Source organism: Lathyrus oleraceus, chromosome 5, assembly GCF_024323335.1.
Source record: "Lathyrus oleraceus cultivar Zhongwan6 chromosome 5, CAAS_Psat_ZW6_1.0, whole genome shotgun sequence".
NCBI classification, from domain to species: Eukaryota; Viridiplantae; Streptophyta; class Magnoliopsida; order Fabales; family Fabaceae; genus Lathyrus; species Lathyrus oleraceus.
Genome location: NC_066583.1, coordinates 551,266,087 through 551,338,175, shown reverse-complemented (window position 1 = coordinate 551,338,175; position 72,089 = coordinate 551,266,087).

Sequence of the window (72,089 nt, the reverse complement as noted above, 5' to 3'; positions counted from 1 at the left end):
ATTTCACCAATAGCAGGAGATAACAAGCAAAGATATATGGAAAAGTATGCAACATGAATATCTGAATGCTATAATTATGCATCTATATGCGTGGTTTATGTATGATTAATGCTGACAGACAAACATATCTAACACAAACAGGTTCGAGAGCCACGAACGGACATCCGACATAACATCTCAAAAAGAGAAAAGCCAGGACCACAGGAGAAATCAATTCTGGTGGGGATAGGCAAAGTCACAGCTTCCAACTGCCAGGGATTTTCCAACAATTCTCAGGAATAGGTGGCTGGAGACCAATAAGATATGTCGTAGAAGAACTCTACTGGGGATCTTATCAAGGGATGATGTGAAATTCTATGGGGAACAACCGCCAAACAGATACCCATCAATCAAAACATTCCCTTCTAACTGCTGGAGAAACATCACCACTAAGGGGAGAAAGAGAAATTTGCTCCACTGGGGAAGGAAATAACACATCTTCTTCACCATCGTCCAATACTGAAAGAGATTTTCGACCACGAAGGGGATACGAATTATCAAGCTTGGATTATGCAACTCCACTGGGGATAGACTATAGCCGACCATACTGGGGATAAACTGCCAACATTCCCGGAGGGACTGTCCTGGATGAGGGAAACAGAAGTGAATCCTTCGTCAACAAGTAGCATGCTGGGGATGAAAAAGGGACACAAGTCCTTCACCAACTACTTTGGATAAACTTCCTGCTGAGGAAACAACTTATTTGGAAAGGCAGCTATGTAGGGAACACATGCTTACTCCGCTGAGGACTTCTACTCATACTAGGGAAAGACAAACTTCCTCGTGAATAGATAGCATATCAACTTTTATCAAATCTATAAGGGATTTTAGGTCAGTCCGCACAAGGGATGACAACCATATAATTGATAAAACACAAATGCTAGTGTCATACTTTCTGGGAAGCTAATGATGTATCACTTTTCTGTGCTCGCTATGGAGACAACTTGAAAGCTGATGAAGAGGATATAAGAATGCCAGAAAATGAACAAATGTCCTACCCTTTTGGAAATAGTACTATCCTTGGGAGAGCACTAAAGACATTCCAACTATCCTTTCAGTTATCGTGAATGTTCACTTTATTTAAAACAGTTTATAAAAACTTTATTCGTTTAAAACAATGATATTTATCAATTGAAACATCCAAACATTTGTTAAACAGAAACAAATAAGAGTGCAAAGAATTGGATAAAGGCTCAAATTTATTTGATAGAACGGTAGTCCGCAAATGGCGAGACTCCATGGATCTTTACAAATTTGAAACTGGTGATATATATTGGAAAAAGGCTACATTGAACATAATGACCATTTCTCCACCAACTCCGAATCCAATGTATTTGAAACTTCAGTTGACGATGAATGAGCGAGAATTTTTGATAGATAGTTGTAGAACAAAGTCTTGTCAAGATGCAGTTACTTGCCAAATCCCTAATTTTGCCTAGATTGCCCCAGAGTGAGGTACTCAATCTAACGGGATGTATATATTCATTTTTTTTATGTCTCTAACTTTTTCCTGGATCGCCCTTTCGGGTTTTCAATCCACCGAGACGCTCATTTTTGCCTAAGCTACCCTTTCGGGTTTTCAACTTAGCGAGCTATTATGTTTTTATTTTACGCGAAGTATTTCTTGACTGCATCTGAATTCAAAGGACGAGTGAAATCCTCCCTATCCATAGTTGTACGCAACAAAGCACCGCCTGAAAAGGCTCTCTTAACAACATATGGACCTTCATAGTTTGGAGTCCACTTGCCCCTGAAATCGGGCGCGAAAGATAAAACTTTCTTGAGCACGAGGTCACCTTCTCGTAACACACGAGGCTTGACCTTCTTATCAAAGGCTTTCTTCATCCTTTGCTGATACATGGCAGTTAATCTCTTCTCTTCAATCAAGTTCAGTTGGTTATAACGACTTTGAACCATTCAACCTCAGTCAACTTGGCTTCCATCAAGACTCTCATTGATGGGATCTCAACCTCCACGGGGAGCACAACCTCCAGGCCATATACAAGAGAGAAAGGGGTTGCCCCTGTTGAAGTACGAACAGATGTACGATAACCATGCAAAGCAAATGGCAGCATCTCATGCCAATCTTTGTACGTAGCAACCATATTCTGAATAATCTTCTTGATGTTCTTGTTAGCAGCTTCAACAACCCCATTCATCTTGGGTCTATAGGGAGAAGAATTATGAAGCGCAATCTTGGACTCGCTACACAGCTCATTCATCATCTTATTGTTCAAGTTAGATCCATTATCAGTAATGATCTTGTCTGGCACACCATATCGGCATATGAGTTGATTCTTGATAAACTTCACAACCACCTGCCTGGTCACATTCGCATACGATGTCGCTTCAACCCACTTGGTGAAGTAATCAATAGCTACGAGAATAAAACGGTGATCGTTTGACGCCTTTGGTTCAATCATGCCAATCATGTCAATTCCCCACATGGAGAAAGACCATGGTGAGGAAATAACATTCAGAAGTGTCGGGGGAATATGAATCTTATCCGCATAAATCTGACACTTGGGGCATTTTTTCACATATTTGCAACAATCAGACCCATTGTTAGCCAATAGTAGCCTGCTCTCAACATTTTCTTTGCCATGGCATGTCCATTGGAATGAGTACCAAATGAACCTTCATGGACTTCAGTCATCAACAAGTCTGCTTCATGTCTATCCACGCAGCTGAGCAGAACCATGTCAAAATTCCTCTTATAAAGCACATCACCATTAAGGTAGAAACTGTCAGATAGTCTCCTCAAAGTCTTCTTGTCTTTAACAGATGCCCCAGGCGGGTAAGTCTGACTTTGAAGAAAACACTTGTTATCATAATACCATGGCTTATCATCTTCCACTTCTTCTACTGCAAACACATGAGATGGTCTATCCAAGCGCATCACAGTAATATTGGGGACCTCATTCCAATATTTCACCATAATCATTGAAGCAAGCGTAGCAAGAGCACCTGCCATCCGATTCTCATCTCTAGGAATATGATGGAAGTCAACCTTGGTAAATAAAGTTGAAATCCTCCTCGCATAATATCTATATGGGATGAGGCCAGGCTGATTCGTTTCCCATTCACCCTTAATCTGATTAACAACAAGGGTCGAATCACAGTAAACATCAAGATGTTTGATCCTTAGATCAATACATTCTTCCAAACCCATAATACAAGCCTCATACTCCGCCATATTATTCGTGCATTTGAAAGTTAGCCTTGCTGTAAAAGGAAAATGTGTGCCTTGAGGAGTAATAATCACTGCCCCAATACCATTTCCATATTGATTAACAACGCCATCGAACACCATACCCCATCGGGAACCAGGCTCTGGCCCTTCATCGAGCGTAGGCTCATCATATTCTTTCATCTTCAAATATAGAATCTCCTCATCGGGGAAGTCATACTGAACAAACTGATAATCTTCAATTGGTTGATGTGCCAATTGGTCAGCCAAGATACTACCTTTAATAGCTTTTTGACCTCGATACTCAATATCATACTCAGATAACAACATCTGCCAATGGGCAATCCTCCTAGTCAAAGCAGGCTTCTCAAAGATATACTGGCGTAAACGCTTAGCGGCCCAAGCCAAAGCACAACATGTCTTCTCAAGCGTTGAGTACCGAGACTCACAATCAGTGAACTTCTTACTCAAGTAGTATATTGCATATTCTTTCTTCCCTGATTCATCTTGCTGACCAAGGACACAACCCATGGAGTCATCAAGCACGGTCAAGTACATAATCAATGGTCTCCCTTCAACAGGCAGAGACAGAATCAGAGGCTCAGAATAATACTCTTTAATACTGTCAAAGGCCTTCTGGAAATCCTCGATCCAATCATGACGCTGATCTTTCCAGAGGAGCTTGAATATAGGCGCACATGTGGCAGTCATGTGGGATATAAATCTCGAAATGTAATTCAAGCGGCCAAGAAAACCTCAGACTTGCTTCTCAGTTTTGGGCGCAGGCATCTCTTGTATTGCTTTGACCTTTGCAGGATCAACTTCAATACCTCTTTCACTGACTATAAAGCCCAATAACTTGCCGGAACGGACTCCAAATGTACACTTGTTCGGATTCAGGCGGAGTTTGTACTTCCTCAAACGCTGGAAAAGCTTGAACAAGTGTTCTAGATGTTCAACTTCCATTTTCGACTTCGCAATCATATCATCAACATACACCTCAATCTCCTTGTGCATCATATCATGAAACAAGGTAGTTATAGCTCGTTGATACGTGGCTCCAGCGTTCTTCAAATCGAAGGGCATCACTTGATAACATAATGTTCCCCAAGGTGTGATGAATGTTGTCTTCTCCATATCCTCGGGTGCCATTTTAATCTGGTTGTAACCGGAAAATCTGTCCATAAATGAGAAGACATTGAATTTAGTTGTATTGCCTATAAACATATCAATGTGTGGTAGAGGAAAATCATCTTTCAGACTAGCTTTATTCAAGTCACGATAGTCCACACACATTCGGACTTTTCCATCTTTCTTAGGCACAGGCACAATATTGGCCACCCATTGAGGATATGTAGAAGTCACTAGAACCCTGCATCAATTTGCTTCTGAACTTCTTCTTTAATCTTCACTGCCATATCAGGATGAGTTCTTCTGAGCTTCTGCTTCACAGGCACACACTCAGGCTTCAACGGCAAGAAACGTTACACGATATCAGTATCTAGACCAGGCATGTCTTCATACGACCAGGAAAAGATGTCGACATATTCTCGTAGCAACTCAATCAATCCCCCTTCTTCACAGACTCTTCCAGGAGTGCCCTAATCTTCACTTCACGAAGGCAGTCTTCAGACCCCAAGTTGACTGTTTCCAGATTCTCAAGATGCGGCTGAATGATCTTCTCTTCGTGCTCAAGCAGACGGGTAATCTCATCAGGAATCTCTTCAACATCATCTTCTTCTACCTCAAATACAGGGAACTCAAAGTTGGCAGATGTTGTTGGATCATTATGTTCAATGGGTTTGATTAACCTGAATAATGATTTTGAGTATAAAAGAGATTTCAGAATTCAAGCAAGGAAAATCATTATGCAGATGAAAAGATTGATTTTATTCTCTTTTTAGGGTTTTATGGTGATCACCAATTTCATGCAAAAAGCAAAAATGAAAAATAATTTGTAAAACAAACATTTAACATGCGATTATTGAATGAATATCATTGTATTAATCAAATTGTGCCAACAATGTCATCACTTCTCTTTTTGGCATGGGAGAAGGGTTTTTAATCAAAATAAACATATTACGTTGACTTGTGGATAACTGTTGGAACATCAACAGCGACCCAATTATTAAAGATTCCGCCAGGTATGACAAAGTTGTTAAGGTCTTCCTCTTCATCATCTTCAACAATGGCAGCAGCTTCCTGATCTTCAACTGTGTGGATGAAACCACCACTCTGGAACAGCCCACGCTCATTGGAAACACCAGAAGAATACCCTATGCCAGCTCGGGATTTGTTATCTTCCAACTTGATCATTTGCCCCAAACCAGTAGTTGCACCATGCTCAAAGGTCAACTTCACGTTGTTGTAGGAGACAAATGAAGAAAATCCTTTCCTCGAAGGTTCAACAATAGATAATGCTTGGAATGGAGTCTTGTAAGACCCCAATTTTGACCCTAAGATCCCTAATGGCATCATAACATTGCATTTACATTGCCTCAAGGATCATAGGCATCTTGGTTCCCTTTGCCTTTGGGTGGGATCTCTTGTGAGTTGGTTTGAGATCACCAAGTATACTTGAATTGTATATTATTGATTTTCTCATTTTATCTACTAACCAAAAGCACAAAGATATGTCACTAACATCTCTTGTTTGTAGCTTGAGTAGTCACAAGGTCTAAAAGCTTCTAGGAGATCCTATGTGCATTGATAGGACCAATTGAAGATGAAAGCAAGCATGGTAATGGTTCCCAAAGCTCTCATCCATCAAATATGCCTCCCAAGTATCTCAATTCATCATTTTGATCAAAGCAAATCAAAGGGGTTTGAGGTTTGTTTCCCAAGGAAACCCTAATTCATCTGTTCATCAACTGTGCCTTGCTCATGAAGCAACCTCAACCCATGGTCAAATACAATCAAGGGAAGTTCTTTAATTTATCATTTCATGCATATTTGAACTTATTTGAGTTCCCTCAATCATCAATTCATCAAGATATAAGTTTTGGACTTGAGAAGTTGATCAGTCAATTCATCTAACTATTTTGAAATACACTGAGACCTAAAGTTTTATGTGTTTGTCAAACGGAGATGACCCCAAGAGAAAACATGTTCTTAAGGACCATATGAACAACTTTCATGTTCATTAAAAATTGATTTGAATCTTGGAAGGTCATCATCCACTCCAAGACATTATAGGTCATTTTGACTGAAACCCTAATTTTGGGTCAACTTCCCAAGGACATAACTCTTTCATTTTTTATGATTTTGAGGTGGGATCAAATGCATTGGAAATATTAAGATGTCTACTTCAAATGTTATGTTGAGAAAAATTTCAAAAATCTCAAAAGAAATACATGTGATAATGCAAAACATTATAGGTCACTTTGGACCAAATGCATTGAAATGTGAAAAAGTCCAACTTCAAGTGCCCATAACTTCTTCATAAAAAATCCAAATGATGCAAAATTTAAGTCCAAATTTATTGGCTTGAAAATATCTACAACGTTCATGTTGAAGGATTTGTCATTTTGGGGCTTGCATCATTGAGTCAGAAGGGCTTGAACTTTGGCCAATTTTGGAAATATCACTTATGCATGTTTTGCACCCTACACTTCAAGTTCAATTTTCCCTAATTTCCAAGGCCCAAATGGAGTTTTTATCAACATAACACTTGTTCCTTATGCAATAAACTTTCCAACCATTACTCATAAGGTTGCATTTCACTTTTGGACATGGCATTTTCAAAGACTTGAATGTAATAGTGCATTTTGTGAAAATCATTTCAATTTCCATGCATGAGCTCACATAATCCAATCTGCACATCCATTCTACTTACATCAGGCATAAGCTTTCATTTCCAGTTGGAATTAGGCCCTCCATGCGCCTGTACAGGCCCATGCATGGAGGCCTTTTCCATCCATGCACACGATTTTGCTTATGCATTCAGTCTTGCTCAGCTATAAATACAATGCCTTGGCCTCTCATTTTAGCAACCTAAAGGCGCCCATATTGCTGCTGAATTGAAATCCTAGCCATCACTAAAGGAACTATTTCATTTCTCTTCCAATTTTTCAGATCTGAATTTTGATTTCATTGATCAATCTTCAGATCTCAAAGTTCCTAAACCTTCTCTACTTGATCCATAGTGCTTACTGTTTGCAAAAGAATCCAGAGATCTTAACTCAAATCCTTGCAATTCAAAGGTTTACTTCAACTGTATTTTGCTTTGAACCAGCTTGTATATTGCTCTATTTGCTTTGTTCTTGTGTGATCTGAAGTCCTCTGCATAGAGGCAACATTGTTATGCTTTCAATTTTTGAAAATCATGAAGTTCACATGAACACCACAGAATTTCCACTGCTGATTTCTCTCAATCTAGAGATCTAGAATGGAATTGAGTGGTACAGGGGTGATGTACATCACCCCAGCTTTCGAATGATGCCTGGATCATGCCATTTGGTTACCATTTTCATTTCTGCAAATTCTGGTTTGGCCGGAAGTTGGCCGGAGAAGACGGTGGTGCTGGCCACCGTCTGGTCTCCAGATGCAATCAGGACCTTCCATTTCATTTTCCAGATTGAATCTCAGTCGTGCCATGTTATGACTTTCCATAATGCCACATGTGATGCATTGACTAAGGAACATGTTAAGCGCGCGCTTATGGGCTCTTTGATCTGCCAGCTCAATTAATGAGCTCAGATCCAATGGCTCACGCTTTTTCTATTTTCTAATTTCTGGTTTTATTTTCTTTTATTTCTTTTAATTCCATTTTGTTTCTAAAATTCATATCTCTCTCATTATTGGTCCAAAAATTATGGGACCAATTTCATTCTTCTCATTTTAATTTCAACTTTCTAAAAATGATTTTTAATATTTTTTATTTTGTCATTTGATATTTTTTAGTAATTTTCTCTTTTCTGGTTATTTTTAATTCATTTAAAATAGTTTTTGATATTCAAAAAAGACAAAAATATTTTCCCAACCTCTTTGAATGATGATAGATCTATGAAAAATATTCTCATCAATTTATTAATTGATTTGAGATTTATTTGATATTTTAGTTCAATTAGGTTATTTTTATGCATTTTTAATTGATTTAAAATAGTTTCCGACTTCTAAAAATGTTGAAATTTTTTGTCAAACTTTGTTTGACCTTGTTGAACTTGGGATAATTCACTTGGACTTTTCAAAGTTGATTTGAAGTGAGTTTGAAGTTTCACCTTTCTTTATTATTTAAATTCAAGTCTTATTTTAAATATTAAAAATGCCAAAAATATCTTATTTGTTTCTTGATTCCTAATCTTCATTTTGCTTATGTTTTCTTTTGTTTGACCTTGATCTTCTCTATCTTTGGTCAATGCTTGTTGATTAGTACATACCATTTCCATTAATGCACTTTAATTCTTCTTCTTCTTCTTCTTTTTTTTTTTTGATCAATGAGTTAAAGATTGGTGGTTAGCATTGATACATGGAGGTTTAATCTTCCTTGATTCAAATCTAATTCATCTTGATCATGGATCAAGTGAATGGCTTTGCATTAAGGATAAGTTGCTTCCTAAATCATGCAAAGGACCTAAATCAATACAAAATCATTTCTCATCTTCTTTTTTGGCATGGCAAGTTGTTGGAGTTTGATTCACTAATCAAGACCTCTAACTTGTGTTGTTTCCTAAATTATTATTGACCGGTCTCAGATAGGTGTGACTTCTACATAAGTCCAATTACGATTGCTTAACATAGCGCTAAATTTGCCTTATGGCACACTAACTATTAACACTAACCATTAACTATTAACATTTAATTCTTGCACTTTACATTTATGCAATTTACTATTCTTGTACATATTATTCATTTGTTTTGCTCTTTGCTCACGTGAGCACATGTTTATGTTAATGCAATTTGCCTTTTGCTCACTTGAGCACATAATTGTGTATATATTATTGTGCTTGTGTTTTGTTTTGATTGTTGTGGACCAAATGCAAAGAAAAGGACAAATGGACTTAGGCTCTAGGACTTTCCCTATGCAAATTGGAGTAAAAGGATCTTAATATTGAAGATGGATTAGAAGGACCAAACCTCTAAACTCACTCTTGTCCATTCTTGATTTGCTTCATAAGACTCTTTGATGTGTGTGTGCTTTTGTGCTAGGGGATCCTATGAGAGCTCAAATTGAAGAATCGTTGCCATGTTCATATAAAGTGAAAGATACAAGAGGCATTGGGGATCTTCTAAGAGCTTGTTTGATTATGATGATTGCTTGAGCTTACTATTATTTTGCTTGCATATTCCAAAGGATGGGAGCTACTTGGATCATCAATATGATCTCAAGAGAGGAACTCCATTTGTGGTCTTGTTTCTTATCCCTTATCTCTTGTATGATTAGGACTTTAGCCATTCTTCTTCTTCCCTCCACTCTAACGCAAGCCAAAACTTTTGTGCAAACATTTAACACTTCTTTTCAAACATTAGAAACCTAAGCCTTATGCTTTTGATTTTCCAACTTTCTTTTCATAACACTTATTTTGAATTGAACCTTTAAATCAACTTTGACCATATTTTGTAAATACTCTTCATTAGTAAATATAACTCATTCAAAAACTTTTTCATAACCTTTAGCTATTAGGTTTGAGTTATCCTCGAGGTAGATATAATACTCACCTATATCCTTAGTGTTGGACAATGAGCCTTCCATGCTTATTATAGGGTTAACCCCTCACTAGCATGTTGAAGCTATCCTCACATGGTGGATTTGTGGTTTTAGGTTGAGTTTTCTCCCTTGGATAACAAAAGACCTTAAGGCTTTTGGACCAATCAACTCACCAACTCATTTTGAGATTTTTACCCCGAACTATGAGGTTTGATCCTAATCTTTTTTAAGATGATACGTAGGCAATGGGTTTATCCATCCAAACACACAAAATGTAAATAACTTGTATATTCTCTTCTCATCTCTTCAATCATGTTTGCACAAACAAATTTTCACAAAATACCAACCTTACAACAAATGTGAAAAGGGCTCCCTAGGAGTACCTAGGATGTTTTGGGTGCTTAAAACCTTCCCATTGCATAACCAACCCCCTTACCCCGATCTCTGACATTTTTACTAGTTTTTGATTCGATAAAACTTTTAGGTTTTTGTTCGCTTTCTAACCATTCCTTTGGATAAATAGAAGTGTGGTGGCGACTCGACTTGTATGGTTTACCTTAGATTTAGTCAATATCTCTAATGGTAACGAATACCGCGCTACAAGTCCCAACCTCATCCTCAACATCAATATAGGAAAAGGAAGATAAATGACTGACCAAGAGAGCCTTCTCTCCCCCTATCACATCCAACTTCTTGTTTTTCACGAATTTCAACTTTTGGTGTAGGGTGGATGTCACTGCATCTGCCTCGTGAATCCATGGTCTGCCAAGCAAATTGTTGTAAGACGGATGAATATCCATGACCTGGAAAGTGATCTGGAAATCACTAGGTCCAATCTTGATCGGGAGTTACACTTCGCCGATCACGGTTTTGCGCGATCCATCAAACGCCTTCACAACCACTCCACTCTGCCTCATTGGAGGCCCCTGGTATGAAAGTTTAGCCAAAGTGGATTTTGGCAACACATTAAGCGATGATCCTGTGTCCACCAACACATTGGACAAGGCATCACCCTTACAGTTCATTGAAATGTGTAAAGCCAAATTGTGGTCTTTTCCCTCCTCGGGAAGATCAGCATCACAAAAGCTCAAATTGTTGCAAGCGGTTATGTTTGCAACAATGCTATCAAACTGCTCTATTGTGACATCATGGTCCACGTATGCCACGTCCAACAGCCTCTGCAAAGCTTCGCGGTGTGGCTCAGAATTCATCAACAAAGATAAGACAAATATCTTTGATGGAGTTTGTAGAAGTTGATCAACAACATTGTATTCACTCCTTTTGATGAGCCTTAGCATCTCATCACTATCCTCTCTTATAATGCCAGACTGGCCAACTAGGATATGAGTGTTATTATTCTTGACCGCAACAGGGTCAACAACAGGAATATGATTGTTTGAAGAAGAAGTCCCCACAGGACCGGCAAGATTAACAACAGTCTTCTTCATGACATCTTCATGGGGTTTCGACTGCGTCGAAAAAACACGACCACTACGGTTCACACCACTGACATCTGAGATACTCATTACGGATGTTGAGGGAAACAGAACCTCCTTCCTATCTTCCAGCATGACTGCATTGTATCGATAGGGAACAACTTTATCTGATGAATACGGGACGGGGCCCGCTGGCTTGATCACAAGAGTCGGCAATACCTTCTTCTTGCTGCCATCATACTTCACGATAACAGGCTCTGGAATTCTGAATACAGGGGAGATAACATCGACTTCATCCTCATTACGTTCTGAAGTATTTCAATCATTCCCTGATCAATCATCTCTTGGATGTCCTTTCTAACTTGTCGGTATCCTCTCTCATTGATAGTGCACACCTGGCAGCTATCATGGTCATGCTCGTAGTGGCTGTGTTCACACGATAGCTTGTGCATCTCGATCAAAGACTGCCTTATGTCATTAACATACATGACTTTATATTTTCCAGGGCATCCCTGGACCATGTTAACAGCAGCCTTCCCATGCTCGGGCAATGGGTTCTTCTTAACATTAGGACCTACGTCCTTAAAAAACAATATATCGCTTCTCACAAGGTCTTACACCTTGGTCTTCAACGGGTAACAATTCTCCACGTCATGTCTGGGAGCACCGGAATGATATACACAATGAAGCTCAGGCTTGTACCACCACTGAGGATTGGTTGGTACAGCAGGAGGATCTCGCGGAGTTATCAACTTTCTATCGATCAAAGAAGGATAGAGCTCAGCATATGTCATTGGAATCGGATCAAAAGTGACCCTCTTCCTCTCGTAGTTGTTGGTGCTGGTGTTATTGTTGTTTCGAGGCTGGTAGGCCTGTTGTTGTTGACGATGTTGTTGTTGTTGTTGATGGTGAACTTCTCTAAAGGCAGGTGCTATATGAGCCACCTGGTGTTGGTTGACGGCAGGGCGCACGTCCTTCCTCCTTACAGAGGGCCTTCTCTTAGTATGAGAGGACACAACATGTGTCTCTCCCTCCTTCTTCTTAGCAAAGCCCACATACCTCTTTGTTGAAGAGCCATCATCCCTAGACAAACGTCCTTTATGGACCCCCTCTTTCAATCTCATCCCCATATTCACCATCTCGGTGAAGTCTGAGGGAGCACTGGCAATCATTCTTTCATAATAGAAAGAGCTCAGAGTCTTCAAAAAGATCTTTGTCATCTCCTTCTCTTCTAGGGGTGGCACTATCTGAGCTGCCAACTCTCGCCATCTCTGGGCATACTCCTTGAAGGTCTCTTTGTCCTTCTGCGACATCGCCCTCAACTGGTCCCCATCCGGAGCCATATCCATATTATATTTATATTGGTTGACGAAGGCCTCGCCAAGATCGTTGAAAGAGCGGATGCTAGCACTCTCCAGCCCCATATACCACCGGAGCGCAACACTTGATAGGCTATCTTGAAAGTAATGGATAAGCAGTTGATCGTTATCAGTCTGTGTTGACATCTTGCGAGCATACATCACAAGATGGCTGAGCGGGCATGTGTTTCCCTTGTATTTCTCAAAGTCAAGCACTTTGAATTTAACAGGGATCTTCACGTTGGGCACCAGGCACAACTCAGCAGCACTTTTACCAAAGAGGTCCTTACCCCTCAGAGTCTTCAGTTCCTTGCGTAGCTCAAGGAATTGGTCTTTCATTTCATCCATCTTTTCATAAACGTCTGGGCCCTCAGATGGCTCAGAATGATAGATGGTGTCTTCAACACGGGGTAAGGTGTGCACAACGGGAGGTGGCACAGAAAGGACCGGGCTAGATGCCGACAGAGAAGCGAGAGTAGGAGCAAAACCCTTTGGCACAAAATTAGCAGGCATTCCCCAAGGGAACCCGGCTAGCATAGACGGAGAAAAGTGGGTTGTTGCAGCAGGCACAGTGGAGGTTGCTATCTCTGAAATAACAGTCCTCGCGGGATGAGTTGCAGGAGTTGGTGAAGCTTGGTTCTGGGCGGCCAGCACTGACTCCATCATGGCAGTCAGCCTAGCAATCTATTCTTTCAATTCCCGGTTCTCTTGCTCTATATGCTCCATTATCCTTGGATGATTGACTCTTGTGTTATACCGGTGTGTGAGCTTGTCTTTAAAATAAATGAAGAGCAAAGAGTTAGACCACGAATCAAGAGCTCAGAATAAAACCTGCTTATGCATATGATGCATGTAATGTTTGTGCATATGGTTTATTTTTAATCAGAGGAACTTTATAGAGATCTATTTGCAAATATTTGAAAATATTAATCTTTTAAGACATACATGGAATACTCATAGCAATAATATTTGGAAAATTTTTACACCAACGAAGTAGTACAGTTTTGGTAACCAAATACAATACAAGAGAAAAGGAGAAGAAACATCATATGGAGCCCTAGAAACAATAGTCCAAAGCCTTCAAAATCGGAAGATAAGCTGCACGAAGCTGTCGCAACCTGAAAAATACAGTGCGCGAAAAAAACAATCGGCGAAAGAAAAAGACAGAAGAGTCGCCACCGTGCGTTATTCATCCCAAAGGAGGGAAAGGAAACGCTCGAAGTAAACCTGAAAAAGGAAAGGACAAGACGGGGTCTCGCAACCAAATCTTGGGTTCGGGAGTCGGTTATGCGAAGGGAAGGTATTAGCACCCTACGCATCCATAGTACTCTACGGGATCCACTTTTGTGGTTTTTGTCTAAAGGGTGTGGGTTTACCTAATGTGTTTATTTACTAAAAAGGTTAAGAGAAATGACTCGCGCGGATGTCGCATCCACTGCATACGTATCTCATATGAATATGAGAATCAGAGTCTTCGTAGCTCAGCTGACCTATGGGTTGGGGGATGTGTGCTCGCTAAGACATTGCGTCTTATGCCTACGTATCTCATCTGGAATGAGAATCAGAGCAAGCCGTAGTTCGGCTAACTACGGGGTTATGGATTGGGTTTTGGAGACTTACTCACCTGTAGTAGAAGGAGTAAACGTGTGTTATGGAGAAGAAAAATCAATGAAGGGTTTGTTTGCATTGTAGGAACGCGCATGCAAAAGGGTAATGAGGATAAGACCTCATAGCTTTTAACCCTGGACAAAGGCACCTGCATAAAGTAAACACAAAAACATTGCCTCCTATCGAGGTCTTCCAGCTAGGAAAGCAGTAAAATGCGGGAAAAATGTAAAAGTACCACGCGGATAAAGATCCGAAGTAACAACAATTAGAGGAATGGGAAACCCTGAGATCCTTCCAAGCTAACATCATCAAAGAAAGTGGGTCAGTACAGGTAATCGAAATGAACCTTCAGGGGTTATCCCACAAATAAAGTGGGAAACCACGCAAGTTATCCCTGCAAAAGTCATGTGCCTTCACAAAAACTCAACAAAAGGGTTAGTGAAACAAGATAGGGTAACCAAGAGTTGCCCCCAAATCAAAATGTAACCACATGAATAATTCCATCAAAATTCACAAAAAGCTCACAAAAAGCAACCAAGGGTAGGAGGCTTAAACCTCTTGTCAAACACATGCATCAAAATGGTATCAAATTCACCCATAATACCTCATACATTTAGAGCATTCAAATTAAAGGCATAAAGATGATGGATATAGGGCAAACCTGATTGGAGAGCTTGATTGAAATTGAGTTGCACCCGTGAGGTTTACAAAACAATCTTTAGGGTTTATGTGAGGTAGAAGTGATTCTGTGCAGTTGAGTTCCCTTTAGGGTTTGGAGGCTGTTCTGAACTCTGTTAGTTCTTCTCTCACTATCTTTTTCCTCAGGGTTTTGTTTCAAGGAAACCTCAGAGTATTTTGCCTCTCCCCCCTTTTCTCAAGTGAAGCCTTAGTATTTATAGACTGAATTTCATGGCTTTGTGGGCTCAAATGAGAGAGACCCAAGTCCAAATTTTTTTTTTATATTTTATTTATTTATTTAATTAATTTTATTTATTTATTTATTTTTATCTTTTTTTTTTTCGTTTTTTTTTCAGGAAAAATGAAGGGTAAATTTTGGGGTATTACAGCTGCCCCTATTCAATCAACTGGAGACCTGGAAAGAAGATGGCAGTTGCTTTCATACTTTCGAGGTATCAAGGGATTGAATACAATAAAAGCCCAAAAATTTGCACTGAAGTGAAGTGAAGTAACAATGTCTGTCAGAATCGGCAAAGAGGTGGTTTTGAAAGAAGAATCCGTCTGGTACGGTGAGAGTCAGTCTGAATACCGAAAAAGAATGTTAACTTGGATACCAAAATAAATGGTAACACAGAAATAACCATGGCCTGGATGCCGCTCATCAGTCTGAATACTGGAAATGACTTTGATTTGAACATCGGGAGATATGAGATTATTAATATCGGTCTGAACACCGAGAGGTTGGCCTGAATGCCATAAGTTGCGTCGACCTGAACGTCGGAAACTTCTTCGATCTGAAGATCGGAAAATTGGCCTGAACGCCACAAGTTGCATCGACCTGAACGTCGGAAACTTCTTCGATCTGGACATCGAAAAACTGGCCTGAATGCCACAAGTTGCATCGACCTAAACGTCGGAAACTTCTTCGATCTGGACATCGGAAAACTGGTCTGAACGCCACTTCGGTCTGAATACCAGAAATTGGCCTGAACGCCACTTCGATCTGAATATCGGAAATTGGCCTGAACGCCACTTCGATCTGAATATCGGAAATTGGCCTGAACGCCACTTCGATCTGAATATCGGAAATTGGCCTGAACGCCACTTCGATCTGAATACCGAAAACTTCATGCCTGTCAGCATCGGCAGAAATAGGGAAAGATAATAGAGGTGGCGCATGGGCCAATAACACTTGCTGGGGATAACAAAGGTAAGTCATGAACAATCTTCAGTCTGAGTACTGGAAACAACTTCTAGCTTATCACTTGGGATACCGAGAATGTTTTATGCTTACATGCGTATGTTTGAATTTTTCAATGGCGTAATGCTCCATGAAAATGGAAATGCTACGCGATTTGGAAGGATGCAATGCAATATGATTCTACATGCAGGGATGCGAAATGCTGGGTAGAATGCCAAGCTGAGGCAAGGGGATCTGCTGGGGAAATGATCACCATATTCTGGATCCTGGCAAGGCTGCTGGAGATGCACAGCGCAAAGAATTATGTGGTGAAATGACCCGCCACACGGTGTTCTAGCAATGACGAAATGCCGAGATTCAGACTGGGGAGAGAACGACACTGAAAACCTGCTGTTGGGGCAAGCGATAGTGGTTCTGGCAACCACGATCTGCGAGAGATGACTCAGCAGGGGAAGCAAACACTGATACGGTACCGAGGTTCTACTTCAAGGAAAGAAAATATGGATCTGGCATTGGGATTATCGATCTGGCCTCGAACTCTAAGGAGCAGCCACTTCTGCTGGGAAGATACAGTCTGGCACTGTCAACTCCGTTGGGGATATATAGTCTGACACTGTCAACTCTACTGGGGAGTGTATGTCCTGAAACAAATGCTTGGGGAAGTACAGTGGTGAGAACCTGCTGGGGATTGAAGAATCCAACACTCTGATCAGCTCTGCAGGGATAAGACACCGGATTCGTCTGTTGGCGACTTCACTGGGGAAGATATTCACGATCATCTGCAGGGGATTTTAAGGAAATGCCCCGAGGGTATCTGTTCTGAATAGACGATCCAAAGCACTTAAAATTTACAGCAGTTTTAAATGTTTATTAAGCATGTACCTGTAAAGCCCTTATGTGTCATGATGCAATGTTTATCAAAAATTCGGACGTCATTTTTGCAAACAAAATAGTAAAATGAAAATGAAAACAGAGATATACTGAATAACATGATTTTATTGATTGAATGGCCTCTGAATAGGCATTTACATCAGGAAGCAATCCCTGGAAAGAGGTAATCGCACAAAAGATAAAAACAGAAATTAATCTAATGGCAATGTGAAATGGATTTCTATTGGGTTCCAATTCTGCTATGACTTGCTCGTCTTCAAGATCCTCCAGATGATCAGCCTTCTGAAAAGGTGATTGGACTGTTTCCTACCTTTCGAAAATTTCCAGTCATCGACATGAGATGAGATTCAGAACTAACTCAGAACGCAGTCATTCGTTTAATCCCTAACTTTTGCCTGGATCGCCCTTTTCGGGTTTTCAATCCACCGGGATACCCATTTTTGCCTAAGTTGCCTTTTCAGGTTTTCAACTTACCGGGTGTACGATCTTTTCATTTTTAATCCCTAATTTTTGCCCGAACCTTTTCATTTTCTTCGTTCGTCGGGATGCCCATTTTTGCCTGGACTATTCTTTTTACTGTCCAGCGGGTCTATTTTATGCGAAGTATTTTTTAAATGCGTCTGAGTTCACAGGGGAAGTGAAGTTTTCACCATCCATAGTTGCAAGCATTAAAGCCCCACCATCAAAAACCTTGGTGACAATATACGGTCCATCATAGTTAGGAGTCCACTTGCCCCTGTGATCTGTCTGAGGAGGAAGGATCCTTTTCAACACTAAATCTCCGACTTGGAAACAACGAGGACGCACTTTCTGATCAAAGGCTCTCTTCATCCGACTCTGATACAACTGCCCATGACAAATGGCTGCCATTCGCTTCTCTTCGATAAGACTCAACTCATTGAACCTTGTCCGAATCCATTCGGCTTCGTCTAACTTGACATCCAACAGGACTCTTAGAGAAGGAATCTCCACTTCAACAGGTAGGACTGCTTCCATACCATACACCAGGTAGTAAGGGGTTGCCCCGGTCGATGTACGTACTGAAGTGCGGTACCCATGCAAGGTGAAAGGTAGCATCTCATGCCAATCTCTGTACGTGACGACCATCTTCTGCACAATCTTCTTTATGTTCTTATTTGCCGCCTCAACAGCGCCGTTCATCTTAGGGCGGTAAGGGGAAGAATTGTGATGCTGAATGTTGAAGTTCTGACACAACTCCTTCATCATTTTGTTGTTGAGATTAGAACCATTATCAGTAATGATTCTTTCGGGAATCCCATAGCGACAAATGATTTCTTTCTTGATGAAACGGGCAACCACATGTCTGGTGAAATAGTCGATGGCAACAAGGATGAAGCGATGCCCATTGGAAGCAGTCGGCTCAATCTTTCCAATCATGTCAATACCCCACATAGAAAACGGCCACGGCGAAGACATCACATTCAGAGGATTCGGCGGTACATGCACCTTACCAGCATAAATCTGGCATTTATGACACTTCCGAGCATATTTGAAGCAATCTGATTCCATGGTCATCCAGTAATAACCCGCTCTCAACAATTTCTTAGCCATTGCATGTCCGCCGGCATGAGTACCGAAGGAACCTTCATGAACTTCCTGCATTAACATGTCCGCCTCGTGTCTGTCCACGCATCTGAGCAAAACCATGTCGAAGTTCCTCTTATACAGCACATCGTCTTTGTTCAAGAAGAAACTGCCTGCCAATCTTCTCAAAGTCTTTCTGTCGTTGTTGGATACCCCTGCAGGGTACTCTTGATTCTTCATAAAGCACTTGATATCGTGATACCAGGGCTTGTCATCGACTACCAGTTCAGCGGCAAACACATATGCGGCCCTATCAAGGCGCATAACATCGATCCTGGGAGCATGGTTCCAACGAATTACCTTGATCATGGAGGATAGAGTAGCAAGTGTGTCTGCCATATGGTTCTCATCACGAGGTATATGATACAATTTTACTGTTGTGAAGAAAGTCAACAGTCTTCTCGTGTAATCTCTGTAGGGGACCTGAGTGGGCTGGAGAGTATTCCAATCACCATTCACTTGATTGATCACCAGAGCTGAATCTCCGAAGATGTCCAAAGTCTTGATTCTCAAATCAATGGCTTGCTCAATACCCAAGATACAGGCCTCGTACTCAGCTTCATTATTTGTGCACTCAAAAGTCAAACGAGCGGTGAAAGGTATGTGGGCACCTTTCGGAGTAGTAATAACAGCGCCAATTCCACTTCCTCTAGCATTGACAGCCCCATCAAACAACAAAGTCCACTTTTCGTTTGGATCAGGTCCCTCCTCAACAACTGGCTCTTCACAGTCTTTCATCTTGAGGAACATGATGTCTTCATCTGGAAAATCAAACTTCATCGGCTCATAATCATCAATCGGCTGCTGAGCAAGATAGTTTGACAGAATACTCCCTTTGATGGCTTTCTGGGATGTATACTGGATATCGTACTCTGTTAGTACCATTTGCCAACGAGCAACCCTTCCGGTGAGAGCTGGCTTCTCGAATATGTATTTGACTGGATCCATCTTAGAAATCAACAAGGTAGTATGGTTCAACATATACTGCCTCAGTCGGCGAGCAGCCCAGGCCAAAGCACAACAAGTTTTCTCAAGCTGCGAATATTTGACTTCACAGTCGGTAAACTTTTTGCTAAGGTAGTATATGGCATGCTCTTTTCGACCAGACTCGTCATGCTGTCCCAATACACACCCCATCGAGTTCTCAGTCACTGATAGGTACATTATCAGAGGTCTCCCAGGAACTGGAGGTATAAGGATCGGAGGTTTCTGTAGATACTCTTTTATCTTCTCGAAAGCCCTTTGACAATCTTCATTCCACCTGATAGCCTGATCTTTCCTCAGCAATTTGAAAATTGGCTCACACGTGGCTGTTAGGTGAGAGATGAACCTTGCGATGTAGTTCAACCTTCCTAAGAAACCACAGACTTGTCTCTCTGTTCTTGGCTCAGGCATTTCCTGTATCGCTTTCACTTTGTCGGGATCCACCTCAATCCCTTTTCCGCTAACAATAAAACCCAACAATTTTCCCGATCTCACCCCGAAAGTGCACTTGTTTGGATTAAGTCTCAGTTTGAATTTCCTCAAACGCTCAAACAGTTTCTGCAAATTCACCAAATGTTCTTCTTCTGTCTGAGATTTGGCAATCATATCGTCCACATAAACCTCGATTTCATGATGAATCATATCATGGAACAAAGTCACCCTAGCTCATTGATATGTTGCTCCAGCATTTTTCAGACCAAACAGAATCACCTTGTAGCAAAAGGTGCCCCATGGGGTTATGAAAGTTGTCTTTTCCATGTCTTCTGGTGCCATCTTGATTTGGTTATAGCCAGAAAAGCCATCCATGAAGGAGAATACCGAGAACTGAGCTGTATTATCTACCAAAACGTCGATGTGAGGTAATGGGAAATCATCTTTAGGGCTAGCTCTGTTCAGATCCCGGTAGTCGACACACATCCGTACCTTTCCATCCTTCTTAGGTACTGGGACAATGTTTGCAACCCACGGCGGATAATTGGTGACTGCTAGAAACCCTGCATCCAACTGCTTTTGCACTTCTTCCTTTATCTTGACAGCCATCTCTGGTCTTGTTCTTCTGAGCTTCTGCTTGACCGGAGGACAACCTTCTTTGAGAGGCAAGCGGTGTACCACGATGTCTGTGTCCAGCCCAGGCATGTCCTGATAAGACCAGGCGAAGATGTCAACGTATTCTTGCAGCAATTCAATCAGCCCTTTCTTCACATCATCTCCCAAAGCAACCCCTATCTTGATTTCTCTCTTGGCGTCCTCGGTGCCGAGATTAATCACTTCAACAGACTCTTGATGCGGTTGAATAACCCCTTCCTCTTGTTTTAATAACCTGGTAAGCTCTTCAGGGAGTTCACAGTCTTCATCACCCTCTTCTTCAGCTTGAAAGATTGGATTTTCAAAGTCGAAACGAGCCATAGCAGAACCGTTATCAATAGGATCCGGTGATGTGCATCTGAATGAGTGATGGTATGTGCTTATGAGTGTGAACAAGAAGTGAAAACTAAACAAAAGATTGCCATTTTTTTTTATTTTGAAAAACTGCAAAAATAGAAAGACAGGGAACGAAATATTTGAATGCAAAAATACGTCCTTTATTTATGACAAAAATGCAAGTGTCACATAGATGGGCCCTACAATGAGTCATTACGCCCTGGGCGGAACGTAAGACTTGGATATGCATGAATAAACAAAGAAAATTACTCTTCAAGAAGAGTGACTTGGATAATCTCTTCAGAAGACCAATTGTTGATGACTTCACCCAGGATCCTCGGACGCACCCAGTTGTCAATGTCGCAATCACTATCCCCATCTTCATTGTTGACCGCAGAGACCTCACTGGGAATCACAAAATTAACAGGAACAACATCTGCGAATTCATCAGTAGCATCTTCAAACTCTTATTTCTCAACCCCTTCCACAAACTCTTGGACAAACAAATCTTCAACCTGGAGGATACCTTTGTCGAGCAAGGCCTGGATACCCTGCTGTAGCTTCAAACAACCTCCACTCTGAGTGGCACATTCCAAACAATCCTTCCCACAACTGGGGAAAACATCGGCCTTCAGCAAGCATCCTTTGATATCCAACAATGGAGTCTTCAACTTCAACACATCCTTAATGGACTTGGCTTTTCCTTCCATCATATTAATGTTTGCACCACCATGCTGCGGCATGGGATTGTTGACGACATTAGGAGCCGGTGCAAGGTCGATGGCCTTTGAATCTATGAGGTCTTGAACTACGTGCTTAAAAGCTTTGCAGTTCTCAATATTGTGGCCAGGTGCCCCAGAGTGGAAGCTACACCTAGCGTTGGCGTCGTAACCCACCGGAAGTCTACCAATAGGAGGAGCCAGAGTGCGCAATTGCACAAGTTGTAGTTGTTGAAGACTAGAAAGCAACTGAGCGTACGACATTGGAAGGGTGTCGAAACGCCGGTCCATCATCCTTTGCCTCTGTTGATAGGCGGGTCTGTTACCCGGTTGCTGCTGCTGTTGATACTGAGCTGGTTGATGTTGTGATTGTTGTTGTTGTAGTGGCGCTGCAGCTAGAATGGTCACAGCCGCAACATACGGTTGTTGATGATAGTTCTGTAAGTTATTCCTCCGGTTATCCCTGTTCTGATAAGAAGATATGGCACTTGCATCCCCTTCTCTCCTCTTTTGTCCCTGAATGAACGACTTCTTCACCCCTGATGAGGATCCACCTCCACTCTGGCTCTTATAGGTCTTTAGGTAATTCTCCACCCTTTCTCCAGTAGAGACCACATCAGCAAAGTTGGAAGCATTGCACCCCACCAGACGCTCCAGATAAGGTCCAGGCAGCGTATTCATGAACATGTTGGCCATTTACTTTTCCAACATAGGAGGCTGAACACGGGAAGCTGTATCCCTCCAGCGTTGAGCGTATTCCCTGAAGCACTCATTGCTTTTAAGAGACAGATTCTGAAGTTGAGTTCTGTCCGGAGCCATGTCTGCATTATACTGATACTGCTTCACGAAAGCCTCTGCCAAATCCCTCCAGCAACGGATGTGGGCTCTGTCCAGCCTCATATACCATTCCAAGGATGCCCCAGCTAGGCTATCCTGGAAGAAGTACATAAGTAGCTTCTCGTTATCAGAGTATGCAACCATTTTACGGAAATAGGCTTGCACGTGAGTTTTGGGGCAAGAGCTGCCATGATATTTGTCAAATATCGGGACCTTGAATTTCGGTGGCACTCTCACACCTGGGACCAGCCCCAAGTCAGCAACATCTACACCCAGAAGATTCTGTCCTTCCACTGCTTTAAACCTCTCTTCCAATCTTCTAAACATGGGGTCCATGCCAAAGTCTTCCTGAAGCAAGGGGAACTGATCATCCTGACCATCCTGAATGGGTTGTTGATCTAAGTTGACATGCGGGATCGGGATAGGCCCCGGTCCATTGGGACCATTAGCCTCTCCAGCTGGAGGATCAGCCAACGTCTCCGGTTGAGTAATAGGGGGATCTGTAGGTGTTTAATTGGCTGCATTATATGGTAAAACACTAGCTGGTTACAAATGTCTTGACTGATGTCATGACATGGTATGTATGTGTGACTACATTGTAGGTTAGAATATCTAATTGTACTCTGATGTCCTGACTGATGTCATGACACACTTGAGTAGTTACTGCAGGATTAGCTAACACAGGATTTATTGAATGTCAAACTGGATGCTGTGACATTCATACCTGTCATCAGATACTAAGGAATAGAACAGCTGGTGTTCTGTTAGAACTTAGTATTTATTTCCAGTCTGGTTATCAAGGAAAGACCAGACCTGGCATAAGGCCTACTGACTGATTGTCAAATTGGATGTTATGACATTCATCATTGACAGCAGCTACTGAACATTAGACAGAGTGATGTTCTGCTATACTTCAGCATGTAACTTAGTTTGTTCTTCAAGAGAATAACAGAACTAATTTAAGGCCAAATGTGTAAATGTTAAGTTGGACACTTTAACATTTACTAATGTAAGCTATTACTGTAGTATGGTCATTTTGATCATGTACAGGTCAGCAAAATTGTACAGTCTGTTTTCTGGAAAAACAGACTCAGCATATGGACCTTGATGTCGAGCTGAATGTCGTGACATTCATCCCTGACAGCATATGCTAAATTGTAGGTTGTTCAGTTTTCTGTTTCAGCTTTTCTTGGGCTATTCTTCAGGAAGTCAACAGCTTAGAGAAAAACCAGGAAACCAACAACCAAGTTACATTCAATGAACCTAACAAATAGCCTATTTGTTAGTAACCTAAATGTTGAATTTATGGGAACTCGTGTGACCTTAAATTCAGGAGAATACAGGTGCAAAAGCCCAGGTACTGCAATATAAAAAGGAAGGCGTTCCTTCATTCAGTTTCGGGGATTTTGAGGCGTGAAGATTTTATGTGTCCATCATACTTCACTGCTGTATTTTTGTGAGTCTTGTATTAGACGTAACTTGTAAGCCAAGCCATTATCAAGTAGATGATTGTTGTGGCATAGGGTGTTCATTGAGTTGTAAGTGTTGTGTCGCTCAAAGCTTTTAAGCGTGAGTGCTGTGTATCTTGATTAAAGCTGTGAAGCACAATCAAGAGTTGTTTGAAGTGTGACTTCAACTTGTCTTTAATATTGTTTAAAGATAGTAATCACTGAGGTGATTGAGGGGGAGTGAGTAGGAACTCTGATCTTAGTGTAAGATTGAAATTGCATTGGGTAGGGATTAAGTGATAAGTTGTAAACGGGTGAGTTTAGCTTTGAATTGATACTACTAATAGTGGATTTCCTCCCTGGCTTGGTAGCCCCCAGATGTAGGTCATGTTGGACTGAACTAGGTAAACAATCACTTGTGTTATTTACTGCACTTACTTTTAAGTTCTGCATAATTCCTGTCTGTGCAGAATTGGATGTCATAACAACCTGTGTGACATCCAAAGTCTGATAACTAGAATTTCAATTGGCATCAGAGCAGGGACCCTGCCTGTGAATTTCTGGGTGAGATATAGGGAAGTTACTTTCTAGTACCATGGACAAGGATTTAGGACACTCAAACAGACCACCCATGTTGGATGGCTCTAATTATGATGACTGGAAGCCTCGTATGATAGCCTTCTTAAGGTCTCTAGACAGCAATGTCTGGAGAGCTGTCAACAAAGGATGGGAACATCCAATGAGGACAGGTGAAGATGGAGTCAGTGTGCAGATTCCTGAAGAAGAGTGGGACAAGGAGCAAAAGTCATTAGCTCTTGGAAATTCCAAGGCCTTGAATGCAATGTTCAATGGAATCAGTAAGAACATCTTCAGGCTGGTACACCACTGTGAACTAGCTAAGGAAGTTTGGGATACCCTCAAGGTAACTCATGAAGGTACTTCCAAGGTGAAGATGTCCAAACTTCAGATGCTGACCACCAAGTTTGAAAATCTGAGGATGAAGGAGGATGAGACTATTCATGACTTTCACATGAATATTCTTGAAATTGCAAACACCTCTGGTGGACTAGGTGAGAAAATGGCTGACGAGAAACTTGTAAGAAAGATTCTCAGGTCCTTTCCTAAGAGATTTGCTATGAAGGTCACAGCCATAGAGGAGGCACAGGACATCTGCAACATGAAGGTGGATGAGCTCATTGGTTCTCTTTAAACCTTTGAAATGGGCTTGTGTGAGAATGCTGAAAAGAAGAAAAAAAGCATAGCTTTTGTATCTAATGCTGAAGAGGAGTCAGAAGCAGGATATACTGAAGGTGATGAAAGTATATCAGAAGCCTTAGCCATGCTTGGGAGACAGTTCAACAAGTTCGTGAAGAAGATTGATCAAAGAGGGAGACCTAATGTCAAGAACATCCCGTCTGACATCAGGAAAAGATCAACTTCTGAAGAAAAGTTCAACCAAGGCAAGGGAATCCAGTGTCATGGTTGTGAAGGGTATGGACACGTCAGAGCTGAATGTCCTACTTATCTCAAGATGAAACAGAAGGGGCTAACTATCACATGGTCTGAAGGAGATTCTGAAAGTGAATCTGAAGGAGAATCTGCCAAACATGTCACTGCACTAACCAGTGTTTGTGCCTCTGATGATGACTCAAGTGCAGATGAACTGACCTTTGATGAACTTACTGCAGCCTATAAGAAGTTGTGTACCACCAGTGCAGAAGTGCGTGCACAAGGAGAAAAATAGAAGAACCTCATCAAGGAACTGGAAGATGAGAGACAGAAGCAACTGTCTGTCATAGAGGGTCTAAATGGTGAGATAGCCCTGCTGACCTCCAAGCTGAATCAGATGACCAAATCCATCAGAATGATGAATAAGGGAACTGACATCTTGGAAGAGATACTAAAGGTGGGACAGCAGTCTGGAACCAAGTCTGGCCTAGGATTTGAGAAAAGATCCTCAGCTGAACACAAACGCCCAAAGGCAAAAGTTCAGAAGTTCAAGCGGAAGTCAAAGCCAATGTCACAACATCGAGGAACTAGGATGAATGATCATCAGAAGAGGAAATACCAGGAGTGGAGGTGTCACCACTGTGGTAGGCTTGGTCATATACAAGCCTTCTGCTACTGGATTCATGGTTTCCCTAACCAAGTCACGCATGTCAGGCCTAAGCATAAACCATATAAGCGTTATGTTCCCATCAAGAAGCAACAATGGTATGCTAGGATAGCACACACTGCTCTAAGGGCCTTTACCAGAGAAGACTGGTACTTTGACAGTGGATGCTTAAGACATATGACTGGTATGGAAAATCTTCTGGTGGATATTCAACCTCACACTACCAGCTATGTGACCTTTGGTGATGGTGCCAAAGGTAAAATAAAAGGTGTGGGTAAGCTGGACTGCTCTGGAGTTCCAAAAATGAATAATGTGCTGTTAGTAAGAGGACTAACTGCAAACCTCATCAGCATAAGTCAGTTGTGTGATCAAGGTTTTCATGTTCAGTTTACTAAGGAGCTCTGCATTGTGGCTAATGGTGACAATCAGGAAGTTATGAGAGGAACCAGGTCCAAAGATAACTGTTATCTGTGGGAACCTAAAGTCTCTAACTTTTCTACAATATGCTCCTCAACCAAGGAAGAACAGGAGGTGAAGATGTGGCATAGACGCCTTGGACATCTCCACTTAAGGGGAATGAAGAAGATTATATCCAAGGAAGCAGTCAGAGGGATCCCAAAGCTGCTTATTGATGAAGGAAGAGTCTGTGGTGAATGCCAAGTGGGCAAGCAAACCAAGATGTCACATCCGAAGCTGGGACATCCTACAACTTCCAGAGTTCTGGAACTGTTGCATATGGACTTAATGGGACCTATGCAGGTTGAAAGCCTTGGTGGGAAGAGATATGCCTACGTGGTGGTTGATGACCATTCCAGATACACGTGGATAAGCTTCATCAGAGAGAAGTCAGATACATTCGATGTCTTCAAAGACCTGTGCATCAGACTTCAAAGGGAAAAGGACAGTTGTGTGGTCCGAATTAGGAGTGATCATGGTATGGAGTTCAAGAACTCCAAGTTTGATGAGTTTTGCTCGTCTGAAGGAATAAGTCATGAGTTCTCCTCCCCTATAACTCCCCAGCAGAATGGGATAGTTGAAAGAAAAAATAGAACTATTCAAGAATCTGCCAGAGCAATGATTCATGCAAAGAAGCTCCCCATGCACTTTTGGGCTGAAGCAATGAATACCGCGTGCTATGTTCACAACAGAGTCACCTTGAGAAAAGGAACCTCCTCCACTCTGTATGAAATATGGACAGGCAGAAAACCTACTGTGAAGTACTTTCATATCTTTGGAAGTAAATGCTACATTCTCACAGATCGTGAACAGAGAAGAAAGCTAGATCCGAAAAGTGATGAGGGCATATTTCTGGGATACTCAACTAACAGCAGAGCCTACAGAGTGTTCAACTACAGGACCAATGTCCTGATGGAATCCATAAATGTTATTGTGGACGATAAAGAGGAAGGAACCGATGTCATGGAGGATGTTGAAACATTCCTTGACAGTTCAACTGACATTCTTGTCAAGTCTGAAGAAGTAGAGGAACCTCCTCCTGAATGTGAAGTAGATGCAACCACCAAAGCGCCATCTATCAGAATTCAGAAAGACCACCCTAAGGATCTTATCATAGGGGATCCCAATAGTGGTGTGACTACCAGGTCACGGGGAATAAGCTCAAATTCCTGCTTTGTATCCAAGGTTGAACCAAAAAATGTGAAAGAAGCCCTGACTGATGAATACTGGATCATTGCCATGCAAGAGGAACTTGAGCAGTTCAAAAGGAATGAAGTATGGGAGCTAGTTCCAAGACCTGAAGGGACCAACATCATTGGTACCAAGTGGATCTACAAAAAAAAATCTGATGAGAAAGGAGTAATTACTAGGAATAAGGCAAGACTAGTGGCTCAAGGATACACTCAAGTTGAAGGGGTAGATTTTGATGAGACATTTGCTCCTGTGGCCAGGCTTGAGTCCATCAGATTGCTGTTAGGGGTAGCATGCATCCTGAAGTTTAAACTATTCCAAATGGACGTGAAGAGTGCATTCTTGAATGGCTACTTGAATGAAGAAGTCTTTGTGGAACAACCTAAAGGGTTCTGTGATCCTAACCAACCTAAGCATGTATACAAGTTGAGAAAAGCCTTGTATGGGTTGAAACAAGCACCTAGAGCATGGTATGAAAGGTCGACCGAATTTCTTACCTCTAATGGATACAAAAAAGGTGGAATAGATAAAACCTTATTTGTGAAGGATGAAGACGGCAAAATCATGATTGCTCAAATCTATGTGGATGATATAGTCTTTGGTGGAATGTCAGAACAAATGGTTCAACAATTTGTTCACCAGATGCAATCTGAGTTTGAAATGAGTCTAGTTGGAGAACTGACCTATTTCCTTGGAATGCAAGTAAACCAAATGGAGGACTCTATGTTTCTCTCCCAAAGCAAGTATGCCAACAACATAGTTAAGAAGTTTGGTATGGATAATGCTAGACACAAGAGGACTCCTGCACCTACTCATCTGAAGTTAACCAAAGATGATGGAGGGCCTGGTGTTGATCAATGCTTGTATAGAAGCATGATAGGAAGCCTACTTTACCTAACTGCAAGTAGACCTGACATTTCTTATGCAGTTGGAGTATGTGCTAGATACCAAGCAGAGCCTAAAGTGAGCCACTTGAATCAAGTCAAAAGGATTCTCAAGTACATCAATGGGACTTGTGACTATGGGATGTTGTATTCACATGGGTCTGAACCTGTCCTATCTGGGTACTGTGATGCTGACTGGGCTGGGAGTGCTGATGACAGAAAAAGCACATCAAGTGGTTGTTTCTTCTTAGGAGACAATCTCATATCTTGGTTCAGCAAGAAGCAGAATTGTGTTTCTCTGTCCACTGCAGAGGCTGAATACATAGCTGCTGGAAGCAGTTGTTCCCAACTGGTTTGGATGAAACAGATGCTCACTGAGTACAATGTCACTCAAAATGTTATAACATTGTTCTGTGATAATCTCAGTGCCATCAATATCTCCAAGAATCCCATCCAACACAGCAGGACCAAACATATTGACATTAGGCACCACTTCATCAGAGATCTGGTGGAAGACAAGGTGATCACTTTGGTACATGTAGCCACGGACCTTCAACTGGCTGACATATTTACAAAGGCTCTGGATGCTACTCAGTTTGAAAACTTAAGGAGCAAACTGGGAATATGTCTCTCTGAGACCTTATAGCAACCACTGATGTTTGGGATGTATTGTTTAATATCTCTACCTATTAAACAATTGGTACTATGCTCTGATTGGTCAACAGATCACAGCTATGCCACTTGCAACAAGTGTGACTACAAGAGGGTAAGGAGACACCCTTCCGTGAGAAGGCCAATGTACCTGCAGGAGTTCAAGGATGCTGTTCATGCAGGAGTGGTTCTGGATGTCAGAAACAAAATCATGGCATCTGATATGGTGGTACCTACTGTAAAGCAAAAGTGGGTGATTACTTGATCAAAGCTGTGAAGCAAGATCAAGTGGATGCTAACTTGGTTGAAACTATGAAGTAAAACCAAGTCTGTAACTCTGTCATTATTCTCTGGTTTTGTTGTTGGCTTTGGCAACATTTTTGACAAAAAGGGGGAGTAATAACCACCACCCCTGACAAACAGAGTGGGTCTCTACAACAGACTCTCGTGACAGATTCCCTCCCCTGCAGCTGCTGTGTGTTGAAGTTTAGATTCAACTTCTGTGTGTGCTGCTGTGTGAAGTTTTTCTTAACTTCCGTGTGTGTGAGTGTGCTGCCACTCTGAGTGTATTAGCTAGTATTATTTCCTGCTAGGTGTGTGATTCCGCTGCTATGAACTTTGTTATGGGGATCAAAGTGTTTTAGCCAAAAATTTGCCAAAGGGGGAGTTTGTAGGTGTTTAATTGGCTGCATTATATGGTAAAACGCTAGCTGGTTACAAATGTCTTGACTGATGTCATGACATGGTATGTATGTGTGACTACATTGTAGGTTAGAATATCTAATTGTACTCTGATGTCCTGACTGATGTCATGACACACTTGAGTAGTTACTGCAGGATTAGCTAACACAGGATTTATTGAATGTCAAACTGGATGCTGTGACATTCATACCTGTCATCAGATACTAAGGAATAGAACAGCTGGTGTTCTGTTAGAACTTAGTATTTATTTCCAGTCTGGTTATCAAGGAAAGACCAGACCTGGCATAAGGCCTACTGACTGAATGTCAAATTGGATGTTATGACATTCATCATTGACAGCAGCTACTGAACATTAGACAGAGTGATGTTCTGCTATACTTCAGCATGTAACTTAGTTTGTTCTTCAAGAGAATAACAGAACTAATTTAAGGCCAAATGTGTAAATGTTAAGTTGGACACTTTAACATTTACTAATGTAAGCTGTTACTGTAGTATGGTCATTTTGATCATGTACAGGTCAGCAAAATTGTACAGTCTGTTTTCTGGAAAAACAGACTCAGCATATGGACCTTGATGTCGAGCTGAATGTCGTGACATTCATCCCTGACAACATATGCTAAATTGTAGGTTGTTCAGTTTTCTGTTTCAGCTTTTCTTGGGCTATTCTTCAGGAAGTCAACAGCTTAGAGAAAAACCAGGAAACCAACAACCAAGTTACATTCAATGAACCTAACAAATAGCCTATTTGTTAGTAACCTAAATGTTGAATTTATGGGAACTCGTGTGACCTTAAATTCAGGAGAATACAGGTGCAAAAGCCCAGGTACTGCAATATAAAAAGGAAGGCGTTCCTTCATTCAGTTTCGGGGATTTTGAGGTGTGAAGATTTTATGTGTCCATCATACTTCACTGCTGTATTTTTGTGAGTCTTGTATTAGACGTAACTTGTAAGCCAATCCATTATCAAGTAGATGATTGCTGTGGCATAGGGTGTTCGTTGAGTTGTAAGTGTTGTGTCGCTCAATGCTTTTAAGCGTGAGTGCTGTGTATCTTGATTAAAGCTGTGAAGCACAATCAAGAGTTGTTTGAAGTGTGACTTCAACTTGTCTTTAATATTGTTTAAAGATAGTAATCACTGAGGTGATTGAGGGGGAGTGAGTAGGAACTCTGATCTTAGTGTAAGATTGAAATTGCATTGGGTAGGGATTAAGTGATAAGTTGTAAACGGGTGAGTTTAGCTTTGAATTGATACTACTAATAGTGGATTTCCTCCCTGGCTTGGTAGCCCCCAGATGTAGGTCATGTTGGACTGAACTGGGTAAATAATCACTTGTGTTATTTACTGCACTTACTTTTAAGTTCTGCATAATTCCTGTCTGTGCAGAATTGGATGTCATAACAACCCGTGTGACATCCAAAGTCTGATAACTAGAATTTCAGGATCCCTCTGCACCAACAATCTAAGCTCCTGTTGTCCTTGAGCCACCCCTTGAACCAAATCCATGAATTGATTCATGCGAATCTTCATCTCGGCGAGCTCTGCTTGTAGGCTCTCCATCGCTCTCTGTTGATTCCTTCGGGTACCGTATCGGTGAATGCCTGAGTCATCTATCCTGCTAGTGGAACACCAAACAACATGAGAACACTGCAGCGGTACCTGTTATGCAAGACATGCTATGGATATGCAAATGCAAAGACATGTTTATCCATTCCAAAAGGTATTCTTCCCCCTTGATTCCAGTCTCACATCAGGTGAATAGTGCAAGAAGACTGAGTCATGGATAAACTTCTGAGATCAAGATGCAACAAAGGGAAACCCACATACAAATGAGTTCCAGGAAAGGGGCCTTAGCCAAAAGTACATCAAAAGAGGATCCCCACAACAAGCCTGTGGATTATCACTACACAGCAACAAAACAAAAAGTAAAGGGAGGAACATAAACCAGGGATCAGCCTCCTGTATACAACCCATAAGGACTGCTCCTCACTTCATCCAGTAATGCCACCGTGTCGGGATGATCTGGAGATTCTGTCAAATTTCGGATAAGCAGATTCCTCTTGTGAATGATCCCATCCAGTTCGTTGATGTGCTCTCTGTAGTAATTCCCATCATCTTCTCCGAATACCTCTTCAAGTCTGGATTTCTTCAAACCTGCCAACACCTTGAGTTCTTCAATCTGTCCTCGAGCCTCATGGAGTTGATCTGTGACGTAGCCATTAGTAAAACGGGCGCACAGAAGCTCATTGTTTTTCCCCTTCTGATATTCTGCCTCCTGGAATTGATGCATACAGTCTTGCAACTTCTCACTTAACTCTGAGTTCTTGGTTTGAAGTCCCTCCATGGCACTCTTCAACTTGTCGTACTCCTCTCGGCTCACCATTGTTGACTGCTCAGGAGTAGGTGGATACAAAGGTTCTTCAATAGGGAACGACAGACCAAACTCTTCGACTCTTCCTTGAAGCCACTCTTCATACCGAGGGTAAGTTCTACAATCTCCTTTTCCAAGGACGGTTCTTCCTCTCTTGATCACCTTGAGCCAGGCCTCAGCTTCCTTACGGGATACCGTCAAATCAGGCGAAGGATGGAAAAACAGAGATTCTTCCACATCCTTTTCCAAAGGCGGAGTTCTTAAAGCATATCCAAACTGTCTAACTGCTAGAGAAGGATTATAGTTGATCCCTCCTCTTCTTCCTACCAACGGAACATTTGGGAAGTTCCCACAACTATGAATAATATCTGCCCGAAGCAAGCTCCGGTCGGACCACCAAGGAATATCTTCAGCTCTCAACCCCATCAATCTCTTCGACCAACTCAACGAGTCCTTGCCATTAACGAACACTCCTGATTTGGGTAGGTGAGAACTGAACCACCTATAAAACAAAGGCACACAACAATTCAACAATCCCCCTTTTCTATTCTTATTTCTGTGGTGCACTGAATGAAAGAAATCTCCTAGCAAGGTCGGTACTGGATTTCTCATCACGAAGAGGCGTATTGCGTCCATGTCCACAAATTTGGCAACATTAGGGAACAAGACAATCCCATACACGCAAAGAGCTAACACAGCATTGAAACCCCTCTGGTTACCGTCTTCCAGCTTCTTCTTTGCTTCTCCCAGTAAGAAACTCAGATGAAAACCATTAACCTCTCCCTTCTGACACATATTAGCCTTCCAGACTGATTCCTCCAAATATGTGGCTGAAGCAACCATGCTGAGATCGGGCAGAAACTCAGAACTGTAGAACAATAACTGTGATCTGATAGGAACTCTGAGAAAACTGGCAATCTCCTCCAGAGTAGGGACCAAAATATAATCCGGGAATGTGAAACACCTCAATGGAGGGTCATAGAACTGTAGCAGTGTGAATAGGGCGTCATGTTGATCTTTGGAAAGAACCGTGACGAAACTTAGAATCAGACCGTAATCCTCTCGGAATCCTTCTAGAGAACCAGGATCCATTAACTGCATCAACTGTTCGATGGGCTCCAGACAGACCACCGGAAACTTGTAGGCGACAAGTCTCTTTCTGCCAATATCCATCTTAAGAGAACCAGAAAAACTCCGACTGGAATCAAGAAGAAGATGTAAACCCCCTTGAAATGGATAAACATGTGTTAAATGATATGAATGCAAATGATGTGATGATGTGAATGCAATGCAGTGGCATGTCAATCAGGGTTGCTGTATCTGCTTGTACATCTGTCGGGTTACACTGTCTGAAGAGAAAACCACTGAGGAATATAATACAAGATCAAAGCTCTGCTCCAGAAAACAGGGTTGGTTGGAGGTTAAGGTTTCCTGAATTTAGCCCGCCCTTCACTGGTAGGTTCTAAGAACAGAAGTTCGTCAACTTCAACCCTTCATTCGCGAATAATACGTTTACCACAGAAGGTTTGGCATTATTATGGGATAAAAGACCTCCACTTACTCCCCTCAACAGGACATCCTAAAGCAAGTTCCCAATCTCGGGGTCCTCGGATTGATCAGCGAGAATGCGCCCACCAGAGCTAACATAATCACGTCTCGGAGGAGAGGCCTCGACTGAGTTCTCGGGAAATGGTCACCAGAGTCGACGGTTTCTAAAGGAACATCATGTCGTTACGGAACATCCGTAGGACATAATATATCCAAGAGAAACCTCGTCTGGGTGTGGTTCTTCACGAACGACTTAACGTAGCAACATGCCACGCAAGCCTCATGATCATCCACTCTAAAACCTGTGTGTACACTCAAGCCTGGGTAATGGGCTTATCTCTCGTAGAACACCCCATCCCAACAAACAAACAAACAGATCCAACAGATACAACAGATGCATGCAAGCAAGTAAGTAAATAAATGTACAAAAGCATGAACACCCAATAAACAAGAAATCACACGAGCTAGGAGGGACTCGCTTAGGGAAGATGGACCAGCAAGAGGTCAACTTCTTAGTGTCCCCAGCAGAGTCGCCAGCTGTCGCAACCTGAAAAACACAGTGCACGAAAAAAACAATCGGCGAAAGAAAAAGACAGAAGAGTCGCCACCGTGCGTTATTCATCCCAAAGGAGGGAAAGAAAACGCTCGAAGTAAACCTGAAAAAGGAAAGGACAAGACGGGGTCTCGCAACCAAATCTTGGGTTCGGGAGTCGGTTATGCGAAGGGAAGGTATTAGCACCCCTACGCATCCATAGTACTCTACGGGATCCACTTTTGTGGTTTTTGTCTAAAGGGTGTGGGTTTACCTAATGTGTTTATTTACTAAAAAGGTTAAGAGAAATGACTCGCGCGGATGTCGCATCCACTGCATACGTATGTCATCTGAATATGAGAATCAGAGTCTTCGTAGCTCGGCTGACCTATGGGTTGGGGGATGTGTGCTCGCTAAGACATCGCGTCTTATGCCTACGTATCTCATCTGGAATGAGAATCAGAGCAAGCCGTAGTTCGGCTAACTACGGGGTTATGGATTGGGTTTTGGACGAACGACGTTACTACGCAATCTACCGGATGCTCGACCTTTGGAGACTTACTCACCTGTAGTAGAAGGAGTAAACGTGTGTTATGGAGAAGAAAAATCAATGAAGGGTTTGTTTGCATTGTAGGAACGCACATGCAAAAGGGTAATGAGGATAAGACCTCATAGCTCTTAACCCTGGACAAAGGAACCTGCATAAAGTAAACACAAAAGCATTGCCTCCTATCGAGGTCTTCCAGCTAGGAAAGCAGTAAAATACGGGAAAAATGTAAAAGTACCATGCTGATAAAGATCCGAAGTAACAGCAATTAGAGGAATGGGAAGCCCTGAGATCCTTCCAAGCTAACATCATCAAAGAAAGTGGGTCAGTACAGGTAATCGGAATGAACCTCCAGGGGTTATCCCACAAATAAAGTGGGAAACCACGCAAGTTATCCCTGCAAAAGTCATGTGCCTTCACAAAAACTCAACAAAAGGGTTAGTGAAACAAGATAGGGTAACCAAGAGTTGCCCCCAAATCAAAATGTAACCACATGAATAATTCCATCAAAATTCACAAAAAGCTCACAAAAAGCAACCAAGGGTAGGAGGCCTAAACCTCTTGTCAAACACATGCATCAAAAGGGTATCAAATTCACCCATAATACCTCATACATTTAGAGCATTCAAATTAAAGGCATAAAGATGATGGATATAGGGCAAACCTGATTGGAGAGCTTGATTGAAATTGAGTTGCACCCGTGAGGTTTACAAAACAATCTTTAGGGTTTATGTGAGGCAGAAGTGATTCTGTGCATTTGAGTTCCCTTTAGGGTTTGGAGGCTGCTCTGAACTCTGTTAGTTCTTCTCTCACTATCTTTTTCCTCAGGGTTTTGTTTCAAGGAAACCTCAGAGTATTTTGCCTCTCCCCCCTTTTCTCAAGTGAAGCCTTGGTATGCTCAAATGAGAGAGACCCAAGTCCAAAAAAATTTGTTATATTTTATTTATTTATTTAATTAATTTTATTTATTTATTTATTTTTAACTTTTTCTTTCATTTTTTTTTTCGTTTTTTTTTTTCGTTTTTTTTTTCTTCAGGAAAAATGAAGGGTAAATTTTGGGGTATTACAAAAGCCTCTTCACCTCCCTCTCATAAGCTGCTTCCATATCGGCCTTCTCCTTGGCGAGTCGATCATACTTCCTCTTCCAAAACCTGGATGACTGAGGAAGAAGAGAAGTAACCACATCATCAGGCTCATCAATAACCTGATGCTCTAGAAACTCTATCATTGCATCCTTATCTTTGAGCGGCTGAAGAAGTTCCTCTCGCTCACGAACCCAAGCACGCGATCGGTCTTCATCTCTCAATTCCTCTAGTCCTTGGTTAGGGAGGGTTGAAGGCCCGACCATAACCATAGAGGTAGGTCTCGGATAATCATATGGCATGCGGTACTCAAGAGCTCTCTTCCTCACCCAAGCGGTGTAGGGTTCCAAAGCAATATAATTCTTCGGACCAAACTCCTCCCTTCCCTTCCTATGAACCTTGCGCAAGGCGCGGACCATCCTAGCCTTCAAGTTCTGGGGATCTTTACCCTCTTGAAAGAACGCACCTTCTAACAAAATGTTATTAGGTTTATCCTTTAAGGGGAACCCAAGCTGACGGCGAGCCAAGATAGGGTTGTAGTTAATTCCACCACATGTACCAAGAAGAGGCACATTGGAGAATTCACCACAAGAGTCGATAATCTGAACGCCATCATACACACGGTTATACCAAAAGATATCATTATTAGTGAGAGACATAAGTCTCGTGGACCACCGTAGACATCCCGTGTTCTCCTTGAAGGCAAGCGTCTATGGCAAGTGCGAAATAAACCACTTATACAACAGAGGCAGACAACATACAATGGAACCACCACCTTTTGCATTCCTCATATGCAAAGAAAAATAGGTGTCACCCAACAGAGTCGGAATGAGATTAAGAGAAGAGAAAATCCTAATAGCGTTCACATCCATAAAATTGTCGATGTTGGGAAATAACAATAGCCAATAGATGAGGAGTACATATATGGCTTCAAAGGCGTCCTCACTCATGGCCTTCCCAAACAAAGTAGCTTGGGCAATGAGAAAATCAGATGGGAGACCTTGAATTCCACCTTTGGTAGTCATATGAGCAACAATGTCAGATACATCTATGTGAAGCATGTCAGCAATCTCTTGGGAAGAAGGAACCCTCTCCAAACCACTAAACGACAATTGATTCAATATAGGTATACCCACATGATAGGCATACGCCTCGAGTGTAGGCAAAAGCTGGAAATCCAGAAAAGTGAAGCAACGATACAGAGGATCGTAGAACTGCACCAACACACTCATCAGACCTTCATCCACTTTGGTAGAAAGAATAGACAGAAGCTTCCCATGGCGAGCTTTGAACTCCAAGGGCTCTAATACATAAGATGTCAAACTCCTTAACTCTTTCAAGTCGGATTGTTTGAAACTGTACTTCTTTGTATTCCTTCTTTGCTTATCCATGTCTGAAAATTTACAAATAGACCTCTTAAGTTCCTTGAAGATTTTCATTATTTATGATATGCATGTGAATGAATGCATGAATGCATGGATGCAACAATCACACTCAAGGATCAAGCAAGTCACGCCACACAAAGGTCACGGGATGGCTCAAATCATCATCAATATCAATCATCCATTTTGGTGGATTATGGTTTACACCTTATCGACACCCAAGTTCCATTGATATTGAGGATATACGAGAACGGATCAACCGCGAATCAAGGGTTTGTTGTAAGGAACGAGCATGGATTCTCGGTTAAGGGAGTGACTATGGTTAAGCCTGACAATCATGTTCTAAAAAGGGTCCCTGTAACACCCCAAATAAAGAAAAAAAGAATTATTTAATTAAGTTGATAATATAATTATTAATTTAATTAAATAAATTGGATTATTGGATTATTATTATTATTATTATTATTATTATTTTGGAATAATAATAATTGGAATATATATATATAAGTGGGAATAAAGAAAAGGGTTTCATTCTTAACAAAGAAATTTCACGTGAAACTCAGAGAAGCTGCAGAGAAGAGGAAAAAGGGCAAAGAGCCGAAAAGCACGGTTGAGGAACGGAAAAGCTAAAGCTTAGAGAATTGCCGGATTATCTCAGGTAAGGGGGGTTTATCGTCGGTTAATGGGTATTATAGATTAACATGTCATGGGTAGTGATAAGCCGTTGATTTAACCCTAATTGGGACTGTATATGCTGAAATTGACGTTGGATAAACCGTGTTAAAAACTGCAAATTGAATTGATAGTTGTGTGAGTCGTAAATGTTAGACTATAGCACGGATCACAATTAAAAACTTGATTCGGCACTACTAAATTAAAGACAAATTAGGTTTTCTTAGAAAGGGTTTTAGATGCGGAAGCGGCCGGAAAACCTGATCTGCGTGAAGCTGACAGAACTTTGGAATAACTCAGAAAAACTGAGTCTGCGCGCGAGCGGTCGACCATAGGGTCGGCGTGCGCTGACCCGTGGGGCATGCGCCGACTGCATGCGTCGACGCAAGGCATTTTGGCGCCGACCCGTGAGTTCAGCGTCGACCCTATGCGTCGACGCAAGGGGTCTTTGCGCTGACTCCCTCCAGTAGAGCAGAGCCTTTGCGCCGACCGCGAACTTTGAGATGACCCCTACGGTCGACTCAAAGCCTTCAATCTTATTGGTAGACGTGCACGATGGTTTTGTCATCAGCGAAACTTGATAACACTTTGCAGTGTGGAAAAATAGTTGATTTTTATGTTGTAAATGTGGTTGGGATTGAACCATTGTAGTTAATTGTGATGAATAAATCTGTTGGGTTTTATGTTGTGAAATGTTGATGCAAATATGTTGATAAGTTGTTTTGTTGAAAATCCTAAGTTGTAGGCTGATGAGCCAAAGTTGAATATAAGTTGTTTCGTTGAAAATACTAAGTTGTAGGCTGATGAGCCAAAGTTGATTTTAAGTTGTTTTGTTGAAAAAGCTGTTGTGTTGCTGTTGTTATTATGTTGTTGAAGTCGCAAGTCGTACATGTCATATACATTCATATGCATTAAGTCGGAGCTTTTGCTCACACCACGTTGGCCTGGATTGGCAAAAAAATTATGGGGCTTTTGCTCACACCACGTTGGCCTGGATTGGCAAAATTTTAAGTTGAAAGTTGAAGGCTTATGCCTTGATGCCCACTAAACTGGCAATGATTTTAAGTTGGGAGTTTTACTCCAAATGGTACCACATGCATGAAGAGTCGAGTCTCATTGAGTTGCATTTTATGTTGTTATTGAGTTGCATTGTATGTTGTTATGGAGTTGTATTGACGTTGTGATTGAGCACGATATTTTAGTTGATATGCCGTAAATGACTGCAGGATATAATTAGGGTGATTTAACGTGTAGAATTACTTAACATAACATGATAAATTATAATATTTGTTATATCGATTGAGGAACTCACCCTTACAGCAATATTTTTCAGGTAACGAGCAGTGAGTGAGTAGAAGCTAGTGCTCGGAGTCTAGTATGCTTTAGTGGGTCATGCTCTGATAGATGTAACATCGGGACGGGATGTTTTATCTGTTGAATAAATGTTAATTTTAAGATATTACAGTTGTTGAATGATTTTATCCGCTGCGTATTTTGCAAGGAGTTTTATGTTGAATTAAATAATGAGCATGACTGCTTTTATGTTGAAATTTTGTGAAGAAGTTGTTATGTGACACCCTTGAGTTGCAATATTTACTCTGATATGTATGAATTATTTGTTGTTGTTTTAATTAAATATTTGGGGTATTTAGAAGGGTGTTACATTAGTGGTATCAGAGCAGGTCGGTCTGTCCGGCCAGTTGTCGTGTCGTTACTGTCTAACAATTGTGTAATTGTTATTAATCTAACGTTAAGTTGTGTTGTATTGATAAGTTGAAATGGCTGGAAGGAATGACGCTGCAATGGCTGCCGCAATGCAAGCAATGGCACAAGCGGTGCAGAACTTGCCAAATGCTGGTGGAGATGCTGGATCACGTAGCTTGGCGACTTTTCAGAGAGAGAACCCGCCGGTGTTTAAAGGAAAGCATGATCCAGATGCAGCCTTGGGATGGTTGAAAGAGATTGAGAGAATCTTCCGTGTTATGGATTGTACTCCAGCTCAGAAGGTTCGGTATGGTACTCACATGCTAGCAGTCGAAGCTGATGACTGGTGGCTAGAGACTCACGAGAGGTTGACCGCGGCAGGTGAAGTCGTTACTTGGGATGTATTCCGTAGGGAATTTCTGAGGAAGTATTATCCAGAGGATGTCCGTGGTAAGAAGGAGATTGAATTCCTTGAGCTGAAGCAAGGAAACATGTCTGTCACGGATTATGCTGCGAAATTTGTGGAGTTGTCCAAATTTTATCCTCATTACACTGGTGCTGGTGCTGAATTTTCAAAGTGCATCAAGTTTGAAAATGGATTGCGCTCTGAAATTAAGAAGGCTGTTGGGTATCAGAAGATACGCATTTTTACTGAGTTGGTTGATAGCTGCAGGATATTTGAAGAGGACAATAATGCTCATTACAAGATTGTCAGTGATCGCAGAGGCAAGCAACATCAAAACCGTGGCAAGCCGTATGATGTTCCAGCTGGAAAAGGGAAACAAGTAGCTGCTCCGGCTCAGAGGACTAGTAGGGGAGGTGCTCCTACTGGTATAGTTTGCTTCAAATGTGGTCAGGCTGGTCATAAGAGTAATGTATGTACTGCTGAAGTGAAGAGGTGTTTTCGTTGTGGTAAGACTGGGCATGCAATAGCTGATTGCAGGCACAAGGAAGTGATTTGTTTTAATTGTGGCGAAGAAGGGCATATTGGAAGTCAGTGTCGGAAGCCGAAGAAAGGGAATCAGTCAGGAGGCAAGGTCTTTGCTCTATCGGGTTCTGAGACTTCTGCAGATGATCGTTTGATCCGAGGTACGTGTTATATTAATGGCTTTCCTCTTGTAGCTATTATTGACACAGGTGCGACTCATTCCTTTATATCTTTGGATTGTGCGGTGAAACTTAAGTTAGAGATATCTGAGATGTTTGGAAGTATGGTAATTGATACTCCTGCGAAGGGTTCAGTGACTACTACTTCGGTTTGTTTAAATTGTCCTTTGAGTATTTTTGGTAGAGACTTTGGGATGGACCTAGTGTGTCTTCCACTAGTGCAGATTGATGTTATTCTGGGTATGAACTGGTTGGTGTTTAACCGAGTTTCTATCAATTGTTTTGATAAGACGGTAGTCTTTCCTGAGATTGAGGAAGGAAAGAGTTTGTTTCTATCAGCAAGGCAGGTGAATGAAGAAGTAGCTGATGGGGCAGAGTTGTTTATGCTGTTAGCAACTTTGGAGGCCAAGGATAAGATGGTGATTTGTGATCTAGCCGTGGTGCGTGATTTTCCTGATGTGTTTCCTGAAGAGGTGAATGAATTACCACCAGAACGCGAAGTGGAGTTCTCGATTGATTTGGTACCTGGTACTAGACCGATATCGATGGCTCCGTACCGTATGTCTGCTGTTGAGTTAACTAAATTGAAGAGTCAGTTGGAAGATCTGTTGGATAAGAAATTTATTCGTCCGAGTGTGTCACCGTGGGGTGCGCCAGTGCTATTGGTTAAGAAGAAAGAAGGTACTATGAGGTTGTGTGTGGACTACAGGCAACTGAATAAAGTGACGATCAAGAATCGGTATCCTTTGCCGAGGATTGATGATTTGATGGATCAGTTGGTTGGTGCAAGTGTGTTCAGCAAGATAGATTTGAGATCTGGGTATCATCAGATACGTGTGAAGACTGAGGATATTCAGAAGACTGCTTTCAGGACAAGGTATGGACATTATGAGTATTCTGTAATGCCTTTTGGTGTGACTAATGCACCTGGAGTATTTATGGAGTATATGAATAGGATTTTCCATCCATACCTAGACAAGTTTGTTGTGGTATTTATTGATGATATTTTGGTGTATTCGAAATCGGAAGAAGAGCATGCTGAGCATTTGAGAGTGGTTTTGGAAGTTCTACGAGAAAAGAAATTATTTGCTAAATTGTCCAAGTGTGAATTTTGGTTAGAAGAGGTAAGTTTTCTTGGTCATGTGATTTCAAGAGGTGGTGTTGTTGTTGATCCTTCTAAGATAGAAGCGGTATCTAAGTGGGAAGCCCCGAAGTCTGTTGCTGAGATTCGAAGTTTTCTTGGTTTGGCTGGTTATTATAGGAAGTTCATTGAAGGGTTTTCTAAGTTGGCGTTACCGTTGACGATGTTGACTAGAAAGGGGCAAGCATTTGTTTGGGACTCAAAATGTGAAGAAGGGTTCCAAGAGTTAAAGAGAAGGTTAACTACTGCTCCTATTCTGACATTACCGAGTTCGTCGGAACCATTTGAAGTTTACTGTGATGCTTCATTGTTGGGTTTGGGTGGCGTGTTGATGCAGAATAAGCAGGTTATAGCTTATGCTTCAAGACAGCTGAGGATTCATGAGAGGAATTATCCGACGCACGACTTAGAGTTGGCGGCTGTGGTGTTTGTTCTGAAGTTATGGAGACATTACTTGTATGGGTCAAGATTTGAAGTTTTCAGTGACCATAAAAGTTTAAAGTATTTGTTTGATCAGAAAGAGCTGAATATGAGACAGAGGAGATGGTTAGAGTTTCTGAAGGATTATGACTTTGGTTTGAATTACCATCCGGGTAAAGCAAATGTAGTGGCTGATGCGTTGAGTCGGAAATCATTGCATATGTCTATGCTAATGGTTAAGGAGTTGGATTTAATTGAACAGTTTAGAGATTTGAGTTTGGTGTGTGAGAGTACTCACAATAGTGTTAAATTGGGAATGTTGAAGTTAACAAGTGGTATTCTGGATGAGATCAGAGAGGGTCAGAAATCTGATGTGCTTTTGGTTGATAAGTTGACTCTAGTGAGTCAAGGTCAAGGTGGCGAATTCAGAATTGATGAGAATGGTATTTTGAAATTTGGTAGTCGGGTGTGTGTTCCGGATGTTACAGAACTTAAGAAGAGTATTCTTGAAGAAGGACATCGTAGTGGGTTGAGTATTCATCCTGGAGCTACGAAGATGTATCATGATTTAAAGAAGTTATTTTGGTGGCCGGGAATGAAAAGAGAAATTGCAAGTTTTGTCTATTCCTGTTTGACTTGTCAGAAGTCAAAGATTGAGCATCAGAAGCCATCGGGGCTAATGCAACCGTTGGCGATTCCAGAGTGGAAATGGGATAGTATCAGTATGGATTTTGTTTCTGGTTTACCGAGGACAAGTAAGAATTTTGAAGCTATTTGGGTGATTGTGGATAGATTGACGAAGTCGGCTCGTTTCATTCCGATCAGAATGGATTATCCGTTAGAGAAATTGGCTGAGTTGTATATTGAGAAGATTGTAAGTCTGCATGGTATTCCGTCGAGTATTGTTTCGGACAGAGATCCTAGGTTTACATCGAAATTCTGGGAAGGTTTGCAGAAGGCTTGGGATTGTTATTTGCCTTTGATTGAGTTTACCTACAACAATAGTTTTCATTCGAGTATTGGTATGGCACCGTTTGAAGCTTTGTATGGTAGGAGATGTCGGACACCGTTATGTTGGTGTGAGTCCGGTGAGAGTGTTGTGATTGGACCGGAGATTATTCAACAAACTACGGAAAAGATTAAGATGATTCAGGAGAAGATGAGAATTGCTCAGAGTCGTCAGAAGAGTTATCATGATAAGAGGAGGAAGTCACTTGAGTTCCAAGAGGGGGATCATGTGTTTCTTCGTGTCACTCCGATAACTGGTGTTGGTCGAGCTTTGAAGTCGAAGAAGTTGACACCGCGATTTATTGGTCCTTATCAGATTTTGGAGAGGATAGGAGAAGTAGCCTATCGTATCGCTTTACCGCCGTCACTTGCGAATTTGCATGAGGTTTTTCATGTGTCTCAGTTGAGGAGGTATATTCATGATCCGTCGCATGTGATCCAAGTAGATGATGTACAGGTGAGAGATAACCTGACTGTTGAAACATCGCCTATGAGGATTGAGGATCGAGAGTTGAAGCAGTTGCGGGGTAAAGAGATTGCCTTAGTGAAGGTAGCTTGGGGAGGACCAGCAGGTGGCAATGTGACTTGGGAGCTGGAGAGTCAGATGAAAGAGTCCCATCCAGAGTTATTTGCTTGAGGTATGTTTTCGAGGACGAAAACTCTTTTAGTGGGGGAGAGTTGTAACACCCCAAATAAAGAAAAAAAGAATTATTTAATTAAGTTGATAATATAATTATTAATTTAATTAAATAAATTGGATTATTGGATTATTATTATTATTATTATTATTATTATTTTGGAATAATAATAATTGGAATATATATATAAGTGGGAATAAAGAAAAGGGTTTCATTCTTAACAAAGAAATTTCACGTGAAACTCAGAGAAGCTGCAGAGAAGAGGAAAAAGGGCAAAGAGCCGAAAAGCACGGTTGAGGAACGGAAAAGCTAAAGCTTAGAGAATTGTCGGATTATCTCAGGTAAGGGGGGTTTATCGTCGGTTAATGGGTATTATAGATTAACATGTCATGGGTAGTGATAAGCCGTTGATTTAACCCTAATTGGGACTGTATATGCTGAAATTGACGTTGGATAAACCGTGTTAAAAACTGCAAATTGAATTGATAGTTGTGTGAGTCGTAAATGTTAGACTATAGCACGGATCACAATTAAAAACTTGATTCGGCACTACTAAATTAAAGACAAATTAGGTTTTCTTAGAAAGGGTTTTAGATGCGGAAGCGGCCGGAAAACCTGATCTGCGTGAAGCTGACAGAACTTTGGAATAACTCAGAAAAACTGAGTCTGCGCGCGAGCGGTCGACCATAGGGTCGGCGTGCGCTGACCCGTGGGGCATGCGCCGACTGCATGCGTCGACGCAAGGCATTTTGGCGCCGACCCGTGAGTTCAGCGTCGACCCTATGCGTCGACGCAAGGGGTCTTTGCGCTGACTCCCTCCAGTAGAGCAGAGCCTTTGCGCCGACCGCGAACTTTGAGATGACCCCTACGGTCGACTCAAAGCCTTCAATCTTATTGGTAGACGTGCACGATGGTTTTGTCATCAGCGAAACTTGATAACACTTTGCAGTGTGGAAAAATAGTTGATTTTTATGTTGTAAATGTGGTTGGGATTGAACCATTGTAGTTAATTGTGATGAATAAATCTGTTGGGTTTTATGTTGTGAAATGTTGATGCAAATATGTTGATAAGTTGTTTTGTTGAAAATCCTAAGTTGTAGGCTGATGAGCCAAAGTTGAATATAAGTTGTTTCGTTGAAAATACTAAGTTGTAGGCTGATGAGCCAAAGTTGATTTTAAGTTGTTTTGTTGAAAAAGCTGTTGTGTTGCTGTTGTTATTATGTTGTTGAAGTCGCAAGTCGTACATGTCATATACATTCATATGCATTAAGTCGGGGCTTTTGCTCACACCACGTTGGCCTGGATTGGCAAAAAAATTATGGGGCTTTTGCTCACACCACGTTGGCCTGGATTGGCAAAATTTTAAGTTGAAAGTTGAAGGCTTATGCCTTGATGCCCACTAAACTGGCAATGATTTTAAGTTGGGAGTTTTACTCCAAATGGTACCACATGCATGAAGAGTCGAGTCTCATTGAGTTGCATTTTATGTTGTTATTGAGTTGCATTGTATGTTGTTATGGAGTTGTATTGACGTTGTGATTGAGCACGATATTTTAGTTGATATGCCGTAAATGACTGCAGGATATAATTAGGGTGATTTAACGTGTAGAATTACTTAACATAACATGATAAATTATAATATTTGTTATATCGATTGAGGAACTCACCCTTACAGCAATATTTTTCAGGTAACGAGCAGTGAGTGAGTAGAAGCTAGTGCTCGGAGTCTAGTATGCTTTAGTGGGTCATGCTCTGATAGATGTAACATCGGGACGGGATGTTTTATCTGTTGAATAAATGTTAATTTTAAGATATTACAGTTGTTGAATGATTTTATCCGCTGCGTATTTTGCAAGGAGTTTTATGTTGAATTAAATAATGAGCATGACTGCTTTTATGTTGAAATTTTGTGAAGAAGTTGTTATGTGACACCCTTGAGTTGCAATATTTACTCTGATATGTATGAATTATTTGTTGTTGTTTTAATTAAATATTTGGGGTATTTAGAAGGGTGTTACAGTCCCCATAGTCATCATCTCATCTTTCAGATATTATCGGATAAAACGACTACTCGTCCTCCAAAAATATTCTCAAGAGAGACTATTATGAGTTTAGTATCGCATAACAATCGTATCAAATCTTACACTTGAACAACCTTCGCACTACGTCCTAAAATAGGCCAAGATGGGTTAGGTATCTAAGGTCCTTGGCTTCTAAGGTTTATATTGGAAAGAGTAATGCCTAACCACGACTACTCGTGTGACATTATTGATCCCAACAAGACCTCCACCAAGTGAATGGGCTTGCAAGTCAACTTGCTAAGGAATAACTCCACACAAGTCAACAAGACTATGCCATTCTCCTATCATAAGTGCACTCGAGTTCGGGTATAGAACTCATCTCATAAGAAACCACCAAGCATACAAGCAATAAATATATCAAGCAAGTCATACATTACAAGCAATACATTCATCCCAAATTTGCACAAAAATATGTCACATACAACACACACAAGCAAAAAGTAGGCTAAACCGACTAGGAGATCTCCCCAGCAGAGTCGCCATTTTTCTGTACCGTGGTTTTTGTTACCTTATGGTTTATTGACTAAACCAAAAGTAAACATACAATTCGAGTCGCCACCGCACTTTTATTTGTCCAAAGGAAAGGCTGGAAAGCGAACAAAAGCCAAGTAAGAAGTTTTATCAAATCAAAAACTAATAAAAATGTCAGAGATCTAGGTAAGGGGGTTGGTTATGAAATGGGAAGGTTTTACGCACCCAAATATGTGTTGTAGGTTGGTATTTGTGAAAATATGTGCAAAGAATTGGAGGGATGAGAAGAGAATAGATTATATTTACAATTTTGTTGTTTGAATGGATGAACCCATTGCCTACGTACCATCACAAAGGTAGGATCAAAACCTCATAGTTCGGGATAAAAATCTCAAAGATTGGTGAATTGATTTGATCAAAAGCCTTAGGGTCTTTTGTTATCAAAGGGAGAAAACTCAACCTAAACCAACAATCCACCATGTGAGGAGAGCTTCAACATACTAGTGAGGGGTTAACCCTATAATAAGCTTGGAAGACTTATAATCTAACCACTAAGGATAAGGTGAGCTTTACATCAACCACTATGATAACTCAAACTTATGACTAATGTTTATGAAAAGTCTTAACAAAGGTGGCCATTGGAACCACAAAATCAACTTGAAGTGAGTCGTGTTTACAAGTTTGATTTATTTACAAAATGAGGTGAAAGTTGAATTAAGATTTATTTACAATGAGTGTTAATGAAAAGATTTTTGAAAAGTCAAAGGCATAAGGCCTAGGTTTCTAATTTGAAACAAAGTCAAAGTTTGCACAAAAAAGGATTTGGTTTAGGTTAGAGTAGAGAGAAGAAGAGAAGGGCTAGTCCTAAAGCATACAAAGATAAAGATAGAAGATAAAACCCTTGGAGTCTCTTTTCTTGAAATCATAGAGATGATTCAAGATGCTCCTTTCCTTTGGACTTAGCAAACTACAAGCAATCACACAAATATTTGGATTCAAGCTCCTAGGATCTCCATTTGGCTTGTCTCTCTTAACTTGGCTACTCATGACAATGGTCCTTCTTACTATCTCAAGATAGAATCCCTATCACACAAGAATAAACATCAAAAAGATTACAACACAATAAGGGGAATAGACAAAGAAAGAGTTTTGGAAAGGAAGTCCTTTGAAGTCAACTTTGAAATTTAGCATTCTAAAGGCATGAGGCCTAGTTGCTCTTCAACAAGTTTAGCATTCTAAAGGCATGATGCCTAGTTGCTCTTGAACTCCTTTAAGCATAGGTAAGTCCTAATTCTAAGTCTTTTCTCCTTTTTGCATTGGGTTCACACAAAACAAAAGCAAAACCAACACAAGACAACAATATATTTATATACAATAATGAGCTCAAATGAGAAAAAGGAAAATGACATAAACATAAAATATGTGCTCAAGTGAGCAAAAGGAAAAGCAATATGAATAAATGAGCAAGAAGTAAATTGCATTAAAAAAAATTGCAAGAAATTAAATGCTCAAATTAAAGTTAGTAATTAGTGAAGTTATGTTAGTTTGTCATAAGACAATTTAGCGCTATGTTAAGCAATCGTAAATGGACTAATGTAGTAGTCACACCTATCTGAGGCCGGTCAATAAAACTATAGGCAAATAAACACAAGTTAGAGGTCATGACTAGTAAGCCAAGCTCCTACAACTTGCCATGCCAAAAGAAAAGAGAAAAGGCCTTGTATGGACTTTAGGTTTTTTGCTTGACCAAGAAGCAACCTATCTTGGACACAAAGCAACTCACTTGATCTTGGATCAAGTTGAGTTTGATTTGGATCAAAGAAGGTTAAACCTCTCATTTGTCAAGACCAACTATAAGACATTAACTCATTGGCCAAAAAAATAAAAAGAAAGAGATAAAGATGAAATGAATGGAAAGAGAAATAAAGCATCAAATACAATTGGTCAAAAGTGAATCAAATCATCATCAACCAATGCTAAATAGAAGAGAAATGAAGGTTACAAGTCAACAAGTCAAACATTTTTTTTTGGTATTTTTTGAATCAAAAATAAATGCAAAATAAAATGGACAAAATAAGGTCAAACCTCAAATTTAATTCAAATCAACTTCAACAAGTCCAATTAAATTCTCATAGGTCTAACATGGTCAAACAAGCTTTGACAAATTTTTTCAATAATTTTTTAAATCAAAATTTATTTTAAAACAATCAAAAACAATGAAAAAATAACACAAATGAATTAAAATCTCAAATAAATCTCAAATCAATGAAGAAATTGATGAGACTATTTTTCATTGACTTATCATATGTGTTAAGAAAATATTTTTGGATTTTTCAGATATCAAAAGGTATTTTAAAATGAATTAAAACTATTAAAAACCAAATAATTCACAAAAAATATTAAATGAAGTCACAAAAATGATTAAATATCAAAACATGAAACTAGATTTTTCAAGAATTTTTTTGGCATTGCTCTCATATTTTTGTGACTTCAAATAACATATTTATGAATTTTTGAAAATAAAAGGAATTAAATAGGATTAACAGAAAATAGCAAAAATAGCAAAAATGTGCTGCCATTGGATCACTTCATTAATTGACGTGACAATGATCTGAGGGCTCAGAGGCGCGGTCATTTGATATACGTGAGTCAAGCGCATCACACATTGCATTAAAATAAGTCAAAACATTGAAAGGCTAGGATTATAACGTTTCAGCCAGATCTGATGGCCATGAAGCTCCCACGTGGGGATGGTGGTGGAAACCACCATCTTCTCCAGCCACACAACTGATTCCGGCCACCACGCCCAGGGATTTAAACTTCAATGAAAATGAAAAAGCCATGTATCAAAATAAAGCTAAGGTGATGTACATCACCCCTGTAACCATGGATTCTCCTCAAAGTTTGGGTACAAAACATGTCTAGGTTCCCTTTGAAAATTTTGTCAAAAGCATGTAACTTCAAGCCCTTCTGTCTCAGTGATGAAAGCCTCAAATGGAAAAACCTCCAACATAAGAGCTGTATATATTTTCAAGAAGATCAATTTAGACTCAAATTTTTCATCATTTGGATTTTTCATGAGAAAGTTATGGGCACTTGAAGTTGGACATTTTTCAAATTCAATGGTTTTGGTCCAAAGTGACCTATAATGTTTTTTATTATCACATGTGTTTCTTTTAGGATTATGAATATTTGTCCAACATAACATTTGAAGTAGACATCTTAAGCTTTCCAATTAAATTTGTATCACCTAAAAATCATAAAAATTAAGGAAGTTAGGTCCTTGAGAAGTTGACCAAAAATTAGGGTTTCAGTCAAAATGACCTATAATGTTTTGAAATGAATCATGACTTCCAAGTTTCAAATGGATTTTTGATGAACATGAAAGTTGTTCATATGGTTCTTAAGAACATATTTTCTCTTGGGGCCATCTTCATTTGACAAACACATCACAAGTTGTGTCTCAGTGATCCTCAGTTTAGTTAGATGACTTGACTGGTTAACTTCTCAAGGCCAAACTTCAAATCTTGATGAATGAATGATTGAGGATACTCATATAGTCTCATATATGCATAAAATGATGAATTAAAGAACTTCCCTTGATTTAATTTGATCATAGGTTGAGGTTGCTTCATGAGTAAGGCATAGTCAATGCATAGTTGAATTAGGGTTTCCTTGGAAAACAAACCTCAAGCCCTTTGGGTTATCTTGATCAAATTGGCAAATTAAGATACTTGGGAGAAATATATGATAATTAGGAGGTTTGTGGACCATTTTCATGTTTTTTCTCATCTTCATCTAGCCACTTCATTGAGCTTAGGAGCCTCCTAGGAGCAAGGGAGCGCATGATCACTTGAGCTTCAAAACAAAAAGAGTTAGTGACATATTTTTATGCTTTTGGTTAGTAAAAAAAATAAGAACAACAATAATATACAATACAAGCATGTTTGGTGGTCTCAAACCACTCACACAAGTCCCAACCCCTAGGGTTAAGGGGCCACACATGCTATGATCCTTGAGGCAATGCAATGAGCAATGATATGATGCCATGAGGGATCTTAGGGTCAAAATTAGGGTCTTACACATGTGATATGAGGTTACATTATAGGTCATTTTTGACCTATACCATTAAACAAGTGATTATTCCAAACTTCAAAAATGAATAACTCTATCATTATAAATCTAAATTAAATGAAATTGGTGACCATTTTGAATTTCTTTGAAATAGCTACAACTTTGATGAAGACACTTTTCTCATTTGAAGCTCACATAAAAAGTTAAGCAAGGAGGAATATTGAGGTATATGGCTTGACACTTAGAAAAATTTTCAACATGTTAAAATATCCAAACTTCCACCTCAAAATTCACCATGTTCCAAGCTCCAAATGAAAAAATGTTCAACATCAAACTTGTTCCCCTTGATCCAAGTTTTCCAAAGAACCCAAGTTCATGCATTTTGGATGAGGATTGCTAGGTCTGCGCATGGCTTTAACAGGGTTGCATCATTGGAAAGAATCAATTGCATAAACTTCAGTTCACAATGCCTTGCCATTCAAGCTTCATTCAGACCTCAATTGGAATCTTTTTAGACCTTTTTGCATTACATCATAGGCTTGTACATGCCCATCCACTCGTGCCATCAACATTGCTAATTTTGGAAAAAAATTGGATGTGTGCAAATATCATTCATTCATGCTATAAATACATGACCTCTATGCTCATTTGAATCACACCTTGCGCGTTAGCTTTGCCCCCCATTGAAGCCCTCTCATTCTAAAGGAAAACCTTAGAAATTTCAATTTGAAATTTGAGTTTGAATCTCAACGGTTGGAGATTCAAGAACTCCAGGATCCAACGCCGGTGGTGTGTTGAACAGGTTTTGAGCCGCATCATCATTTCAAAATGTTTTAATCTCACGCGTCCATTGTGATTACCATCCATGCAGCGCGCTCACTCGTGTGTTTGGTGGAACACGCGTTTGAGGTCACTTGATCTGCCACCTCAATTAATGAGGGAGATCAAGTGGCTCATGTTTTTTCACATTTTCTGATTTTTGTTTTATTCCTTTTAATTTCATTAATTCATATTAATTTTAATATTGATCCAAAAAATATGAGAGTTTCACCAAAAAATTTCAAAAAATTTCCTCTTTCATATTCTAAGTTAAAATTATTTTTTGGATCATTATTAGTATTTTTCATGATTTAATTGATTTTGTGATTATGTTTAATGGTTTAAAAATACTTTTAAGTCTTTAAAAATTCTGAAATTTTTTCTCCAAGGTCCTTTGACCTTGTTTGACCTATGATAAATCTCATGGTCATTTCTTTGGTGTTTTGATGAGGTCTTAGGAATTTGACAAACCATATTTAATTTAAATGCATTATTTTAGTTTTTTAAAATTGAATAAATGCCAATTAATTGTGTTGACCTCTTGTGATGGTTTGTGTAAGTTTGACTTGTCAAGTTAATATCATTGGATTTAGGGGATTGATGGAATGTACATTCCATCTCCCAAAATGAATTTGGTAAAAGTCCTCCTTTGGCCAATTTGAGTTTTGATCCATTCCCCTCCCTCTTCATCTCATTCCCCTTCTTTATGCATCCATCTCATTTGGCCTATGATATCTCAAAGTCCTAAGGCTAGTTGATTGAAAAATCAACATAAGTATGGATGAGATTAGGCCACCTCTTTTGCATAATCTTTTTGTGTGTGGTATGTTTCATGAGCATAGTCCATTATACTATGTCTCTAACATGCATTAACACCAAAATTCTATTGCCCGACCTCAAATAGTTATGACTTCTACATAAGTCCAATTACGATTGCTTAACATAGCGCTAAATTTGTGACATAAAAAGCCATAGCATTCTAGTTAGTGAGTTGTAAGTCTCCCCCCTTTCATGGTATTGTGTGGAAACTTGGCCTTTTTACCTTCCTTTGGAAGATGTCTTGACTCAAGGATCCATGCTAGTGATAGGTGGGTTGAGTGTTCTCCAAAGAATGACTTAAAATATGAAAACCAAAATCAAAACAATACTAACTTCTAACTCATTAACTACTAACTTTTAATTTCAAGTCATTTACTTTAATGTCATTTAATTTTAGCCTTTATTCATTTGTGATTATTCATATCATTCTAATTGTTTATGTTAGTGCAATTTTCACTTTGTCCATTTGGACCATATTGTGTGATATATCTTATTTGTGTATACTTTGTTCGTTTGTGTGGTCTTTGACCATTAATGCACATAATAACAACAAAAACCCTAAAAATCTTTTATATGGACTATTGGCTTGATCTTGGACAAATGGACTTAGAATTTAGGCAACATTCCTATGCTAAAGGACTTGGCCAATGCCAACTTATTGTGAAACCAGGTGCCAGCAATTTGAAACTTCATTTGATACATCATTCAAGATCCCTTTGAGTTCATCTGCAACATGATCATTGTGAAGCTATTATTTTGAACCTGTGGCTTGTGGAATTCATCTGTTACATGGGCTAATCTGAAGAAGATCATGGAGCGGCTAATCTTGGATGTGTCTATCTTTATTTGATGCCTTGCTCTTCAAGATAATATAATTGTGCATTTGTGTGTTGCTTGATTTTAAATGTCCAAGGGAATCTGGGTTTCTATTGACATTCTTGTCTATTGGATTGCTACCCATTGGTCAAATCTTTTCAACTCTTAACTTTTAATTTTGTGCATAGGATTAGTCTCTTCATCTTCTCCCTATTTCATTAATTTCAAAATCTCTCCCTCCTTTTTCAAAATCTTATTTGATTGAACTTATTTTGTTCTAAACTTTGACCACTTTTCGAAAAGATAGAAACTTTGGCCTTATGCCATTGCATTTTCAAACTTCTTTTCTTAAACCAAATTTGTAAATAAACTTAACTATACTTGACTTAAACTTTCAGAAAAGCCAAAAAAAAATAACTAACCCATTCAAACCATTTTTAGGCCTTTGTGCCTTTCAAATTCAATTTTTGTTAAAAGCAATGCATCCACTTTGAAATTTGTATCACGAACTATGAGGTTTTGATCCCTAATTTTTATGTTGGTACGTAGGCACAAGTCTGAAGGTCTTGTCAAACACAAAAATATAATTAATGAATTCTTTTCTCATCCTCTCATTCTATTTGTTTGTAAACATCATTTTGTACCAAATGCATATGCACACAAAAAGGGCTCCCTAGGAGTACCTAGGACACTTTGGGTGCTAACACCTTTCCTTTGTGTAACCAACCCCCTTACCTGTAATCTCTGACATTTTATTAGTTTTTATTTGAAAAATTCTTACTTTTGGGTTTTGTTCGTGCTTTTTCCTTTTCCCTTGGAAACAATAAAAGCGCGGTGGCGACTCTTGTTATTTGATCCCTAGCTTATCCATAGCTTGATGATCATGAATTTACCGCTACAGAAATTAAGTGGCGACTCTGCTGAGGATTAGTCTCCAGTGGGTTTAGCCTACTTTTTGTGTGTATATATTTGTATATATATGATGTTTGTATATATGTATGTGTGATATAATCTGCTTGTTGTGCTTGGTGATCTCTGAGTGGTGAGATAAGTTCTAACCCGAACTTGAGTGCAATTAAGATAGGAGGATGGTATAGTCACGTTCGGCTTGTGTGGAGTAGTCCTTAACAAGTTGGCTTGAGATCCATCTGCTCAGTGGAGACGATTTTGGATTTGGAAACGTCACACAAGTATTTGTGGTTAGGCATTACTATCTCTAATTTGGGTCCGAGAAGCTGAGGACCGTAGAACATTTACCCCCTAGGCCTATTTAGGATGTAGTGAGGAGACTGTTCAAGTGTAGACTTGATAACAGTTGTTACGCGATACTACACTTAGACGAGTTTCTCTTGAGAATATTATGGGTCGATGAGTCAGTCATCTTAACCTGTAATATACGATAGATGGAATTAAGACTCTGGGAACTTTTTAGAACATGATCTACAGGTTTTTATCCTTAGTTCACTCCTTTGGGATGGTTCTTACCCAGACTCCAAGCTCGTGACTTACAACAAACCCTTGATTCTTGGTTGATCTAATCAAGTCTTGTCAATATCAATAGAACTTAGGTGTTGATAAGGTGCAAACCATAATCCACCAAAATGGATGATTGATCTTGACAATGGCTTGATTCATCCCTTGACCTTTGTTTGTTTGCCTTGTGTGTGATCCCTTATTTATGATTGTTACATTCATGCATTCATGCGCATCATAACATTCATCACACGAAAATTTCAAGGAACTGAGGTATTGTTTGCAAATATTTTCAGACCATGGGTTGTGGACGAAGGAACACTAAGAAGTACAGTTTCAGATGTCCCGACTTGAAAGAGTTAAGGAAGCTAGCATCTTTTGTATTAGATACCTTGGACTTCAAACAACGTCATGGGAAGCTTCTGTCTATCTTGTCTGCTGATGTGGTTGAAGGACTTTTGAGTGTATTGGTGCGGTTCTATGATCCTCTCTACCGTTGTTTCACTTTCCCAGATTTTCAGCTTGTGCCTACCTTGGAGGAGTATTCTCACCTTTTGGGGATACCTGTTTCTAGTAGAGTGCTTTTTAGTGGATTGGAGGAGATTCCCCAATCTAGTATTATTGCTGAAGCTCTTCACTTGAAGAAGTCTGAGATAGAGGCTCATTGGGTGAAGAAAGGAGGATTGTTTGGATTGCCATATGATTTCCTCATCAAGGAAGCTACTGCTTTTGCTCAAGCCGGTAGTGTGGACACTTTTGAAGCTATCTTTGTGTTGCTCATTTATGGATTAGCTTTGTTCCCTAACATTGACGGTTTTGTTGATGTTAACGCCACTATACTTTTATTGATTGGGAATCCTGTGCCTACTTTGTTGGCTGATATGTATTTCTCTTTGCATCTAAAGAATTCTAAGGGTGGTGGAACTATTGTCTGTTGCATTCCTTTTCTGTACAAGTGGTTTATTTCACACTTTCTGTCTTAGTGATGAAAGCTTCAAATGGAAAAACCTCCAACATAAGAGTTGTATATCTTTTCAGGAAGATCAATTTAGACACAAATTTTTCATCATTTGGATTTTTCATGAGAAAGTTATGGGCACTTGAAGTTGGACATTTTTCAAATTCAATGGTTTTGGTCCAAAGTGACCTATAATGTTTTTTATTATCACATGTGTTTATTTTAGGATTATGAAACTTTGTCCTACATAACATTTGAAGTAGACATCTTAAGATTTCCAATTAAATTGGTATCACCTAAAAATCATAAAAATTAAGGAAGTTAGGTCCTTGGGAAGTTGACCCAAAATTAGGGTTTCAGTCAAAATGACCTATAATGTTTTGAAATGAATCATGACTTCCAAGTTTCAAATGGATTTTTGATGAACATGAAAGTTGTTCATATGGTTCTTAAGAACATATTTTCTCTTGGGGTCATCTTCATTTGACAAACACATCACAAGTTGTGTCTCAGTGATCCGCAGTTTAGTCAGATGACTTGACTGGTCAACTTCTCAAGGCCAAACTTCAAATCTTGATGAATGAATGATTGAGGATACTCATATGGTCTCATATATGCATAAAATGATGAATTAAATAACCTCCCTTGATTTAATTTGATCATAGGTTGAGGTTGCTTCATGAGTAAGGCACAGTCAATGCATAATTGAATTAGGGTTTCCTTGGGAAACAAACCTCAAGCCCTTTGGGTTATCTTGATCAAATTGGAAAATTGAGATACTTGGGAGAAATATATGATGATTAGGAGCTTTAAGGACCATTTTCATGTTTTTTCTCATCTTCATCTAGCCACTTCATTGAGCTTAGGAGCCTCCTAGGAGCAAGGGAGCGCATGCTCACTTGAGCTTCAAAACAAAAAGAGTTAGTGACATATTTTTGTGCTTTTGGTTAGTAAAAAAAAATAAGAACAACAATAATATACAATACAAGCATGCTTGGTGTCATACCCCAATTTTGTCCGGGCATTTTTAATTTTTTGTAGAATTAATTTCATTTCGATTTTGCATCATACGCATAGCATGACATACATTGCATCATGAACAATGCCTGAAATGTCAGTCGGAACGAATTTATTCGAGAATACAGACAAATCGGTTGAATTGTCAAAATTTGAGGAAAACAGTTTATTTTTCAAATAATGTGTTTTGTGTTGATAATTTTGGTATGATTGATTTAATTTTTTTCGAACAAATTTGTATTCGATTTTTATTTTTTAATTGGTCAAATATTTTTTGATATTTAATTAAAGAAATTAGAATAATATTAAATTAAATATTAGTTAGTTTTAAATATTAGTTAATTTAAATTAAAAATTAGTTAAAGTTTTATGACTTATTTTTTTTAAAATGAATAACAATTATGGAAAATGTATATATTTTTTTACATTAGATTCTACAAGATTCACTCACTCATCCACTCCCAACGGTTACACACGCGTCACTCATTCTCTCACGCCACCTCGCCTTCTCTCTCCTTATCCTCACCACGTGTCGCTCTACAAAAACCTTCACTTGGCTCTCATTCAGGGAGACTCTCCTTTCTCTCTCAGCATAATCACCCAGCTCCCTCACTCTCTTCCTCTTTCTTGACCCAAAACCCTCGCCGCCGCCATCATCTTCTTGACCTAAATCCACAAACCCCTTCAAACAATACTCCAAATTTCCATCTCACAAAATCTACACAATCATCACCGAAACACCTATCTCTCACGCAAAACCTCTCCCCACTGTAAATTCATCGCGACCCACCTTCTTCTTCACCAACATCGTCATATCCGTCAACCCTTCAAATCCACCGCTCACGATTCCGACCCACACCCTTCATCGCTCGCCTTCACCACCTTCGAACCTGAATCGACTTAACTACACAACCCCTCATAAACCTCCGCCGTTCTTCCTCCTTCACCCTTCGTCAACAAGCTTCCGCCGTTCCGACGAAACCCTAACCTTAAACCTCTCTTGCCATATAAATCGACCACCACCCAAAACCCATACGAAAACCAGCCGCCGCTCTCAACAATCCCATCGCCGCTCAACACCTTCATCAAAATCACCAAACCTACCGCGCGTCACCACCAACATCTCAAAAACCAAACACACTGCTCATTCCGTCCCATTCCATCAACAACGAACTCGCCGTTCAGATTTGGATGACTTGGCTTACCCAGAGATGAATGGATTATTATCATTTGTTTGCAACGATTTCTTTTCGTTATTTCTGATCAAAGTGTAACAGTGTTGATTAAACTCAAAGAGCAGTGAAAGCATTGGCGAGAATCAAAAGCGGACGCGTCTTTACATCCAAGAAGCTGTGTGTACGGAAAGCATCACCGCAATAACATACAAAAGCGACACAATGTCATTTTAAGAAACCCAACAAGCCGTATCGGTGGGTTTCACATACCTTGTTCCCTTTCATCATACTATATGTTGTGACAATTTCATTTTCATTTCATGTACAATTTTGACGAAATCGTAGGTTGAAACTAGTATGTTGATTATGGTTGTGTGTTTATGATCATTTCAATTTTTGTTGTGCATATGCCGAGTTGCGGATCTGATTTGAATGTCTGTTTGAGTGTATGTTTAAAACGTAATTTTGTTGAAATTGTGGATTGGAGTTGGTGTTATTTTATTGCTGTTAGATTTCTTTAGTCCAGTAAGATTTCGCAACAATCCTGTATGTGATTATAAAGTACCGCGCTTTATGAACCGTTGGGATTATATTGGTAGCTATGTAAGTATGAAAATAGAGTTTTGTATTATTGTCTTATGCTTGCATGATTTAGTTAATGGATTCGACGACTCATGTCGATATGCCACCAGCAGTTGAATAAAGTAATTGAATATTTCACCGTGTTTTCATTTTCGCATATGACGTTTTGATGGTCGATATGTATAAACCGGTTCCGAGAACATCCGCATCAACACATACTGATTAAGTCAATGTTAATATCCATTTTCTTTCTCTTTTGATTTAATTAATTGATTAAAATATTTAATTAGTTTAATTTCTATTAATTAATTGTAATTAACTTAATTATTTGATTTAATTAAATAATTTTGATAATTAATTTTAATTAATTTAATTAATCAATTTAAACAAATTTTAATAAATTAATTTTGTTAAAAAGAAATTGATTAATTTCTCCTACTCTCACAAACTTTACATTTCAAACAAAAAGAACTATTTCATGTCATCATTATTTCATAATCACTTTCAATTTTACTTCAAAATCATACAAACCAATTTCAAAAAAAGCACAAACTACAATTCTCGATTCCAATATCGAGTCCATTTTCAAAATAAACCCCTTGTAAGTCGATTGCTCTTCGCATCGCCATCAACCTCACATAGCTTACTCTTGGGCTTCCTTACAATGAAACCTACTTGGTTATTGATTAACCGAGTAGATGAAATAATACACTAAATAAAATTCATTTCATTCATAAACACAAATTCAAACCACTTTTCAAACCACTCAATTCAAAAGAATTTTCTCTTTTAGACATAAACATTGGGGTGAAAAGGAGATAGTAAGCGTACGCTTCACTATTTCTCAAGCACTTGAATAATTGGCGTACGCCATATTGCGCGAGTTCTTGTCACCCGATTAAACCTTAATCATACACATTCAAACCACATTTTTTTAAATCAATTACAAGTTCCAAATCCTTTTAATTCCATATTTTGGATGAAAAGGAGAATAGTAAGCTTCCGCTTCACTATCTCTCGACTATTCGAATAATTGGCGTACGCCATATTGCTCGGATTTTCGTCATTCAAATCAAACCCTTTCAATCAATACACTCCTCAAAACCTTGTAATAATTAATCTTTGAATGAAAAGGAGAATAGTGAGCATCCGCTTCATTATCTCTCGATTATTCGAATAATTGGCGTACGCCATATTGCTCGGATCTTCGTCATTCAATTTAAACCTTAATCATACAATTTCAAGTCAAACATAGGTTCTAAATTCAAATCATTTCTTATTTTCAAACCATAATATTTCAAATCATTTTTACAAATTCCAAATCCTTTTAATTCCATATTTCAGATGAAAAGAGGATAGGAGGCGTACGCCTCACTATCTTTCGATTATTCGAATAATTGGCGAACGCCACATTGCTCGAATCTTCGTCATCAATTTATAACGCAATCACATACAAACATTTAAACATGTCTTTCTTAATCTAAACATCGGATGATAAAAGATGAGAGGCGTACGCCTCGCCATCTCTCGATTATTTGAATAATTGGCGTACGCCATATTGCACAAATTATCGACTTCCGACTAAAATCCACAAACAAACTTTCAAAATAATTCGAATGAAAAGGGACTAAAAGGCGGACGCCTTATTATTCCCCGAAAGAATTGGACGATTGGTGAACACCACATTGCTCAATCTTTCGTCGTTTTCCAAAAACACCCAAACAAATCAAACTAGCTTCTCGCCCCCGAGCGATCGAAACCAATTAAACCCAAACACATCAATTCAACTCGTCACCCCCGCGTGACCAAAACCTCTTCAAAAGAACACTGTCAATCCTTTCTAATGCGCACAACAAACCAGTGCTAGAGCCTCCGCCGAGAGTAGACAAGCCAGCGTTTAGCCGTTAGAACGCCGACCTACACAGTCGTTCATCAAAACAAAACACACCCAAATATTCGTAGTAGCCCGAACTACGAATGCTCTGATTTCCTTATTGCACTATAAGGATACGTAGGCAGGAGATTGCTGTATCTTCGCGAGCACACTAATAAAAAACCTCCCATTTCCCCCTCCTGAGGTCTTCATCCATATCTATCATCAACTCTAATCACTCGAAGCAAGCAAATAACAGTCAATTAACAGTCAAATAGCGAAATCAGACTAAGAGGTTCCCGTTGAGTACAACGGACGTAAGGGGTGCTAATACCTTCCCCTTGCGTAATCGACTCCCGAACCCGAATATGGTTGCGACGACCATTATTCTTTTTCTTAGAGGTTTTCTCGTTATTTTCCTATTCCTTCATTGGAATGAATAAAGTTCGATGGCGACTCTGTTTCGAACAACATTTTTTCCGCGTCCTATCGGGAGGGATCACATTTTTTGAGGTGCGACAGACTGGCGACTCTGCTGGGGACAACATTTTTTTCCGCGTCCCATCGCGAGGGATCGTATTTTTGAGGTGCGACAGACTGGCGACTCTGCTGGGGACCCTGCTCCAAGCAAGAGAGAGTCTAGCCTAACTTAGTCTGATTTTGCTATGACTGTTGGAAGATTTTCTTTCTTTCCATGTTTATCTCTCTGTATTTTATTCTGATTACTTGTGTTGTATGTAATGTGTTGATACTTTGATATGGGACTTGGTGTATGCTGTGAGATAAGCTCCATACCCGAGCTTCGAGAAAAAACATAGAACCCGGAGTTGTGTAGTATTGAACCGAGGGGTGTACACCTCATTGGGACAATACGAAGACTCCACCTAGAGTAGATCTGTTTGGAGTTTCCATCACAATATGGCTAGCCCATCATTGCGGGGGAGGTTCTAAATACGATCCGTGACTCTAGGGACCTCGCCTTAAAACCAAGTTTTGTTTCCATGATCGGTGATTATGTAGTATTGAACCGAAGGGTCTACACCCTGTTCGTACAATACGAGAATCCCACTTAGATTAGATCATTTCAGATTCCTATCACAATGTGGCTAGCCCACCATTGCGAGGAAGTTTTGAACTTGATCCGTGAGTCTAAGTTCCTTCCTTGAAAACATAACTTTAGAACCTACCTTTGGGAATTTCTTGCAATCATAAAAACCCGTACTTCTTCCTGTTATCCTGATGCACCTGACGTGTGAATAATCTTGAGTTTGTATTCCTTTGCGAAAAGCATGGCAAAATTTCATGCATTTGCATATCATCAACATGCATTGCATATCATCTTCCAGAAACGAAAGCTTACGCCATGTTCTACCCTTTGTCCAGTAAACGTTGACTACTCGACACCGGTACGAGACACGCCGCAATTACAAGATGACACTTGAACAGCTGGAAGCAAACCAAGTCTCGATGAGAACAAACATTGACTCCATGCAGGCAAAAATGGATCGCTTGCTGGAAACCATGTTACTCTTAGCCCAGAAGGAAAAGGATGATGAGACTAACGCCGAAGCCAGAAGAGTTGCTGCTCAGTTTGGATCGCCATCACTTAGTATCCCTGGAGTGATTGACCTTGATGGTAACCCTAATCAGCCTAGAGGAGGACCAATCCCTATTCCGATCCCAATGGTCAATATAAACCCTCATGAGCATTCTGCTACATCTGCTCGCCATGGATCCATGATGGGTGATGAAGATCCATATGATGCTTTCTTCATGCCACAACCCGACAAGCTTGTTGTTGGAGGTCTCCCAGACCCAGCTGTTGATAGACTCCATGCTTTGGAGGAAAAGTTTAAGTCCTTGGAGGTTCACACTACTCCCGGTTTGGACGTTGTTGATATGTGCTTGGTGCCAGGCCTTGTGATTCCACAAAAATTCAAAGTCCCAGACTTTGACAAGTACAAAGGGATCAGCTGCCCAAGAACACACCTCAGAGCTTATTGCCGTAAGATGGCCGCCCACATCAGTAATGATCAACTCTTGATTCATTACTTCCAAGATAGCCTCAGTGGGGCATCCTTGGAGTGGTACATGCAACTAGAGAGGTCAGGTCCAGTCATGGAAAGACCTTGCTGAAGCATTCCTCAGGCATTATCAGTACAACACTGATCTAGCGCCTAATCGCATACAACTGCAAGACATGACTCAACGCAACAACGAGTCATTTAAGGAATACGCTCAGCGTTGGAGAGAGCTAGCAGCTCGTGTTCAACCTCCTCTCCTTGACAAAGAGCTAATTGACATGTTTATGGGAACCCTGCACACCCAATACATGGAGAAGATGGTAGGATCCAGCTTCCCGACTTTTGCTGAGGTTGTCTCCGTGGGAGAATGAATCGAGAGCCAGATCAAGAAGGGAAAGCTACCTTGTGCTGCTAATGCTTCAAGTGGGATGAAGAAACCTTATCCTAATCTCCCAAAGAAGCCAGAAGGGAAGACCAATGCCATAATGGGAGGAGGAGGATATAAGGCACGTCCATATGCTCCTACACCTTATCATCAGGTTGCCGCTGTCATCCCAACGCCATATCAACAAAAATATCAACAGCCGGCTTACTAACGACCGCATCAGAATCAACAACAACGTGATCAACCACGTCCACCTAACCAGCAGAGGGCAAGGAGGCCAGAAAGACATTTCGATCCTTTGCCAGTGTCATACAGCAAGATCCTTCCCTACCTGCTAAAGGATGGATCGGTTGTTCTAAAGGAGATAACACCTGCAACTCCACCATATCCTCCAGGCTACGACACCAATGCTCACTGTGAGTATCACATGGGTGCCCCAGGGCACACAATAGAGAACTGTAAGGCTTTCAAGCACAAGGTTCAAGATTTGATTGACAGTAAAGCACTTACATTCACGCCAGTGAGGCCAAACGTTGCAACAAACCCCATGCCAGCGCATGCAGAGTCGAGTGAAGCTCGAAGATAATGTTCCTCACCAACCTGATCAGCAGAGCAATTCCGCCGAAGTATCCAAAGATGAAGGCCTGTTCATTTGAATGAAGGCGATCATTATGCCATTCTTACCATTTTTGCATTCTTGTAATTTGATCTTGTTTGTCTAAGTACTGTATGCTTTAAACATTGTTATTTGTATTTGGTTTTGTTAATGTAATGATTATGCATGCTTTGAATCAATCTTTCATATTCACTCATCTATCACATTTGCAAATCACAAGCACATACTTTTCCACTTCACCTCCTTTATCGCACTATTGTTAGTAAATGTTGGAAGGAGGATGACGAAAACAAAATACTCATAATTGCTGATTGTAGGCTTTTGGATAAAATTCTGCTAATGATGTACAGGCATTGTTTCAAATCCCCAAACACTGGAGAGATAAGGAGTTAATCCCTAGTCAACCACTTCGAGCCTAGAAGTAGGAGTTTCTTTCAGATCTAAAAAAACCCTTACGCTTAACCTGGGGTAGGGTAGTGTTCAGTTAGTCTGACTACACATTCGAATTACAAGATGAAATATCCCATACAAGGATCAATCACGTGATATTCTTCGAACACATCTTGAAGTGTCGAAGGAACCATACAAATCCAAATTTTATGTCGGTTGTTCTTCAATGACCAATGACTTGGCAGTCACAATTTCCAAAAAACAAATCAAAGAAAGAGCCTGCTAAGTCCAACACCCTAAAAGGAGACTTAGGAAAAAACAGGGGCAATCCCGATGGATTAAAGCTGCAGACAAAGCGGTCCATGCAAAAATTAGGGATCAAAACAAAAATCGAAAGAGACAATGAAAGTCTCCAACAAAACAAAACAGGATTCAGTGACCACCATACCAAAATCAAAGGGTCACCAGCATCCCAAAAAACGAAAAAAGGTGGCTGCCATTCCAAGAGACCTTGAATCACCATCTTTATCCTTACACCTGCAAAAGACGAATGTGTGTGAATTAACTGAGCATAAGATTGGATATCATCATGAAGAAGGGGTGGGTCAAAATAAACTTTGAGCCTTATATCCTTTTGTTTCAAATAACCATGAACCAAGCCACGTTACAACCCTCAAAAGACCTAATTAAAGTAGGGTTTATTCTGAAAGCATACTACAACAAGGTTGAGTAAACTGACTCCCAAAGATTTGCTAATATTCTCTTCTCACTATATCACTCACACACTAGCTAAAATCAGCACCGTGTTTGGACTCATGATCCACTCGCCACACACTACCACAACACTCCCAAGTGAATGATGGTTTTTCAAAACTTGCATAACTGTTGCATTAACATCACCATTTCTTGGATAACAATTCTTAATTGTCAGTCAGTACTTGACATCGAGAAAATTCCAACAAGGGGCAATTCAAGGGGCACTTGATCGTTGGTGCTGACACGAATCAAGACCATCCTGTGAATCAGGGGCATGACATCATTTTGATTAATATTGACCTAAGAAGCAGTCAGTACAAGACAAATCTCCAAGCATCGGTTGATCAGGGAGGAAAAACACTTTAATACTCAGTCTGTCTGGGACAAGTCCCTCAAAGGCTAATCAGGGGCAGACCATTGCAAGATTCAGGAGCTGGAAAAAACAGACTCATACCACGTCATGGGATAATCATTCCTAAGGTTCCCTTTCAAGGAGAATTCTTTTGAACACCCTACAATCAGGGGGCAAGACGAGTTGCAAGGGGCAATTTCCTTTCATACCTTCAAGTCAGTCAAGCAGATTGCGTCAAGACATTAGTAACTGCTTGAATTCACAACCAAACTTTCGAAAGTTCATACCAGTACAACATCATACCTTGACAAGAATCTTTAGGGCACATCAAAGGCATGACCATCATGCGTTGATCACGTCGCTATGCTCAGTTACAGGATGGCCAAACATCTCAGAAGGAGAAATTGAGATTGCCTCAGAGGCAAAAACGCAATGTATCAGCAGGAAATCAAACTTGGGGCACCAAGAGTATCCGCATCTATTGCGTGTTCATCACATCATCAACTACCAGGTGTCGGGAAGTCAGATCCGTTCACCAATCAATAGTCCAATCCACATTGACAATTACCAAAAAGCCAAAGCCCACCTTGGTGGCACCTTCACAAAAGCAAATACAACCATCACTGGTTTCCAGAAAACACACTGCCTTTGAAAAGGGGGGCCAATCCCAAACAAACTAATCATTCTTTGCATTCAAACATGCATCACATGCATCATATGCATCACCTTATTACATAATGCATACATATCACTTACGCATATAGCACAAATCAAAATCCAAGGTTTAGTCGTAGGCATCCAGGCCAACCCTCAGTTGAGTCATTGTTTTTCTCTGAGTGAGTTCTTACCCTATCATCGGGCGTTCCCCGTTGAGTTACATCTTTCAACCGTTTGTTGATAAGATGTTATCCTCAGCTTAGTCAAACAATGTTTCTCCAAACACTTACCTTGATTCACGTTGAGCGTCCCTCAATGAGTCGTTTCCTGTAACCTTTTGTTGACAGAAACTACATCTCCCCAGAGAATATTTGTTCTGCAACCTTTTGTTGTTGATATCCCAAGCAGTCTTACCCGGTAATGTTCCAATACTACCCCAACAAGTCGGGTTTATTGAACTTTTTCAGTAGCCACATTCTTCCAATATTTTTTCTCACTATCATCCTTTTGGTGAAAGTCCATTGAGGAATAATATTAATCATCACCCTGTTTACGATCACCGCTATCCTTTTGGTAATGGTAAATCCTTGACATTTGTGATCTTACTGTCATCCTTTTGGTGTCGAATATCCTTGAAGTTTTGGTTCAACCTTCATCCTTTTGGTGAATGGTGACCTCTACAATTATTACAGCTTACCGTCATCCTTTTGGTGTCGACGATCCTTATGGTGATAAGCGATCCTTGTCATTTTGGTTCAACCATCATCCTTTTGGTGATGACGTCCAGTTTAATCTAAAATCATCCTTTTGGTGATAGAGATTACGGAGTTTGGTTTAAGCTATCATCCTTTTGGTGATGGTGACACTTGAAAAAATCCAACCCCACTGTCATCCTTTTGGTGTCAGTAATATTTGAAGTTATTATAACTTATTATCATCCTTTTGGTGGTAACAAGTTTTGAAGTTATGATCTCACCTTCATCCTTTTGGTGATGGTGATTGTGGATTCATTATCATCCTTTTGGTGATAACGAGTTATGTTGTTTGTAGTACCTTCATCCTTTTGGTGATGGTGACTATTGACTTATTATCATCCTTTTGGTGATAACAAGTTTTGTTGATTGGTCTTACCTTCATCCTTTTGGTGACGGTGACCATTTGAGTTATGGGCTCATTATCATCCTTTTGGTGATAACGAGTTTTGTTTTGATCTTACCCTCACCCTTTTGGTGATGGCGATCATTGAGTCTGTTTCAGCTTATTATCATCCTTTTGGTGATAATAAGTTTTGAGGTTGTGTGCGTATTATCATCCTTTTTGTGATAACAAGGTTTTGTTTTGATCTTACTATCATCCTTTTGGTGATGGGGATCCTTTGAGTTGTGTGACTTTTTATCATCCTTTTGGTGGTAACAAGTTTTTGTCTTGATCTTACCTTCATCCTTTTGGTGATGGCGATCAATTGCGTTGTGTGCTTATTATCATCCTTTTGGTGGTAACAAGTTTGGTCGTTTGAAAATACCTTCATCCTTTTGGTGATGGTGATTGTTGACTTATTATCATCCTTTTGGTGATAACAAGTTTCTGTCTTGATCCTACCTTCATCCTTTTGGTGATGGTGATCAATTGCGTTGTGTGCTTATTATCATCCTTTTGGTGGTAACAAGTTTTGTCGTTTGACAATACCTTCATCCTTTTGGTGATGGTGATTGTTGACTTATTATCATCCTTTTGGTGATAACAAGTTTTTGTCTTGATCTTACCCTCATCCTTTTGGTGATGGTGATCAATTGCGTGTGTGCTTATTATCATCCTTTTGGTGGTAACAAGTTTTGTCGTTTGACAATACCTTCATCCTTTTGGTGATGGTGATTGTCGACTTATTATCGTCCTTTTGGTGATAACAAGTTTGTGTTTTGATTTTACCTTCATCCTTTTGGTGATGGTGATCAATTGTGTTGTGTGCTTATTATCATCCTTTTGGTGGTAACAAGTTTTGTTTTTAATTATACCTTCATCCTTTTGGTGATGGTGATTGTCGACTTATTATCATCCTTTTGGTGATAACAAGTTTTGTTGATGGATCTTACCTTCATCGTTTTGGTGACGGTGATCTTTGAAGTTGATGAGTCAACTATCATCCTTTTGGTGATAGCCTTGATACTATACTCTCGGTAATGGAAAGCTTTATCAGAATAACTATTATCCTTTAGGTGATAGCGAGATTTGTTGTTGATCTTACCATCATCCTTTTGGTGATGTTGATCTTTGTTGTAGCCACTGTAACCATCATCCTTTTGGTGATGATTACTTTTGGAAGCTCGGTTTATCCATCATCCTTTTGGTGATGACAACCCTGACAATCATAGTGAATTACTATCATCCTTTTGGTGATAGCAACTAACTCCATTGTCATCCTTTTGGTGCCAGAAAACATGCACATTTGCCTTTACATCAGAAATGACCTTTACAAGATCTGAATGTCGACTCGAGGGTTGGCATTGATTTGGCATTCTACCCCTACTACCTTGGCATCCATTGCATTTTCATTTGCATCTCTCCATTGCATTCCAAAGGACAAAATTCGGGTCTTTTCGTATTTAATTACCTTCCACCAGGAATGTATGAAGACCATTGTCATTCCTACTTTCTAGTTCAAGATAATTAAATAGGGGCAGCTGTCATACCCCAATTTTGTCCGGGCATTTTTAATTTTTCGTAGAATTAATTTCATTTCGATTTTGCATCATACGCATAGCATGAAATACATTGCATCATGAACAATGCCTGAAATGTCAGTCGGAACAAATTTATTCGAGAATACAGACAAATCGGTTGAATTGTCAAAATTTGAGGAAAACAGTTTATTTTTCAAATAATGTGTTTTGTGTTGATAATTTTGGTATGATTGATTTAATTTTTTTCGAACAAATTTGTATTCGATTTTTATTTTTTAATTGGGCAAATATTTTTTGATATTTAATTAAAGAAATTAGAATGATATTAAATTAAATATTAGTTAGTTTTAAATATTAGTTAATTTAAATTAAAAATTAGTTAAAGTTTTATGATTTATTTTTTTTAAAATGAATAACAATTATGGAAAATGTATAATTTTTTTTACATTGGATTCTACAAGATTCACTCACTCATCCACTCCCCACGGTTACACACGCGTCACTCATTCTCTCACGCCACCTCGCCTTCTCTCTCCTTATCCTCACCACGTGTCGCTCTACAAAAACCCTCACTTGGCTCTCATTCAGGGAGACTCTCCTTTCTCTCTCAGCATAATCACCCAGCTCCCTCACTCTCTTCCTCTTTCTTGACCCAAAACCATCGCCACCGCCATCATCTTCTTGACCTAAATCCACAAACCCCTTCAAACAATACTCCAAATTTCCATCTCACAAAACCTACACAATCATCACCGAAACACCTATCTCTCACACAAAACCTCTCCCCACTGTAAATTCATCGCGACCCACCTTCTTCTTCACCAACACCGTCATATCCGTCAACCCTTCAAATCCACCGCTCACGATTCCGACCCACACCCTTCATCGCTCGCCTTCACCACCTTCGAACCTAAATCGACTTAACTACACAACCCCTCATAAACCTCCGCCGTTCTTCCTCCTTCACCCTTCGTCAACAAGCTTCTGCCGTTCCGACGAAACCCTAACCTTAAACCTCTCTTGCCATATAAATCGACCACCACCCAAAACCCATACGAAACCCAGCCGCCGCTCTCAACAATCCCATCTTCGCTCAACACCTTCATCAAAATCACCAAACCTACCGCGTGTCACCACCAACATCTCAAAAACCAACCACACTGCTCATTCCGTCCCATTCCATCAACAACGAACTCGCCGTTCAGATTTGGATGACTTGGCTTACCCAGAGATGAATGGATTATTATCATTTGTTTGCAACGATTTCTTTTTGTTATTTCTGATCAAAGTGTAACAGTGTTGATTAAACTCAAAGAGCAGTGAAAGCATTGGCGAGAATCAAAAGCGGACGCGTCTTTACATCCAAGAAGCTGTGTGTACGGAAAGCATCACCGCAATAACATACAGAAGCGACACAATGATATTTTAAGAAACCCAGCAAGCCGTATCGGTGGGTTTCACATACCTTGTTCCCTTTCATCATACTATATGTTGTGACAATTTCATTTTCATTTCATGTACAATTTTGAAGAAATCGTAGGTTGAAACTAGTATGTTGATTATGGTTGTGTGTTTATGATCATTTCAATTTTTGTTGTGCATATGCCGAGTTGCGGATCTGATTTGAATGTCTGTTTGAGTGTATGTTTAAAACGTAATTTTGTTGAAATTGTGGATTGGAGTTGGTGTTATTTTATTGCTGTTAGATTTCATGAGTCCAGTAAGATTTCGCAACAATCTTGTATGTGATTATAAAGTACCGCGCTTTATGAACCGTTGGGATTATATTGGTAGCTATGTAAGTATGAAAATAGAGTTTTGTATTATTGTCTTATGCTTGCATGATTTAATTAAGTCAATGATTTCGCAACAATCTTTCGCAACACATACTGATTAAGTCAATGTTAATATCCATTTTCTTTCTCTTTTGATTTAATTAATTGATTAAAATATTTAATTAGTTTAATTTCTATTAATTAATTGTAATTAACTTAATTATTTGATTTAATTAAATAATTTTGATAATTAATTTTAATTAATTTAATTAATCAATTTAAACAAATTTTAATAAATTAATTTTGTTAAAAAGAAATTGATTAATTTCTCCTACTCTCACAAACTTTACATTTCAAACAAAAAGAACTATTTCATGTCATCATTATTTCATAATCACTTTCAATTTTACTTCAAAATCATACAAACCAATTTCAAAAAAAGCACAAACTACAATTCTCGATTCCAATATCGAGTCCATTTTCAAAATAAACCCCTTGTAAGTTGATTGCTCTTCGCATCGCCATCAACCTCACATAGCTTACTCTTGGGCTTCCTTACAATGAAACCTACTTGGTTATTGATTAACCGAGTAGATGAAATAATACACTAAATAAAATTCATTTCATTCATAAACACAAATTCAAACCACTTTTCAAACCACTCAATTTCAAAAGAATTTTCTCTTTTAGACATAAACATTGGGATGAAAAGGAGATAGTAAGCGTACGCTTCACTATTTCTCAAGCACTTGAATAATTGGCGTACGCCATATTGCGCGAGTTCTTGTCACCCGATTAAACCTTAATCATACACATTCAAACCACATTTTTTTAAATCAATTACAAGTTCCAAATCCTTTTAATTCCATATTTTGGATGAAAAGGAGAATAGTAAGCTTCTGCTTCACTATCTCTCGACTATTCGAATAATTGGCGTACGCCATATTGCTCGGATTTTCGTCATTCAAATCAAACCCTTTCAATCAATACACTCCTCAAAACCTTGTAATAATTAATCTTTGAATGAAAAGGAGAATAGTGAGCATCCGCTTCATTATCTCTCGATTATTCGAATAATTGGCGAACGCCATATTGCTCGGATCTTCGTCATTCAATTTAAACCTTAATCATACAATTTCAAGTCAAACATAGGTTCTAAATTCAAATCATTTCTTATTTTCAAACCATAATATTTCAAATCATTTTTACAAATTCCAAATCCTTTTAATTCCATATTTCAGATGAAAAGAGGATAGGAGGCGTACGCCTCACTATCTTTCGATTATTCGAATAATTGGCGAACGCCACATTGCTCGAATCTTCGTCATCAATTTAAAACGCAATCACATACAAACATTTAAACATGTCTTTCTTAAATTAAACCTCGGATGATAAAAGATGAGAGGCGTACGCCTCGCCATCTCTCGATTATTTGAATAATTGGCGTACGCCATATTGCACAAATTATCGACTTCCGACTAAAATCCACAAACAAACTTTCAAAATAATTCGAATGAAAAGGGACTAAAAGGCGGACGCCTTATTATTCCTCGAAAGAATTGGACGATTGGTGAACACCACATTGCTCAATCTTTCGTCGTTTTCCAAAAACACCCAAACAAATCAAACTAGCTTCTCGCCCTCGAGCGATCGAAACCAATCAAACCCAAACACATCAATTCAACTCGTCACCCCGCGTGACCAAAACCTCTTCAAAAGAACACTGTCAATCCTTTCTAATGCGCACAACAAACCTGTGCTAGAGCCTCCGCCGAGAGTAGACAAGCCAGCGTTTAACCGTTAGAACACCGACCTACACAGTCGTTCATCAAAACAAAACACACCCAAATATTCGTAGTAGCCCGAACTACGAATGCTTTGATTTCCTTATTGCACTATAAGGATACGTAGGCAGGAGATTGCTGTATCTTCGCGAGCACACTAATAAAAAACCTCCCATTTCCCCCTCCTGAGGTCTTCATCCATATCTATCATCAACTCTAATCACTCGAAGCAAGCAAATAACAGTCAATTAACAGTCAAATAGCGAAATCAGACTAAGAGGTTCCCGTTGAGTACAACGGAC